The sequence below is a fragment of the Myotis yumanensis genome, unplaced genomic scaffold (assembly GCF_028538775.1).
Source record: "Myotis yumanensis isolate MYYU_CA2020_CCGP unplaced genomic scaffold, mMyoYum1.0.hap1 SCAF_4, whole genome shotgun sequence".
Classification (NCBI taxonomy): domain Eukaryota; kingdom Metazoa; phylum Chordata; class Mammalia; order Chiroptera; family Vespertilionidae; genus Myotis; species Myotis yumanensis.
Genome location: NW_027223755.1, coordinates 78,736,946 through 78,809,034, shown reverse-complemented (window position 1 = coordinate 78,809,034; position 72,089 = coordinate 78,736,946). Strand labels below are relative to the sequence as shown.

The window sequence follows — 72,089 nt, the reverse complement described above, 5'->3', positions numbered from 1 at the left end:
TTTATGTTGTAGCATATATTAGCACTGCATATGCATTCCTGTTTAAATCCCTGAGCAGTACCCCATTGTAGAATACAGCAGATTTTGTTTCTCTTTTCACAAATTGATGGGCATTTGGGTTGTTTCCATCTTTTGGCTGTTATGAATAATGCTGTTATGAACATTTGTCTGGTATTCTGTGTGTGAACATATGTTTTCAAGATAGTAGGAGCAGAATTGCTAGGCAGTTTGGTATATTTAACTTTTTAAGAAGCTGCTAAACTCTTTTCCAAAGTGGCTGAACCATTTTATATTCTCACCACATCCTAACCAACATTAGTTACTGTCTCTGATTGAAAGAGAATAGATGGAGAAGTTGGGTTTTTATTAATGTCATAGTGCTAAAAGAGGAAGAATAAAGTTTCAAGAAAGGGATTGATTGACATTGTCAACTAGTACAGAGGGGTCACAGGAGAAAAAAAAGGACATTGTGTCAATTCATTTGCTTTGGCAGCAAGAGATCATATGTGACATAAACAAAAGCAGCTGACAGAAAAATACTGCTCACAGAGTTGAGTACCAGCTCTCATGAGGAAGGTACAAACTTACTTCTTTCTCTCTTCTCTTCTCTTCACAGAATCCAAAAGATCTTTTGACCAGGTATGAACTCCTTCTTTCTTATGGGGGTCTACGTGGAATGGTAAGGATACAGCCTGAGTAGAGGGGAAATAAGGCTGGGCTCCATGGGGCAATCTGGTCACATCTGGAGGGGCCTGTGGAAGAGGAGTTCTGTTCACTTTTGCAAGGAGGAATAGAAGAGAAGTTGTCTAAGCTTTGGAGCGGGAACCTTCATAGGAGTTGGGGGTCTTAGCTGCCCTAGTTGTCTCCTAAGAAGAGCATCCTTCTGTACTTTTTTTTAGGAGTGAGAACCAAGATGTAAACTATTCCCTTGAAGTTCTAGAGGTGAAGACTGTGTGCCATATACCATTGATGAAGGAAATGCTGAAGCGATTCGAAGGTGAGCAGAACTTCTAGGAGTTGGAGCTCCCTATAAGTCTTTAAAATAAGAGAATAAACAAAGAGAAGTCTGGAAAGGAAGGAGGAAACAGGATATGAAACTAACAAGAAGGCCAGGAAAAATGGTAATTACTTAGGAATGAATGGATATATGCTTCATTCAAGAAACATTTATTTAGCTTTAGTCAGTTTGGCTCAGTGGATAGAGCATCAGCCTGCAGACCAAAGGGTCCTGGGTTTGATTCCTGTCAAGGGCACATACCTTGGTTGCAGGCTCCTCCCCGGCCTAGGGCCCTGGTCGGGGCTTGTGCAGAAGGCAACCAATCAATGTGTTTCTCTCACATCAGTGCTTCTCTCTATCTTTCTCTCTCTCTTCTACTCTCCCTAAAAATCAATGGAAAAATATCCTCGGGCAAGGATTAACAACAACAGAAAACAAAACAAAGAAACATTTAACACATACTATGTGTTGTTAGAAGGCACTAATGATACAAAAAGAAAAAGACATCTTCCTTCTAAGTATTCATAAGCAAATTGGAGACATAGACACATATCACTGTAATATTGTGGGTTCAGTGTTTATCAGTGGTATGAAATATTATAGATGCACAGAGGAAGAGCTCTGTTGCAGGTGAAGTAGGGAAGTTTTCACAGCAGAGATGACAATTTTGGCATTTGAGGGTTAACCGAGGTAAAGCCAGGTAGACTCCCTGAGTTGAGCAATGGAACTGAGAGTCTAGGGAGAACAAAAAAAGTGAGAGTTTGCAGAGTACTGGAGAGGAGATGGCTATACAGAGAAAGAACCCTGATGATGTACAGAGGCAACCCTGAGTTTTCAGCAGAGTACTGGTCAGAAAAGCTTGTAAAGAACTACCTGAGGTTAAGGAAGGAAGTTTCCAAAATGACTATAAGGAACAGTTCCTGATGCGCACACAGGCCTAGGAACAGTACCTGTTTCTACCAGCCAGACTGGAACATTCTTAATTCATGATTACTGAATAGAGTATTCAGGAAAGTCTTGCCTCATTAGTGGGGAATAATTAACCTATACTGAGCAGTGCTTTGGACTCACCATAAAAATCATGAATGAAGACTCCAAATAATCAAATTATTCCTGAGTAATTGCATCCCAGGACAAGCTCAAGAAGATTGATTAGAATTTTAAAAAATGAGTGCATGTTCAGCAATGTAAATGCACAATCTTTGGCACCCAATCAAAGATTATCAGGCATGCAAAGAAGTAGGAAAACATGACTCATAATGAGAATAATTAATAGAAATTGACCCAGGATTGATCAGGTTATTAGAATAAACATAAGACATTAATACAGTAATTAAAACTGTTCTGTAAATAGGCATATAGAGACATGGAAGATATAAAAAAATAACCCTAGATCAAACTTCTAGAGATAAAAACTGGAATGACTTAGATGAAGAATACACAGGTTTGGATAAATAGATGATTAGACATTGCAGAAAAAAAATTAACGAACTTGAAAATGGAGCAGTGGCAACTTTGCAAAATGAATAAATGCACAGAGTAAAGTACTGAAAATGAAAAGAGCATCAGAGAGGTATGGGACAACTTCATGCAGTGTAATACATGGTAGTTGGAGTCCTTGAAGGAGAGAAGTAGGATGGGATGAAACAAAAGTATTTGAAAAAATAATGGCCAAAATTTTTCCAAATTTATTGAAAACTGTAAGTACACGGATCCAATAGCTCAACAAATCCTAAGCATACGAAATATGATGAAAACAACAAAAGCAGTGCTAAAAAAAATTTTAAATATAACAGGATAAAAAGAACATGTTATAGGGGAACAAAGATAAAGATGACATCACATATCTCATGGGAAACAATGCAGGTGAATGAAATCTTTAAAGAACTAAAAGAAAAAACCTAGAATTAAAAGATCACCTGAAATGATAATGATATAAATAAATATATATATTTTTGTCATTTAAATATCGTTAAAAGTAAATAGTGATGGTTAATTTACATGTTAACTTTACTGGGCCACTGGGTTCCCAGATATTTGGTCAAGTATTATTTTGGTTGTTGCTGTGAGTATTTTGGATGAGATTAACATTTAACTTGGGAAACTTGAGTAAGACAGACTGTCCTCCGTAATGTTGGTGGGCCTCATCAAATCAGTTAAAGGCCTAACTAGAACAGAAGGCTGGACCACTCCTCCCCCTCCCTGAGCAAGAGGGAATTCTACAGTAGACTGCCTGTGGACTTCATCAGCAGTTTTGGCTCCTTTCAAATGGAGCATCAATTTTCTATGGGTCTTGAGCCTGCCCATACACAGTAGATTTGGACTTTCCAGTCACCATATTCATGTGAGCCAATACCTTTATAATCTTTGTCTCTGTATATACACATACATCCTATTTGTTCTATTTCCCTTGGTACCCTGACTAATACAGTAACTGAATGTTTAAACAGACAGACAAAACAATAACATTGTGGAGTTTGTAACATATTACAAGTAAAATACACAATAATAGCATGAATGTTGGGAGGGAAGAATGGAAGTATACTATTAAGCAGTTGTTATATGTGAAGTGGTATAATATCACTTGAAGGTAGATTCTGGTAAGCCTCACAACAACCACTAAAATAAAACATAATTAAAACAAAGGAGATAAAGTGGAATCATAAAAATATTTTATAAATCAAGAAGAAGACAGAAAAAAGAACAAATAGGAAAAATAGAAGACATATTGGAGGTATCACACTACCTGATAAACTATACTACAAGGCCATAGTAATCAAAACAGCATGGTACTGGCATAAAAACAGATAGAGATCAATGGAACAGAATAGAGAGCCCAGAAATAAACTCACGCCTATGTGGGCAATTAAAATTTCATAAAGGAGGCAAGAAAATACAAGGGGGGTAACTAAATGATGTTGGGAAAATTGGACAGATACATGCCAAAAAATGAAATTAGACCACCTTCTTACACCACGTAGAAGAATAAACTCAAAATGGATTAAAGGCTTAAATGTAAGACTCAAAACCATAATCCTCCAAGAAAACATAGGCAGTAAAATCTCTGGCAGTATTTTTTTCTGATATATCTCCTCCGGCAAAGAAAACAAAAGACAAAAATGAACAAATGGGATTATGTCAAAAGAAAAAGTTTTTGCACAACAAAGGTAACCATCAATAAAACAGACAACATACTGAATAGGTAACAATAATTGTGAATGATACATTCAATAAGGGATTAATATTCAAAATTTATAAGGAACTCATATAACTCAACAAATAAGTAAATAATTAAGTAAAACCCAAACAATCCAATTAAAAAGTGGGCAGAGGACTGAATAGACACTTCTCCAAAGACTTACAAATTGCCAACAGACATGAAAGATGCTAAAGTCACTGTCAGAGAAATGCAAATTAAAACCACAGTATCATCTTACACCTGTCATAATGTCAATAAATCAACAAGTGTTGGTGAGGATGTGGAGAAAAGGGAACCCTCATGCACTTTTGGTTGGAATGCAAATTGGTGCTATGGAAAATAGTGTGGAGGGTTTTCAAAAATTAAAAAATATAACTGCCTTATGACCCAGCCATTTCACTTTCGGATATATATCCAAAGAAACCCAAAGCACTAATTCAAAAGAATATATGCACCCCTATGTTCATTGCAATGTTAATTTACAATAGCCAAGATACGGAAGTAACCCGGGTGCCCATCAATAGACAGGTGGATAAAAAAGTAGTGGTATAGCCATGGCTGGTGTTTGTCAGTGGTTAGAGCACAGGCCCCGTGCACCAAATGGTCAAGGATTCAATTCCTGGTCAAGGGTACATACCTGGGATGCAGGTTTGATCCCTGGCTCTGATTGGGGAAGAGGAGGCAACCAGTCGATGCACCTCTTTCACATCAATGTTTCTCTCCCTCCCCCCCCCCCCCCCCCCCCCCCAAACCTTCCTCCCTTCCACTTTCTCTAAAAAGCAATGGAAAAAATATCCTGGGTGAGGATTAACAACAACAACAAAAAGTAGTGGTACATATATTCAATGGAATATTATTTGGCCATGAAACAGAATGAAATCTTACCATTCGCAACAGTGTGAATGGACCTAGGAAGTGTTACGCTAAGTAAAATAAGTCAGAGAAAGACAAGTACCATTTGATTTTACTTATATGTGTAATCCAAAGAACAAAATAAACAAAACTGAAACAGACTCATAGACACAGAACAGACTGATGGTTGCTAGAGGGGAGGGTGTTGGGGCACTGGGTAAAAAGATGAAGGGATTAAGAAGTAGAAATTGATAGTTACAAAATAGTCATGGGGATGTAAAGTGCAGCATAGGGAATATAGTTACTAATACTGCAGTAACTCTGTATGGTGCTAGGTGGTCCTGTAGTATCTGGGGGAACACTTTATAAAGTATATGATTATTTAGCCACTATGCTGTACACATAAAACTAATACAAAATAACATTGAATGTAAGCTGTAATTGAAAAGTAAAATGAAAAGAAAACATATAGCAAGATGATAGATACAAACCCAATCATATTATTAATTATTAAATATAAATTGTCTTATATCCTAATTAAAAGATGGAGATTAATTGGATTGGATAAAAAAGCAAGACTCAACTGTATGCTACAAGAAATACATTAAATATAAATACATGTTAAAAGTAAAACAATGGAAAAAGATACACCATGCTAATATTAGTCAAAAGAAATCTAGAGTGGCTATATTAATACCAAAGATTTCAGAGCAAAGAATATTATCAGAGATAAAAAAGGTAACTTCCTAATGATAAATGGGTTAATTCATCAGGAGGACATAACAGTTCTAAACTTTTATACATGTAATAACAGCTTCACAATATATTAAGCAAAAACTAATAGAGCTACAAGGAAGGATAGACTAATCCATAATTATAGCTGATGTTTTAATACTTTCAATAATTTTTAGAACAAGTAGGCAGAAAATCAGCAAATAGAGTAGGCTTGAAGATCACTAGTAACCAACTTTATTTCACTGATATATATATAGAACACCAGAATACACATTTTAAAAAAGTGTACATGGAACATTTTAACTAGATACACCAAGGTAGGCAATAAAACAAATCTCATTAAATTAAAAAGAATTCAATTTATGCAAAGTATGTTTTCTAACCATAATGCATTTAAGTTAGATATTAGTAACAAAAATGTCCATGGAAAAGTCCCAAATATTAGGAAACTAAATACATACTTCTAGATAACCCAGGAATTAAAAGAGAAATAAAAAAGGAAATAGTAAGTTCTATGAACTGAATGAAAGGGAAAATACAAATCAGAATTTATGGGGTACAGCTAAAGCAATCCTTAAGGAGAAATTTATAGCACTAACCTATATTAGAAAAGAAGAAAGTTCTCAATTCAGTGTCGAGTTCCCACCTTAAAACACTGGAAGAAGAGCAAATAAAGCAAGCAATTAAAAGAATGGAAATAGAAATACTGCAATAGAATACAGAAAAATTATTGAAACCAAAGGCTAATTTTTGGAGAAGATTGATTTTATTAATAAACCTTTAACTAGAATGACCAGAAATAAGAGAAGGTACCTATTGCTAATATCAAGAATGAGAGGCCAGCACCAACCTGTATAATTTTATTAACCAATGTCATCCCAATAAATTCAATAAAAAAAGAATGAGAGAGGCAACATCACTACAGATTCTACAGATATTAATAAGATAATAAGTGAATATTATGAACAACTTTTTGTTGATACATTTGACAACGTAGATGAAATGGACAAAATATTTAAAAGACACAAATAAGGAAAGCTTGCTTAAGAATAAACAGATAACTGGTATAACAATTTCTATTAAAGATATTGGTGTTATAGTTAAAAACCTTCCCAAATGGCCTTCCTAGTGAATTCACCAAACATTTAAGAAATAAATATGTATTCTCCATGAACTCTTACAAAAAAATTGAAGAGGAGAGAATATTTCCCAATTCATTCTATGAAGCCTGCATTACCATAACACTAAAATCAAAGACATTACAAGAGAACTACAGATCAGTGTTTCCTGTGAACATAGAATAATTCTAAAGATTTTAGCACACTGAATCTAACAACATATTAAAAGGATAATACATCATAACCAAGTGGTTTAAATATTTGAAAAAAATAAATGTAATTCACCACAGTAGCAAACTAAAAAAGGAAAATATGATAAGCTCATAGATGCAGAAAAGCATTTGTCAAAACACAACATCCATTCATGATTTTAAAAATAAGACAAACTAGAGAGACGTGGAGAGTCAGAGGGAAGAGAATTTGGAGGCAGGGAGGCCAGGGAGGATGTTATAGACAAAGTTAAAGTGAGAGATGCTGAAGATCTGAGTGAAGACAGTGGCCGTGAGAATGAGAGGAGGAAAAGAACCCGACTGATATTTCAGAGGTAGAATTGATAGAACTTGGTGACAAATTAGTCATTGAGGGTTAGAGGGAAAGAAGAGTCAAATAACCTCAAGATATCAAAGTGTGAGTATTTGGGTGGAGGTAATGCTGTTATATCTTAGAGACATAGAAGACAATGATATCTGCATTTGTAGGGGGCCTCGTCCCAAGTGGGTGGAAGGAGACAGGATAGTAAGTTCCGTTTTGAGTTATCTGTTGGAGGTCTGTGGAGATGCCCAGTGAACAACTGGAACCAGTGAAGAGAAACCTTGTTCATGATGACATTCATGTGTACCTGTACAAAGGGCCAGCCAGTCAACAGTCTTGGTCTAGTTCTGATTCAACAAGTCAGAATTTGTTAATATTTCTCCAATTTTTTTGCTGGTTGTGAAGTCTTATGGCCGTGATCTAATGAGCTCCCTATTTTCTAGGTCTTAGTCTTTTGTAGCAGCAGAAGGGAAATGAGGATTTCAGGTTGCTAGTGGCCCACCTGAGGGATAGTTGAGAGGCAATGAGGAGTCTCAGGCCTGACAGTACATGTTAGGAGGAGAAAGATGGAACTGAAACTGGAATGATGGGTGTTTCTGGAGGAGGGTTGGTGGTAAGCTCTTGCATTATTTATCTCAGCTCTCTTTTTCTCTGCAGTGGCTATCAGTGCAGCTGAAGACACAGGTCATCCCCACCTTGTCTTCTCCCAGGAAGGGAGGTATGTGAAAAATGGAGCACCCGCCAGTTCTAGGCCATTACTTTCTACAGCATGGAACTACTTTACTGGATGGAGGACTCCTCAGCAGAACACACACTTTGTGGAGAAATTTCAACACTTACCATGTGTTTTGGGAAAAAAACGTTTTCACTTCAGGGAAACATTACTGGGAAGTTGAGAACCGAGATACCCGGGAGATTGCTGTGGGGGTGTGTCAGGAGGACGTCATGGGGATTGTTGATAACGCAGAAATGTCTCCTCATGTGGGCATCTGGGCTATTTGTTGGAGTCCTGCTGGCTATTGGCCCCTAACAGGCTCCCCTGTGAGTCCCACCAAGCTAGAGCCAGCTCTCCACCGGGTAGGCATTTTCCTAGATTATGGGGCTGGAGATATCTCATTCTACAACGCTGTGGATGGAGTGCACCTACACACTTTTTCTTGTTCTTTTGTCTCATGTCTCCGGCCGTTTTTTTGGCTGAGCCCATTAGCATCTTTAGTCATGCCACCAGTGACTGGTGGAAAGTGATCATGGCTCTTCTTCCCTGGCCCAAGAATCCCTGCCTGTGTTCCAGGGACACCCATTTCTTGGCACTCTTCTTTAACTTCACAGTGATCCTTCATAGTACATCATTACTATCCATTCAGAACTTTTGTGTTTTGTTCATCTCCCTGTATGTCCTGTAGGGCAGATATGGCAGATCCTGTTGGTTGCCTTTCTAGCCACTTGCCCCACTTCTCAGCTTCTCTTCTGGATCTTTCTAATTGAACTGTTTGGTGTCCACCCTCTATGTGATTCAGGAGAAGCAGTCCCATGTGAGGTAATTCTGCCCAATGAGATAGGTTGGGAAGTTTTCCAAGGTGGGGAAACTTTCTGGGGAATATTTTTGTAGCTTCTAAAAAGAGGTATTTGGAAAGCCACAGCTCTTTTCTGATATTAGCAGCTGTCTTGGAACTGAGGAGAGTACAGTAACAGTGGAAAGGAAGAAAAAACATGGTCGTTGCTGGCATCATCAAACTGTTGGAATTTCCCTAATCCCAAACTACTTGTTATCTGAGATTATTGCTCCCTTCTGTATGAGGCGATTTTAGTTGCATTTTGGTTACTTGCCGTCTGAAGTGTCCTAACTGGTGCTATAGGCACATAGCGTGGACATCCCACCGTTGAGGCTTATCTCATTTTTTTCTGAAACTTGACAAAGTATGGAATCCACATTCACTTCAATTGCATAATTCCTCTTTCCAGTAAGTACTATATCCTTCACTTTTCTGTATCAGAAAACTGAGGCAGTCTTCTCTGACTCTGCCCATGTTACTACTCTCTTCACCTGACCAGGTCTCAGCCGTCAAGTGTTGATTATGCTGTCTGTTTGTTAAAATCATAGGTTATATATACAAGTTTATTAATATAGTAGGAATGTTGAAAAACTTTTAAGTATTTACACTGTGCTAGCCTCTTCACATAATGCTTTCATATGACTCTTGTAACAGCTTGGTGAGATGGAGATTAAAGTCCTATTTTTACAAGTGAGAAAACAAACCTTTAGAGTAACTCACTAATGATTGCTTAGCTGGCAAATGGGAGTGTTGGGATTAAATTTAGATCTGTTTGAGATGAAAGCCACACTTTTTTCTACTCTGCATTTATTTGTAAGTATTTATTGAATGCAGATTGTAGGTCAGCATAAATTTGTTTCTTATTTTCTTACATGTTTTTATCCTCTATATGTGTTTTTCTCTTTACCTTTATACTCTCAATTGTAAGCACTCAAGAGGATTGTGGAAGTTACTGGATAGTTATTTTAAAAATAATGATTGTTGCTCTCGTTATAAAAGTTGTGCACTACTTATAGAAAATTTGGAATGTACAAAGTGTGTAAAGAAAGTCATCAGTGGTCCCACCATTACTAACATGTTAATGCGTTTTCTCCTAGATTTTCAATAGATTTTCTGGCAGTGATTTAACAAGGCTTCTTTCACAACTTCTAGCACCCTCCCTAACTCTTCTCCCCCTTCCTGTGTCCCAGCCCATTCTGGCTTATCTTCCTATTCAGCCAGGCCAATACGATTTCACTTAATGCTTTCTGCTGAGTTCTCCTTAACTCTCCAAGTTACTTGAGGTTATGAGTTGAATGTGTCTTCCAAAAAGATATGTTGAAGTCCTACCTGTGAGTATGACCTTATTGGGAAATTAAGTTGAGGTCATTAGGGTGGGACTAACCCAATGTGACTGGTATTCTTATAATTAGAGGGAAATTTGTAAACACATACACACACACATGAAATGCCATGTGATGACATGGAAGATGGCTATAGGAGAGATTGGAATTATCAAGCCAAGGAATGCCTGGGCTGCTAGAAGCTGGGAAAGGAAGGAAGAACCCTCCCCTAGAAGCTTCCAAGAGAGCAGGGTCCTGCCCACACCTTAATTTTGGACTTCTGGCCTCCAGACTGTGAGACAATAAATTTCTGTGGTGTTAAGCCAACCAGTGTGTGGTACTTTTTAATGGCAACCCTAGGAAAGTAATAGGTTCCATCAGGACTTCTAGTACCCGCCTTGTTAATTTCCAGTCCTTGGGAAACTTGTCAATACCTTTACTCCTCTCTTCGTTCTGGGCTGTTGAACCCGGTTGATTTGGCTGTGCTCCAAAGTCTTACTCTGCCTTAAAGAGGGCTCTTTGAGCTGCTTGGTAAACAAACTTCAATTTTTGATCCCTTGACTTCCTTTTATATATCTAGTCGCAGTGATTCCAAGCTTCTTCTTCTTTTCTCAAGCTTTCATGAGCTGCCTTACATACTACTCTAGCTGGGGTAAAACTTTACTTCTACCTATCTTAGGTTTTCAGATAGGATTCTAACAAAAAATTAACAAGAAAAAGAACAGTTTATTAACACATGCAGCACATGACACTTGAGAGAAACTAAAATGAAGAGTAGCTCAGATTGGAGGCTTAGCATTCTGACTTACATAGTATCTTCAACAAAGACCAATAAATTTGTGGAGAAATAACAGGACAAAGGAAAGCAGTGTTAGCCTCCCCAGGGTGGCAGGTTGCAGGAAGGTAAATATATGTGAGGAAACTAATGGAATAGTTTGTTTGCAGATTCTTCTGGTGCTGTGTCTGGGTTAAGAGGCTGCCTCCAGTAAAAGGAGAATTTATATCTTGCCTTTAGGCAGAAAAGTGGGGGGAGTTGCTTTTCCTGGATTTCCTGCTGCTTATTTGTCTCAGCTCAACATAACTTACATGTTAGGCATATTTTGGGGTGACACATTAGGGTCCTTTACTACTTATTATTGCAAAGAACTCGCTTCTTTTACTGAGAAAAAATTTTTTCTGGTACTGTACCCAATTCTTTGTTCTTTTTTTGAGTCTTGATATTGGCCCCGCTCATATACTGAGTATGGGATGGGACCCATGTGTTGTATTTACTGAAACTCAAATAAGCTTTTCTGATGTACAAACAAGATTGAGAATAAACTTGTAATAGCTTTCAATTTTACTTGGAGGTTTCTCTGAGTCTTTACTATGTTGAATGTATTACCTGACTCATTAGGAGAGGTATTTATTATGTAGCCTTAAGAAAGCTTATTTCACCACAGACACTTTAGCTTTGGGAGGAGAAATTAACACTTCCCCAAAAACAGTTTGACAATGACTTTTTTAAAAAAAATCCTCTCTGGAGGATATTCTTTTCCATTGATTTTTAGAGAGAATGAAAGGGAGGGAGAAGGAGTGGGGAGAGAGAAACATCAGTGTGAGAGAAATACATGGACTGGTTCTGGTTGCCTCCCCAATGGGGTGCCCTGAACTGGGGAGGGGAGAGTAAACCCACAATCGAGGTACATGCCCTTGATAGGGAATCTAACCCTTCAGTCTGTGGGTTAATGCTCTGACCACTGAGCAAATCTGGCCAGGGCTGACAATGATCAACCTACACTTTCTCCAGGTGAACTTGACCATCTCAGATTTCAACCTAGACTTGTGCTGCACAGCCCCCAAAGTTGGTGATGCGTGCTTTGGTTCTGTAAACTACTCATGCTGTGTGATCCTGAATAGGGCTCTGTTAAAGTCTTTTTCCCCCCTGGAGACTGAGCTTTTGTTATGGAAAACACTCTGGGGACATTTTCCAATGATTTCTAGTCCTCTTTTTCCTGCCAGAGCCATGAAGGGGATCTTTTTCAACTTTTCTCTGAGAATTTGGTGGGGTTCCTGGAGGTAAAACTCATGAATATGTGCCCCCTCTCCAAAACTGCAACTCTTAAGTTTCTCACTCAGGCCTGCCACTCAACCTTTGTCAAATCTACCATTTAAGTTTATGGCTCTGGTGGATTCTGCTTCAGGTAAGTGGATCTGAGCTTCAACTCTGGATCTGTCTACCCAGATTTTGGGGTGGCAATTTGCCAGGCAGCCTCAGTTCTCTGCTGGGTCCAAGAAACGCCATTGCTTTTCAGCTTTCTCATCTTTTTTTTTTTTTTTTTTTTTTTAAGGATATGAGTTATAACTTCCAAATTTTTTACATGTTGGATCTGAAACTGGAAGCCTACTATCATACTATTAGAATAGGTTTCTGGTAGACCTCTGTAATGGTTAATTTTGACTGGGCTAATGGATATCCAGATGGCTGTAAAACATTATTTCTAGGTGTGTCTGTAAGGGTGTTTCCAGAAGAAATGAACATGTGAATCAATAGACTAATTAAAGAAGATTGCTCTCACCAATGTGGATAAATATCATCTAATCATTTGAGAGCCTGAATAGAACAAAAAGGGCGAGGGAGGACAAATGTGTTCTCTGCTTCAGCTGGGACATCCATCTTCTCTGCCATTGGACATTGGTGCTCCTGGTTCTTAACCTTCAGGTTTGGACTGACATGTATACCATTGGTCTCTTGAATTTTTGGCCTTTGGACTCCAGCTGGAACTTACACCATTAGTCCCCATGGTTCTCGGGACTTTGGACTCCAACTGAATTATACCACCATCTTTACTGGTTCTCTAGCTTGCAGACAGAGGACTGTGGAATGTAGTCTTCATGATCATGTGAGTCAATGGCCAGTGATCCATCCTATTTCTTCTGTTTCCCTGATCAATACAATCTCATATAGTTGGGTCCTACTTTTTAAAAAAATCCAGTCTGTCAATTTTTAACTATTATTTTTAAATCATTCACCTTTACATTTATTGTTTGTATAATGTATTGTTTGTATAGTGTTCTACCTTTGGGTGGGGGCAGCCGGGGAGTGGTCAATGGGGAAAAAGGAGACTTATGTAATATTTTAAACAATAAAGAATTTAAATAAAAAATTGTATGGATTAAAAAAAAAGTATGAGATATCTTTCCAGCAAAGGCAAGTGAATCCTTGATCGTATACCATTACACTTGATGGCACAACTAGTCTAGGATTCTATGAGCTGCCCTTGGACACTCCTAATAAATTATTATTATTATTAAAAAATATATACTATCTTGCTAGCTGTTCTCTATTAGTTTCATTTCTTCTATGTTTCTTTTTCCTTTTTTTTGCCTTCTCTAATTCTGCTGAGCATTTTTGAAAAATCATTTTATCTCCTGTATATACTTATTAAACTTCTTTTAAAAACCTTTTTCATCATTACCATAGGGTTTACATTTTGAAGTATGAATCTACCTTCAAATAATGTCACTTCATGTATGGTGAAAGACTAAAACAATATGACCTTGATTCCCAGTACTTGTTCGATTGTTACACATTTCACTTCTGCATATGCAATAAATATCAACACATGATTACTATTAGGACTTTAAACACTTACTCGCTTTAAACATCTTCTGGTATGTTGAAAGTGTAAGGGGGGTGAAATGACAATGTGGAAAAAAGACACAATGAAGAAACCCAGCTAACTGAGGACGTATAAGATACTTTGGAAAGATATTGCATAGAATATCCATGCTGATGAATTAGAAGCTATAGACTACATCCATAGGCATCCAAGAGAGACTCACAGGAAAGATTGAGAAAATCACTGCTCCTCTGGAGTCTGGATGCGTAGTACAGCCTTCATTTTTTTGTTGACTTGGTCTCTAAGAATGTAGGAGGTAGGTAATTCTGAAGTGAAAACGATTTTCAGAGTCAAAGGGATTAGGGTTCTCTGAATAACATTGAAAGCACACTTACCTGCTCTTCCTCACAGTTTTGTCATCATTGATATATGGTGTAGATCTACAGAATGTTTCTTGACAGATCATCCTGGCTTTGTTTTTTCATTTAGCATGACACACATACTTTTAGGTCTTGCTTCTTCATCCATTCTAAAAATCTCTGACTTTTAATTGAACTGTCTAATTTATTTGTACTTAATGATATAATTGGTATAATTGAGTTTAAATCTACCAACTTTTAAAAACTTTTTGCTTTCTGATGCAAGATTGGTTCAATATCTGCCAATTAATTAACATGATACACGACATAAACAAAATGAAGGATAAAAATCACATGATCATATCAATAGTTGCTTAAAAAGCATTTGACAAAGTCCAGCAGTCGTTTATGATAAAAACTCTCAGCAAAGTGGGAATAGAGAGAACATACCTCAATGTAATAAAGGCTATATATGACAAACCCACAGCTAACATCATACTCAACCAGGGTAAACTAAAAACGTTTCCCTTAAGATCAGGAACAAGGCAAGAATATCAGTTTTACCACTCTTATTCAACATAGTCCTGGAAGTCTAGTCATAGCAACCAAACAAGAAGAAATGAAAAACATCTACATTGGAAAGAAGAAGTATAACTGTCATTATTTGCAGGTGGCATGATATTGTACATAGAAACCCTAAAGAATCCACCAAAGCACTACTAGAACTGATAAATGAATTCAGTAATTTATCCAGATGCAAAATAAATATTCAGAAATCAGTTGCAATTTTATACACCAATAATGAACTACCAGAAAGGGAAACTAAGAAAACAATCTCATTTACAATTGCACCAAGAAAGGTAAAATACCTAGAAATAAATTTAACCAGGGAGGTAAAAGATTTATACTCAGAAAACTGTAAGACACTGAAGAAAAAATTGAAAAAGATATAAATAATTGGAAGCACATACCATGCTCAAGAAAAGAAGGAATTAACATCATTAAAATGTCCGTACTACATGAAGAAATCCATAGATTCAACACAATTTCTTTAAAAATATCAATGGCATTTTTCATGTAGATCAAATAATTCAAAAACTTATATAGAACCACAAAAGACTGAATAGCCAAGCAATCTTGAGAAAGAAGAACAAAGTTGAGGTATCACACTATCTGCTATCAAACTATACTACAAGGCCATAGTAATCAAAACAGCATGGTACTGGAATAAAAACAAACATATAGATTAATGGAACACAATAGAGAGCCCAGAAATACACCCACACCTATATGGGCAACTAAAATTTCACAAAGGAGGCAAGAACATACCATGGGGTAAAGACAGTCATTCAGTAAATGACGTTGGGAAAATTGGATAGATACATGGAAAAAATAAAACTAGACCATCTTCTTGCACCACATACAAGAACAAACTCAAAATGGATTAAAGACTGAAACATGACAAAACCATTAAACTCCTAGAAGAAAACATATAAGGTAAAATCTATGGCATCGCTTTTAGCAATAGTTTTTTCTGATAAATCTCCTCAGTCAAGGAAAACAACAAAAACATGAACAAAGGAGACTACATCAAATTAAAAAGTTTTTGCACATCAAAGGAAACCATCAACAAAACAAAAGGACATCGTGAACGGAAGAAGGTATTTGCCAATGATACATCCAATAAGGGGTTAATACCGAAAATTTATAAAGAACTCATACAACTCAACAACAACAAAATCCAATTAAAAAGTGGGCAGAGGACCTGAGTAGACACTTCTCCAATGAAGTGACTATAGACATATGAAAAGATGCTCTACATCACTAATCATCATAGAAATGCAAATTAAAACCACAATGAAATATCTCTTAGCTGTCAGAATTGCTATTATCATTAAATCAACAAACAACAAGTGTTGGCAAGGATGTGGAAAAAAGGGAACCCTCTTGTACTGTTGGTGGGAATGCAGATTGGTGCAGCTACTATGGAAAATAGTATGGGGGGGTCCTCAAAAAATAAAAATAGAATTGCCTTATGACCCCATGATTCCACTTCTGAAGAAACTCCAAAACTTGAATATATGCATATCTATGTTTACTATAGCATTATTTACAATAGCCAAGATATGGAAGCAACCCAAGTATCCATAAATAGACAAATGGGTAAAAAGTAGCGGTAGATACACACAAGGGAATCTGCAATATAAAAGAATAAAATCTGCCCTAACCGGTTTGGCTCAGTGGCTAGAGTGTCAGCCTGCGGACTGAAGGGTCCCAGGTTTGATTCCGGTCAAGGGCCTGTACCTTGGTTGCGGGCACATATCCAGTAGGGGGTGTGCAGGAGGCAGCTGATCGATGTTTCTCTCTCATCGATGTTTCTAACTCTCTAGCCCTCTCCCTTCCTCTCTGCAAAAAAATCAATAAAATAAAAGAAAAAAAAGAAAATCTCACTATTTGTGAATTTCTTGCATGCTTTATAATGTATTTCCTGTAGTTCATATAAATAATAAAGTATTTAGAATATTATAACAAATATAATTTTCAAAGCATAATTTAAAGTTTTTAAACATCCAACAGTATATTAATTGGAGTAATTAACACTAAATGCTGTAAGCCATCCCCCAAAGTCTCAACAAAGTTGAGTGAGTTCTCTTCTAAATCACCATCTAATGTAGATAATGGGGGTAATTCTTCTCCAAATGGTGACTCAGGGAATGAGATAGCTACCACCTTCTTGCTTCAGTGTCATCCTGGTATCACGCAGCTAGCAATAGAAGAGGAGCACATAGGGAGGTCAAGTCAGATCCTTAACCTCTCAGCCCGGAAGTGACACACATCCAGTAAGCTCACATCCCATTGGCCAGAATTAGTCACATGACCCTACCTAGCTGTAGAGAGCAGCTACAGCGTTTGGACAGGTTCAAGCCTGGGACTAATGAGAGGGCATGATCCTCTCATAGCAAAGCCATGTGCAAGTGCCAGCACAATAATAGCCCAAGGCTATAGTTTTAAGCTTGACCTTATGGTTCAAATCTGTGGTCCCACGTGGCTGAGTGATATGGGCTGTGTGAGGTTCAGCAAGTAAACAAAGCTTGATCAGGTGCACGTAATTGAGTAGATTTGAAACCGGCGAGAACGTTGTAAACATCTTGACCATGCCCTTACTTTGCCTCGTGGAATCTGGCTATAAAATAAAGACTCAGCTTGCAGGCTGTGGTGCTGTCTCTTCATTAAGAGAGCAGCATCCCACCTAGATCCAACTTTCTTCTCTTGTCTGTCTTTTCTAAAACCTTCACCGCCCTCCCTCAGGTTCACCCATGGCCATGCCGGCTTGGCACATATGGCACCCAACGTGGGGCTGAGTATGGGGAACAGGGGCCTGAGTTCAGATTCACCCTTGGCCATACTGACTTGGCACACCTAGCCGCATATAAAGGGGCTGACAAGTATAGTCTTCCCAGTGATCAGGAAAGTGAAATGGTTTGTTAAACACATAACACTATCTCTGCCTCAAAAAGATATCAAACTTCATAGTCTATTGAGGAAGAAGGAGGGAGAAAGAAAAGAATGCAGCATTCACTGATTTGGGATACCAAGTTTAATGCTAAGAATTTAACACACACTGTGTTTAGTTTATTTTTTTCAAAGTTAAAGCATTAAAAGGTACTTTATAGACATTTATTTATTTTATAGACTAGAAGCCCGGTGCATGAATTCATGCAGGGGTGGGGTCTGGCTGGTCCCCCTCCCCCATCAGGCCAGGGGGAGGGGCCGCAGGCAGTTGGCGGGCGGTCCCTGACCCTGATTGGGGGTTGTGGCCAACCAGGGGAGGAGCCACGGGCAATTGGCCAGGCAAATTGCCCTGGTCAAACTCCCAATTGAATTCCTGGTCAAGGGGACAATTTGTATATTAGGTTTTTATTATATAGGATTTTTATTAGATTTATTGGGGTGACATTGGCTAATGTTTCAATATACATTTTTATGATACATGGTCTGTTTATTTCATTGTGTGCCCACCAAAGTCACACCATTTTTTGTCACCATACATTTGGTCCCCTTAACCCCTCAACACCCCTTATCACTTCCCTCTGGTAGCCACCATACTGTTGCCTATGTATATGAGTTTCAGTGTTATGTCCTACATATGAGTGAAGTCATATGGTCCTTAGCTTTTCCTGACTGACTTATTTTACTTAGCATAATATTCTCAAGTTCCATCCATGTTGTTGCAAATGGCAGCATTTTATCTTTTTCTATGGCTCAGTAATATTCCATTGTATATATGTACCACATTTTCTTTATCTAATCCTCTATCAAAAGGCACTTTGGTTGTCTCCATGTCTTGGCCACTGTGATAATGCTGCAATGAACATAGGTGCATATAACTTTAAGAATAAATGTTTTTTGAGATACGAGAGAGAGAGAGAGAGAGAGAGAGAGAGAGAGAGAGAGAGATTTCTGGGTCACATTGTAACTCTATTCTTAATTTTTAAAAAATTTTTTATTGTTGAGATTATTACAGATGTCCCTCTTTCCCTGGCCCCACCCCCATAGCTCTGTCCCAGGCCTTCACCACCCTATTGTCTGTGTTCATAGGTAATTCATACATGCATATAAGATCTTTGTTTAATCTCTTCCCGCTCCCCCCTTCCCTCTGAGAATCATCAGTCTGTTCCATTTCCATGCCTCTGATTCTATTTTACTCACCAATTTATTCTGTTCATTAGATTTATTCGTTTGATTTTTAGATTCAATTTTTGATAGATATGAATTTGTTGTCACTTTGTTGTTCATATTTTTTATCTTTTTCTTCTTCTTCTTCCTCTTTTTAAAGTATACCCTTCAGCATTTCATATAATACTGATTTGGTGGTGATGAACTCTAGCTTTTTCTTGTTTGTGAAGCTCTTTATCTGACCTTTAATTCTAAATGATAGCTTTGCTGAATAGTGTAATCTTGGTTGTAGGTTCTTGGTATTCATCACTTTGAATATTTCTTGCCACTCCCTTCTGGCCTGCATGGTTTCTGTTGAGAAATCAGCTGATGGTCATATGGGCACTCCCTTGTAGGTAACTAACTGTTTTTCTCTTGCTGCTTTTAAGATTCTCTCTTTGTCTTTAGCCCTTGGCATTTTAATTATGATGTGTCTTGGTGTGGTTCTCTTTGGGTTCCTCTTGTTTGGGGTCCTCTGTGCTTCCTGGACTTTTAATTCTATTTCTTTCACCAGATAGAGGAAGTTTTCTGTCATTATTTTTCAAATAGGTTTTCAATATCTTGCTCTCTTTCTTCTTCTGGCACCCCCATAATTTGGATGTTGGTACGCTTGAAGCTATCCCAGAGGCTCCTTACACTATCTTCATATTTTTGGATTCTTTTTCCTTTTTTTGCTCTTCAGGTTACCTGTGTTTTGCTTCCTCATATTTCAAATCGTTGATTTGATTCTCGAGATCCTCTACTCTACTGTTGAATCTATGTATATTATTCTTTTTTTCTCTTTTTACTGTATATTATTCTTTTTTTATTGCTTAAAGTATTACAAAGATTATTACATATGTTTCATCCCTCCCCTCCCCTTGTATATTATTCTTTATTTCAGTCAGTATATGCTTCATTTCTGACTGGTCCTTTTTCATTTTTTTTTTTTTTTTGGCATTCTCACTAAGATCCTTGAAAGTCTCACTAAGTCCCTTGGAGATTTCTAGAAGATTCTTGAGTAACCTTATAACCATGGTTTTGAAGTCTATATCCAACAGTTTGCTTTCTTCCATTTCTTTCATTTGTGACATGTTTCTTTGTCTTTGCATTTTGGCTGCTTCCTTGTGTTTGTTTCTGCGTATGGGTAGAGCTGCCAAGTCTCCTTGAGTTGGTAGAGTGACCTTGTGTAGTAGGGGTTCTATAGGGCCCAGAGCTTATCCTCCCGTATCACCTGAGGTGAACATTCTAGGTGCACCCCTTTGTGGGCTGTGTGCACAGTCTTACTGTAGTTGAGCCTTGATTGCTGTTGGTGTCACTGGGAGGAATTGACCTCCAGGCCAATTGGCTGTGGGCACCAGCTGTGACTACAGTGGAAGAGCTGCTGTGCAGGAGACACCCTTATGGAGAAGGACTTGCTTCAGTGGTGCTTTGTGCCACTGAGTCTGGCCCTTGAGTGTGTCACATATGGATGTGAAGAGTTATAATCTGTCATGGTCTGACAATGACCACTGGGTACACTGGCTCTTGGGTTTCCAGGGAGGTGTAAAGTAAGCCTCTGCCTGGGGCCACCCAGCAGGAGCTACAGAGAGATCTTCAGAGTCCTCCTCTTTATACTGGGTTTGGCAGTGCCCAGATGATGCCCAGCTGTGAAGTTAAGGCAGGCTGGTGCTGGTGCCTGGTCTTGGGCCTTTTGTTGATAGGTTTGGGGCTTCTTGACCCAGCTGCAGCTTTTCTAACAGATTTTAGCCTGAGCAAGGACAGGCCATTTTATGCAAAAGCCACTGCACTCAGCTTGTTGTAAATTGGATGGGGTGGGGTCTTAGGGAATCACTAGGGTGGAGCAAACAGAAATGGCTGCCAGTCAGCCCTGCAACCAGGGAGGTCCCAGCATAGGAACAATGACCATTGTGAGCACCTCCATCTGGGAAAAAGTAGCCTCTGAGTTCCTGCCCGGATGCCAGACAGTTCAATTCCTCCTCATATGGGCCTGGGTCCTGCAGAGCCTCACCCTGGTGCTGGAGCTCAGAGGAAGTGTGAGCTTGTAAGTTCAGTTTATGTGCTGGCCTTTTAAGAGAAGCAGCTGGGTATCCAGCAGCCTCTGTGTCACTGAGCCCCAATCTGCACAGGTTTTTATAGTCTGTTGTTCTTAGTGCCTATAGGGACTTCTTTTCCCAGCTCTGGGACCCTGGGCTGGGTATCTGGTGTGGGGCTGGGACCCCTTCCTCCTCCAGGTGGCCTCCGAGAGACGATCTCCCTCCCTATTAAAAAGTAGCACATGTGGATGCCTGACCAGCCCGTACCTTGCCTCCACACCTCCTACCAGTCTCAGTGTGCTTTCTTCTTTAATTCTCTATTTGTAGGACTTCCATTCAGCTAACTTTCTGGTAGTTCTGGATGATGGTTGCTCTGTTTTTTAGTTGTAATTTTTAAAAATATTTTATTGATTTTTTTACAGAGAGGAAGGGAGAGGGACAGAGAGCCAGAAACATCGATGAGAGAGAAACATCGATCAGCTGCCTCCTGCACCCCCTCCCCCCACTGGGGACGCACCCGCAACCAAGGTACATGCCCCTGACTGGAATCGAACCTGGGACTCTTCAGTCCACAGGCCGACGCTCTATCCACTGAGCCAAACCGGTCAGGGCTTAGTTGTAATTTTGATGTGGTTGTGGGAGGCAGTGAGTACAGGTGTACCTATACAGGTGTTTTGCCTATACCACCGTCTTGGTTCTCCTCCTATTCTTCATTTTTTGAGGACTTTCCAGACTTTTTTCCATAGTTGCTGTACCAGTCTACATTCCCACTAGCAGTCAATAAGGGTTTGCTTTTCTCCACAACCTCTCCAACCCTTGTTATTACTTGTCTTGTTGATAGTGGCCATTTTAACAGGTGTGAAGTGATATCTCATTGTAGTTTTTATTTGTATTTTCCTAATAGCTAATGAAGTTGAATGTCTTTTCATCTATCTGTTGGCAATTTGTATGTCTTCTTAGGAGAGGTGTCTGTCCAGGTCCTCTGCTCATATTTTTTGTTTTGTTAATCCTCACCTGAGGATTTTTTTTCCATTGATTTTTTAGAGAGAATGGAAGGGAAGGTGAGAGACATAGAGAAACATTGATGTGAAAGAGGCACATCAATTGGTTGCCTCCCACACATGCCCCAACTAGGGCCAGGGACTGAGCCTGTAACCGAGATATGTACCCCTTGACCAGAATCGAACCTGAGACCCTCAGTCCATAGGCCAACACTCAAACCACTGAGCCAAACCAGCTTGGGCTGCCCATTTTTTAATTGAATTGTCTCTTTGTTTGGTGTTGAGTTATATGAGTTCGTTATACTATATTTTGGATATTAACCCCTTGTCAGAGCTATTGTTTGCAAATATCTCCTCCCATTCAGTTGGCTGCCCTTTTATTTTGTTGTTGGTTTCTTTTGCTATGCAGAAGCTTTTATGTTTTATATAGTCTCATTTATTTATCTCTGCCTTTCCTTCCCTTTCCGTTGGGGTCAAATTCATAAAATGTTCTCCATGACTAAGGTCCATAAATTTAATACCTATGTTTACTTCTATGTTATTTATTATTTCAGATCTTATATTAGGTCTTTGACCCATTTTGAATTAAATTTTCTACATGAGGGCAAACTGTAATCTAGTTTGAATATGACAAACAACTAGGGTGGGATATACTGGTAGTAAGTGCCTGCCTCTATTCTTTGACTTCTTTTTTATGGATATGGCACATGGGAAAACCTTCAGAAGGGCATTAGAGACTACTAGATCTTCCTCAGACTGTATTCTCAAAAGGGTTGGATGGAAAGGAGCTAGAGAAATGTGGGTTTCAAGATGGAAAATAGGTAGAAGACCCTAGGGATTGTTTCTCTATACAGTTAATTGGCCCTGGGAGAGAATACTCTCCTGTTATCGTTAAAGCCACACTCCCCAAAATATACGATTCCCCTGATCCCTGCAAACCAACTCCAAACAAAGTCCTTTGGGAATGCTTATCTCATTGCACACAGTACAGCATACTTAGCATTTTAAGTAATGGTTTCCAGCAGAGAGTCAGGATGTCCTCTGGGTTGGAATCCCTGATGTCATACATGTAATGTCCTTAATTTGCCCCAGCTGACGTCTTAGGTTCTCAGGGGTGGGCTTACAAATGCATTATTTCTCACTGATGGTGCTCCTCTTCCTTCATGATTGCTCACGTCAGGCCAGTGTGTCCTCATTACAATCCCTATCATTGCTGCGGAGGAAACATTTAGGAAGGGGTTATTCTAAAAACACCAGTGCTAGAGCCAAATTCATATTTTACTAAGTAGGGAAGGAGTTGTAAAGCTAAGAAGACAGTGCCTTGAGTGATCTAAAATAGCAGAAAACAAAAAACAGATGTTCTTTCAACTCTGAACTCATTGATGATTAATCTGCTATTAAATTTAACTTTTTAACCGGGCAGTGTTAATGGAAATTCTTGTTCTCTTTAAAAAAATTTTTAAGTGGATTTCAGAGAGGAAAGAAAATACATTAGTGATGAGAGGGAATCATTGATTGGCTGCCTCTTCCATGACCCTACTGGGGATCAAGCCCGTAACCCGGCTTGTGCCCTGACCAGGAATTCAACTGTGACCTCCTGCTTCATAGGTCAATGCTTATCCACTGAGCCACACCAGCTGGGCGATTAATGGAAATTCTTATTGCCTAAGCTCTCGTTGCTATTTTGGGATGGAGAGGCAGCTCATATATATGTTTAGAGGCAGCGAAAGTATATGCATGATTCAAAGACCCAAATAATAGAGGTTAAAGAAGTTCAGTTACTTAATCTGTTCTGATGTGTGCTGATGGAGTTCAAAATCCGAGCACAGATTGCAAGAACATTACAGAATTACATGTCCTGTATACTTGTACTCCTAGTGATGCTTTGCCACTGGGATAATTAGTGCAAACGATGACTGTGTAAGGACAGTATCTCCTATGCCATTCCACCAGTGAATGGAGATTTCCGGGGTCAGAGAAGGAAGAGTGATGAGCACTTCCTCATCAGTAGCCAATGTGTGAGTCAGTGTGGGCCTATCCTGCCCTTTCCATTTCACTTACATACTTGTTCTGCCTATAAGTCTCTGCGAAAAAAGTTCAGGTGAGGTCATGTTGGGAGTTGAGGCATCCAGGAACTAGATCAGACACTAGGGCATCCTTGGCATTGTCAGTCTATCTCCCCATCCCTTAAGCCAGAGGGGGATATTTGGTCAGTCCATGAGGAAAGCTTCCTGAGAAGACAGAGGAAAAAAGTTACTTGAGAGACACAAAACAGAATGGGAAATTATTAGAATAGTTGCTTAAGGGAGGAAGAGAGACATGAATCAGATGATGAAGAAATTTACTCTGTGGAGATTTACCGAGAAAGATGGAAACTAATGAAGAAAGGGATAGGAAAGTATATGGATACCTAACTAAGTGGGTTGTAGGGAAAGTTGGGCTGTTAGTCCACAAGAAGCTGAGTTTGAAATAACAGTGTGAGGTGAAAGCCAAAAAACATGAAATACTAGTTGCATTAATGAGAAGACAGGTAGTAAATGTGAATTTTTTCTTTAAAAATTATTTTTATTAATTTAAGAGAGGAAGGAAGAGGGAGAGAGAGATAGAACCATCAATGATGAGAGAGAATCATTGATTGGCTGCCTCCTGCACACCCCATACTAGGAATACAGCCTGAAACCAGGGCATGTGCCCTAAGAGGGAGTTGAACTGTGACTTTCTCAATGATGCTCAACCACTGAGCCACACTGCCTGGGCTGTGAATTCTTTATTAATGGTCAGATTTTATTTTATTTTATTTTTTTAAAATATATTTTATTGATTTTTTACAGAGAGGAAGGGAGAGAGATAGAGAGTTAGAAACGTCAATCAGCTGCCTCCTGCACATCTCCCACTGGGGATGTGCCCGCAACCCAGGTACATGCCCTCGACTGGAATCGAACCTGGGACCTTTCAGTCCGCAAGCCGACGCTCTATCCACTGAGCCAAACCGGTTCCGGCCAGATTATATTTTAAAGAGTACATTTAGAACTGAATTCTTTACTTCAAAAAGTGAGTAGGCAATCTGGAATGCATAAAGATCTATAATGATGATTAGGAGGAGAAACACAAAAGGGATAGGGTAGATTATTATTATTATTATTATTATTATTGAGTTGGGCTTCACCATGGAAATTAAGCTCTCATTCTAATCTATTCATGTGAGTATTAAAGAGCTGATTGGAAAATTTGAGTAAGGAAATATTATAATCCCAGTTTTACCAGCCTGGCTTATATTTTGAAGGCTTACAGGTCTACCCAGAACATATTTCTTGATGGTTTCCAAATACATAAGTATTTGTGGCTTTGTTATGTGTAAAATTGGCACTCATATGCATCTCTTTAAACCATACTTAATCTTGAAACAATGACAATACCAAGTTATCCTTCTACCTAACATGATACAACTATCCCATATACAGCCAACAACATGTTAACTTTTTCCCAAAAAGAGGAATAAAACACACCAACCCTTTTCCTGTAAGAGGATAGAAATCCTTTTTTTTTTTCTTTTGGTGAAATTCATTCTACTATCTATTTCATACCCGCCCTTTTATATCCTGTGACTAAAAATACTGGGCTATGACATTAACTATATATATATATATTTAAATATATTTTATTGGTTTTTTACAGAGAGGAAGGGAGAGGGATAGAGAGTAAGAAACATTGATGAGAGAGAAACATCAAACAGCTGCCTCCTGCACGCCTCCCACTGGGGATGTGCCCTCAACCAAGGTACATGCCCTTGACTGGAATCGAACCTGGGACCTTTCAGTACCGCAGGTCGACGCTCTATCCACTGAGCCAAACCAGTTAGGGTGACATTAACTATATTTTAAAAATTAAATTTATTGGGGTGACATTGGTTAGTAAGGTTATGTAGGTATCAAATGTACACTTCTATGATACATGATCTGAATATTCATTGGGTGCCCACCACCCAAAGTTAGATCATCTTCTGTCACCATGTATTTAACTCCCCTCACCCTTTACTATCCTCCACCCCCTCCCTCTGGTAACCACCATACTGTTGTGTCTATGAGTGGTATGTTTTTTTTTCATATTTGTTATTTGTTGCTTTCAGTTTTATATCCTACATATGAGTGAAGTCATATAGTTCTTAACTTTTTCTGTCCGATTTATTTTGCTTAGCATGATATTCTCAAGGTCCACCATGTTGTCACAAATGACAATATTTCATCTTTTCTATAGCTGAGTAGCATGCTATTGTATGAATGTATATATATATATATACTACCTATTCTTTATCCACTCATCTATCAGAAGACACTTTTGTTGTTTCTGTGTCTTGGCCACCGTGAATAATGCTGCAATGAACATAGGGGTGCACAGATCTTTGCGAGTACATGTTTTCAATTTTTTTCAGGTAGATACCCAGAAGAGGGTTTGCTGGGTTACATGGTAACTCTATTATTAATTTTTTGGGGAACTTCCATATTGTTATCCATAGTGGCTGTACCAGTTTACATTCCCACAGCAGTAAATGAGTGTTCCTTTTTCTCCACAACCTCTCCAACACTTGTTATTACTTGTCTTATAGAAAATAGTCATTCTAACAGGTGTGAGGTGGATCTCATTGTAGCTTTGATTTGCATTTCCCTAATAGCTAGTGAAGTTGAGCATCTTTTCATCTATTTCTTGGACATTTGTATACCTTTTTGAAATAAGTATCTGTTCAGGTCCTTTGCCCATTTTTTAACTGGGTTGTCTCTTTGTTTGGTGTTGAGTTGTATGAGTTCTTTATGCTACATTTTGGACATTAATCCCTTGTCAGAGTTGTTTGCAAATATCTTCTCCCATTAACCTTGGCTGGGTGACTCAGTTAGTTGGAACACTGCCCTGTACACCAAAAGGTTGCAGGTTCAATTCCCAGCCAGGGCACATACCTAGGTTGTAGGTTTCATCCCCAGTCAGGATGTATATGGGAGGTAGCTGATCGATCTTTCTCTCTCTGTCTCTCCTCCCCCCCCCCCCCCCGCCCCTCTCTTCCTCTCTAAAAATCAATAAAAACAAGAGAAATCATGGACATGGATAACAGTATGGTGATTGTGGACATGGACAACAGTATGGGGGAGGAAAGGGGGGTGGAGGTGGAAGAGGGCATAGAGAGGATAAATGGTGATGGAAAAAATAAAATAAATTTAAAAAATCACAAAATATATTCTCTAGTGAGGAATATATATGTAAAATCTTTTCCCATTCAGTTGGTTGCCTTTTTGTTTTGTTAGCAGTTTCTTTTGTTGTGCAGAAGCCTTTTAGTTTGATATAGATCCATTCATATACTTTTGCCTTTATTTTCATTTCCTTTGGGGTTAAATTCATAATATTCTCTAAGACCAAGGTCTGTAAGTATAGTACCTATGTTTTCTTCTATGTAATTTATTGTTGCAGGTCTTATATTTAGGCCTTTGATCCATTTTGAATTAATTTTTTGTATATGCTAACAAACGGTAGTCTAGTTTCATTCTTTTTTTAATGTGGCTTTCCAGTTTTCCCAGCATCATTTGTTGAAGAGGCTTTCTTTTCTTCATTGTATGTTTTTGGCTCCATTGTTGGAAATTATTTCCCTGTGTACATATGTGTTTATTTCTAGACTCTCAATTCTATTCTACTGGTCTGTGTGTCTGTCTCACTACCAAATACCAAGCTATTCTTTTGTAATTTCTTTTAAAAATATTTTTATTGATTTCAGAGCGAGGAAGGGAGAAGAGAGAGATAGAAACATCAATGATGAGAGAGAATCATTGATCGGCTGCCTCCTGCATGCCCCATACTGGGGATCGAGCACACAACCCAGGCATGTGCCCTTGACAGGAATCGAACCCGGGACCCTTGAGTCTGCAGGCCGACGCTCTATCCACTGAGCCAAACCGGTTCTGGCTAAATTTATTTTTTAATTGAATGTATTAGGGTGACATTGGTTAATTACATTATATAGGTTTCAGGCATACAATTCTACAATACATCATCTGTATATTGTATTGTGTGTTTACCAACCCAAGTCAAGCCTCCTTCCATCACCATTTATCCCTCCCATTACCCTCTTCTACCTTCTCCCACCATCCCTTCTCTCTGGCAATCACCATACTGTTGTCTGTGTCCATGAGTCTTTCTTTTTTCCCTTTGTTTAACACCTTCACCCTTCTCACCCACCCCCAACCCCTATTATCTGTATCCATGAGTTTATCATTGTGTTGCAGTATAGTTTGAAGCCAGAGACTGTGATATCTCTTTTTTTTTTTTTTTTAATATATTTTATTGATTTTTTACAGAGAGGAAGGGAGAGAGATAGAGAGCTAGAAACATCGATGAGAGAGAAACATCGATCAGCTGCCTCCTGCACAGCCCCCACTGGGGATGTGCCCGCAACCCAGGTACATGCCCTTAACCGGAATCGAACCTGGGACCTTTCAGTCCGCAGGCCGACGCTCTATCCACTGAGCCAAACCGGTTTCGGCAATGTGATATCTCTTGCTTTATTCTTTTTGCTCAGATTCCTTTGACTAGTCAGGATCTTTTGTAGTTCCATACAAATCTGATGATGTTTTTGTTTTATTTCTTTAAAAATGTTATTGGGATTTTGATGGGGATTGCATTAAATCTGTTTATTGCTTTTGGTAATATGGATATTTTTAACTATGTGATTCCTCCAATCCATGAACACAATATCTTTCCATTTCATTGTGTCTTTTTCAATCTCTCTTAATAATGCTTTGTAGTATATAGGTACTTTACAGCCTTTGTTAAGTTTATTCCTAAGTATTTTATTCTTTTTGTTGTAATTTCAAAAGGAATTATTTTTTCATTTCTTTTCCTGACTCTTTATTCTTAGTATACAGGAATGCAGTGTATTTTTGTACATTGATTTTGTATTTTGCAACTTTATTGTATTTGTTTATTGTTTCTAATAGTTTTTTTTGTGTGTGTGGAGTCTTTAGGGTTTTCTACATACAGAATCATGTCATCTGCAAAAAGTGACACTCTTACTTCTTCCTTCCCAATTGACTTTTATATCTTTCTCTTGCATGATTGCTCTGGCTAGGACTTCAAGTACTGTGTTGAATTAAGAGTGATAAGAGTAGATATCCTTATCTTGTTCCTGATCCTAAAAATAAGTTTTCAGTTCTTTGCCATTGAGTATGATATTGGCTGAGGGTTTATCTTATATGACCTTTATTATGTTGCGGTAATTTCCTTCTATTCCTATATTATTGAGTGTTTTAATCATAAATGGATGTTGTATCTTATCAAATGTTTTTTCTACATCTAGTGATAAGATCACATGATTTTTATCCTTTGTTTTATTAATGTGGTGTATTACATTGATTGATTTGTATATTTGAACCCATCTTTCTGCCCCTGGAGTAAACTCCACTTGATGTGATGTATTATTTTAAATGTATCATTGTATTTGATTTGCTAGCATTTTGTTTAGTATTTTTGTGTCTGTATTCATCAGAGATATTACTCTGTAGTGTTCTTTATTTGTGTTTTCCTCACCAGGTTTTGGTATCAGGGTTATTTTGGCCTCATAAACTGTGTTAGGAAGTATTGCCTCTTCAAATTTTTGGAAGAGTTTGAAAAGAATAGGTATCAAATCTTCTTTGAATGTTTGGTAGAATTCACCAGAATTCATCTGGTCCTGGATTCCACTTTTTGGAGGTTTTTGATAGTTGTTTCAATTTTCTTACTGTTGATTGATCTATTTAGATTTTCCATTTCTTTGTGATTCAGTCTAGGAAGGCTATCTATTTTTAGGAATTTATCCACTTCTTCTAGGTTATTGAATTTGTTGGCATATAAGTCTTTCATAGTATTCTTTTTTAAAAATACTTTTTAAAATATATTTTTTATTGATTTCAGAGAGAAAGGAAGAGGGAGAGAGAGAGAGAAACATCAATGATGAGAGAGAATTCTTGATCGCTTGCCTCCACGCCACATTGGGATCAAACCTGAAACCCATGGCATATGTCCTGACCAGGAATTGAGCCTTGACCTTCTGGTCCATACCGGTAGTTCAATGCTCAGCCACGCCGGCCAGCCTTTCATAGTATTCTTGTACGATCCTTTGTATTTCTGTGATGTCTGTTGTAATTTCTATGCTTTCATTTCTGATTTTATTTATTCCTGCAAGAATGCTCACTGCATCTCTTTGTTCCTCCCAGTTGAAGGGAGTTCCAGTGGCAGCCTGATTCCTCCCCTCTGTAGTGAGCTCCAGGCTGTGAGAGCCAGGCTACATCTCTGGCACCCTCTCAGCTCTTCTTCCTTCCCAAATCCCCAGCTTGCTCCCATTTGCCTACCTTCAGATGTTTCAGTGCTCAGGTCTCTCAGATGTATTTGTGCACTGAGCAGGGAATTTTTTGTTGAATTGTAGCTGTTAAAATTGTTGAAACTTCAGCAGGAGAGACCAGAGGACCTATCAGGAGTTATTCCTCTGAAGTCACTCCAAAGTTGGTTATTTTCAATAGAAGCTATTAAGCCTTTACAATATTGAAGTTTCTCTCCCTTTACTAACTGTGATTGAAAGAAGTAGGAGCCAAATGAATGGGGCATAATTATCTTAAAAGGTGAAATTTTATGAGCTCCAAAGGGGAATTTAAAAGGACCAACAGCAATGCTTACAGCTAAGGTATTTGGAGAACCTCTACAAATTTTGCCAACTTAACCTTAATAATGCCATTAGTACATTTGACTAAACCTGAGGATGGTAAGCACAATGAAAATGTTGTAAGATTAGGCAAATATCAGACTTGTTGAAATACCTGACTAGTCAAATGTGTGCCCTGGTCGGCATGGTCCAGTGGGTAGAGAGTCAGCCGGTGCACCCAAGAGTCAGGGGTTCGATTCCCAGTCAAGGGCATGTACCTGTGTTGAACATTTGATCCCTGTGCAGGAGGCAACCAATTGATGTTTCTCTTTTGCTCTCTCTCTCTCCCCCTTCTACTCTCTCTAAAAATCAGTGGAAGAAATGTCCTTTGGTGAAGATTGACAAAAAAAATCTTATATGCAAAAAGTGTGATCCTCAGTCACCAAGGAGTTTGAGAGGAGTTCCCCAGGCAGAGATAATATTTTCTAATAGGACTTTATCCACAGAAGAGGCAGTAGCTTGTCTACAAGGGAAAGCTTCAGTCCTTTGAGAAAACATACAGACTATGACTAAAACATACTTATATCTATGAAATGGGGGGAGCTGTATGAAATCTATTGCAGAGGTGATACCGAGTTCTTCTCACTTTGTCGTATCAGGTGATGCATGATCAATTCATCTCATTCTTGATGATGCTCACTCTGATCACTTGATTAAGAGAGTGTCTACTAGTGTGTTCCACTGTGAAACTATACTTTCCACTTTGTAGTTAATGGGTATTTTGAGCTGTAGCATTTGAAACCATAAATATCCTCATCCAGTTGCAATTTATTTATTTATGTCTGTATGTACTCATCTTTTCCTACTTTATTATTTATTCTTACCATCAATATTTATAATGATGCTCGAATGGTCCCTGGTTTGGTCATTGAAAGCCCATTAGTTTGACATCTTTGTCCTTTTGGCATGTCCCCCTCAGTGTCTAGCATTTTCTTGCTTTTTAGCACAACAAGATGTTCCATCCTCATCTTGGAGTTTCTCAACCCTGGCCCCAAGTCAGCCATTTCTCTAAGGCAGTGGTTCTCAACCTTGGCTGCACATTAGAATCACCTGGGAATCTTTTTAAAATCCCGATTTCTGCGGCCCCGGCGTGGTAGGGACAACCCCGGTCAGGTTGAAACGGCCCCCGTGAGGTACGGACGACCCTGGTGAGGTCGAAACGGCCCCGGTGTGGTAGGGACAACCCCGGTGAGGTTGAAACGGCCCCCGTGAGGTAGGGACGACCCCAGTCAGGTCGAAACGGCCCCGGTGTGGTAGGGACAACTCCGGTCAGGTTGAAACAGCCCCGGTGTGGTAGGGACAACCCCGGTGAGGTTGAATCAGCCCCCGTGAGGTAGGGACGACCCCAGTCAGGTCGAAACGGCCCCGGCGTGGTAGGGACAACCCCGGTCAGGTTGAAACGGCCCCCGTGAGGTAGGGACGACCCCGGTGAGGTTGAAACAGCCCCCGTGAGGTAGGGACGACCCCAGTCAGGTCGAAACGGCCCCGGCGTGGTAGGGACAACCCCGGTCAGGTTGAAACAGCCCCGGTGTGGTAGAGACAACCCCAGTCAGGTTGAAACGGCCCTGGTGTGGTAGGGACGACCCCGGTGAGGTTGAAACGGCCCCCGAGAGGTAGGGACGACCCCGGTGAGGTTGAAATGGCCCTGGTGAGGCTCAGACGGCCCTGGTGAGGTTGAGACTACTCCAGTGAGGTTGGGACAAATAAAGGGGACCAGTATGGACTGATGAACAGGTGTAGATACAGAAGCAGAGCAACATTGAACAGAATGTTAAACTACAATGGGGAGCCTGGGGAGGGTTGGGGGGGGGGGGGGATTAAGAGACCAACTGAAGGACTTATATGCATGCATATAAGATTAACCAATGGACACAAGACACGGGGCGGGGGGGGGGGGGCGGGGGGTAGGGGCCGGGGGAATGTCATGGGGGGGAAAAAGGAGACATATGTAATACTCTTTGTAATACTTTAAGAAATAAAAATTATTTAAAAAAAAAAAAAAAAAAATCCCGATTTCTGGGCCTCATCCTCCGGAAATTCTGTTTCTTTGTTATGGGGTGGGTCCACAACATTAGTAACAAAGAAACAGAATTTCCAGAGGATGAGGCCCAGAAATTGGGATTTTAAAAAGATTCCCAGGTGATTCTAATGTGCAGCCAAGGTTGAGAACCACTGCTCTAAGGAGCCTGGGTCCCTTGAGGTGGAAAATTGTATTTATAAGTCAAGATCAGGGCACAAGGTGTGCTCATTACTATAAAGTTTCTAAACTCTGCCCGTGTGTTTTCTATAACATATGCGCAAATATCTATCTATCTATCTATCTATCTATCATCTATCTATCTCTTTATTTCTATTTATCTTCATAGCTCTTTATCTATCATCTATCCTATATAATAAAAGCCTACTATGCTAAGTGTCCGGTCATCCATTAAACCAAACAAAGGAAATATGCTAATGATATGCTAAGCCCACTCAATCACTTGCTATGATGTGCACTGACCACCAGGGGCCAGATGCTCTGACTGGTAGGTTAGCTTGCTGCCGGGGTCTGGCCGATCGAGACTGAACGAGATGGGCTGGACATGCCCTGGAGCCTTCCCACAGTCCCTCCCTGCTGGCCAACCTCCCGCATCCCTCCCCAGCCCCGATCGTGCACCAGTGGGGTCCCTCAGCCTGGTCTGCACCCTCTTGCAATCTGGGACCCCTTGGGGGATGTCAGAGAGCTGGTTTCAGCCTGATTCCACAGGCCAGGCTGAGGGACCCCACTGGTGCACAAATATGTGCACTGGGCCTCTAGTCTATATAGAAAAGTACACACTTATATAATACATTCAGTTTCAATCTCTGAGTCCACAGGGTACATTCTGTTTTTCTCTCCTTCTGAATCAGTGACTCTCTTCTCTAACAGTGAGAAATGTGGATTTCATTATCTTTAATATGTTTATTTGTCTGATCAATCCTCCTTGATATAATAAATCCTTGTTCCATCCCTTGCACTAATGGGTGCTTTCTTCATCCTACTCGGATTCGCCACACCCTATTTAGGCTCTGGATGCTTTCACCAGAGTACCTCTCTGCATGGACACAATTCCCACCTTGTTTGGGTTCCCACACCCACACCAGGATTCCCTCCATGTGGATACCCTTCTACCCTACTCAGCCTCCTAGTTAGAGCCACTGTGACTCCCTTTCCTGCCCCTGCCCCACCCCTGCCCTGCAATGTGTGTCTGCCAATAATGCTGTGCTGAACCTTTTGGCTTTCGGACCGAATTATCCAGAAAGAAAAAAAAGGAAAGGGAAGGGGAGGCAAGGGAAGGAAAGGGAAAAGAAGGAAGTAAAGTGAGGGGAAGTAAACGGCAGGAGAGAGATAGAGATGGAAAAGGAAGAAACCTGTGCACTTCTGAAACTGACGGATGCTTGTAGCCTTTCTACCCAATCAATTGACCAATCAACTATCTTTTATTCCATGTTCATTGTGTTAAGAGGGTTGGGACTTGAGGATGACATACAAAGAATATAAGAAAACATGTTTCCTGTCTTCCAGAGTTATCAATGGAGATGAGATAAAACATTAAATCAAAACTAATAATAAAATAATAAGTGCCTCAGCTGAGTCTTACAAAAATATGTGCTCCAAAAAAGGCGGAATTAAATTATGAATGTACTTTCTAAATAATGGGGGAAATCACAGTGGGTTTATTCTCATCTATCTTTTTTTTTTTTTTTTAAATATATTTTATTGATTTTTTACAGAGAGGAAGGGAGAGAGATAGAGTTAGACACATCGATGAGAGAGAAACATCGACCAGCTGCCTCTTGCACATCCCCCACTGGGGATGTGCCCGCAACCCAGGTACATGCCCTTGACCGGAATCGAACCCGGGACCTTTCAGTCCGCAGGCCGACGCTCTATCCACTGAGCCAAACCGGTTTTGGCTCTCATCTATCTTAATATATCAAATTGGAATTCTGAAAAGGTCCCACCCAACCAGTGATTGTGATGGTTAAAAACATTTAGTCACTGGCTGTCCATGAAAGCATTAGATAATACTATTATGAAGAGATGTTTATTGAGTTGCTCAATATAATATACAATATAGAATATTCAAAATAAAATGTGATATAAATGTCATTATTGCCATTTCCATAATGATTCTTGTTTTCATTAAAGTTTGTTGAGAAAATTATAGAGAAATTTGTATTCATGATTATTACTAAGTAAGTAGATGATACTAAGTGGGAATAGATGGAGATAGTATTATAAGAACCCAATAAACTCGGTCTACTTATTTAGTCACCTCTCTTACATTACACAATATGTAATACTCTATATAGACACTGAGAAGATAAGTGAATGTGCAGACTCTCTAGTCATCCATCAAGTGCAGTAGGGTAAGCCCATCTTCATTTCTGTTTTTTTTATTTACAAAGTACACTGAGATCTCTGGTGTCAGGGGATTCGCCTTCCTTGAAGAACGAAGTGTAAATCCTTTGGGAAAATCAGGCTCCACTTACAGTTCCATCTCTCAACTCAGCCTTTAGAACAATGGGTTTTTTTGGTTGAATAATTCCTTGAAAATCTAGTTCCACAGGAATCTGCAAAGGTTAAACAGCATATGAGAACTAGTTAACGAAGCACTGTCAACACCAAAAGCAAAGTAGATGAGATACATTGAGGACAATAATGATTTACAATATATAGAAATTACTTTTCACAAAATATATCTTTGTTTCTTTATACTTATTCAGTAAGCTGTCTCAAGACTGGTCAGTGAAAGCATTCATCAATACATTCATTCAAGAAAATATCAATTACAGCATCTATTCTGTACCAGGCCAGAGACAAAATCATATTGGTTTGTGCTTGTTTTTGGCTTGAATTTTAAGCAAATGAATGAATTTTTAAAATGTAAACCAGATTCTTAGGCATTATGGAAAACTATTTAGAAAAGCCATACAGAATTAATTTTGTACATATTGGAATTTGCAAGGTAACCTGAGTACATCTTATATATTTTAATTATTTGAATTATCCATCACTTTTAAAGAGTCCAGTCACTTCTCCCAGTGGAAGCCTTCTAGTTTCATGATGGGAAAAGGTATTTTTCAAGCATTGTGCCTATTTTCTAACATCTCCTGGTTCCCAGTGTAAATAGTGAACTTCTGAATAGCGTTTTGACCTAAATAGTGTTTTGAATAATTTTTTAGCTCTATTCCCACCAAGTCACACTCTCAGTGTTGGGGGATCCACCACCACAGTAACCTTCATATCTCAGTTGACTGAAGGGCAAGAAAATTGTCATGGAGCATGAAAAGCACAAGCCAGAGAAGATTGGGAGCTTTCAGGGAGTGTCGCTCCCCCCCGCCCCAAGGTGTGCCAGAGGCCCACTTCCTCTCAAGGCTAAGAGCCCCTTTGTATGCACTTGCAGGACTGCTGCATAGCTGCCTAAAGCCACAAATAAGATGGTAACCATCTTCATCCTCCTCCTTTTCTCTGAGAAAGCCTACTTAAGGAAAGGAGCTGCATAATAAATATACAAGTCCTAGAAATAAGCCTTATTATAGGGCCTTGCTTGCTATCACTCAATGACAACTATTGTAATGTTCTTCAGAGGAGAGATTCCAGATCTTCCTATTAATGTAAAACCTTCCTATTTTATAATTTCAAATGGCATGTATATATTTCCCCTGTACACAGACCAACACACGTAGAAAGTGTACATTGCAAATGTTATTTGTTAAATTTTTCAAATTAAATCATTTAAAATGTGGATTCATGATCTCCAGATCAACTGCAAAATACTCTTTAAGTATTTCCTGAATGACCGCAAGGCACTATTGGGAATTTATGAAAGGAATAAAATGAGGTGCTAGACTTAAGGATATTCTTAGATACAAAGAAAACACAGAGTACCAAACTGGATGGTTTAATGATAAAGTTTTCGGTTAGGAAGGATAGTGATGATACCAGCCTGCAGTAGCAATAACATGGCAGAGGAAAAATGGGCTCTGGACTAGATGAGAAGCCTCCTGGAAGGGCTTTGGGAGTGAACTAGGACTTGAAAGATGAGAACAGAATGGGGAAGAGAGTGAGAAAAATATCATAGAGTTCATATTAGGATGTAAAGAATCCAACTTGACTACAGCAGGTTTCAAGTAGCCAGGATGGCCATGGACTGTAGGAGTTCTTACTTCAGGCAGAAATGCTTTAATCAACCTTGGCTGCATATGAAAACCAAACGGGGTGCTTTTAAAGCCACACAGGATGGATTATTTTAGAATCTGAGATGACCTCAGCATAGGATTTTAAAAAGATCCCTGCTGATTTCATTGTATAACCAGTGGTTGAGAACCCTCTCACAAGAGCTTCTGTAAGTTCTGGTGGAAAAGAGCAGTGTTCAAAAGTCATGACCCAGTTATCATTGTCCTTCAGGACTATGCACAGCACTTTCCCTTCCTTCCAGTGGACTTGAAATCAAATTTAAACTTTTCTCAAATGACTCTACCTGATCATGTCACACTAACTACATTGACTCTAGATGGCCTTTACAGTTGGATATTTATAAAAACACAGGCTTAGCACTCCAGACTACCCGGATCTTAAAGGTTACATGTGACTCCAGATAGATTCTCTGTCCAACAGAACAAAGTATTAAACAAGGAATGAGCACACTCATGCATATGGACCTCAGTTTAAGAAAAACTCTCAATCAAGCATCATTCACACAGAGTGGTAACATGTTAAGTATCTGACCTGTGTTTCTTTGCAAGGTTTGAAGGAGAAGTTCTGCAGAACTCTGACGAGAGCAATTTTCATGTTCATGATAGCGAACCTCATGCCGATGCAGTTTCTGGGTCCACTTCCAAAGGGTGTGTATATGTAAGGATTTATGCTGTCCTTGTTCTCCTTGCTAAACCTGGTTATATAACAGTAGATGCAAACAATTAATGAAACATAAACACCACAAGAGCTACATGTTTGGGGTTCTCAGGCTCCTCTACAAGTCGTATACAGAATACTCCTTTGGGCCAGTCAGTGAGATCCTGCTACAGTTCTGTGGCTGTAAGAATGGTAAGCTACAGATTCTTTCCACTCCCCATACCCTATACGAGCTAACAGTATCATTGAAGAGATGACATGAATGCTGTTTAAAGGAAAATTTATCTTTGAACACTAAATTACATTCAGGGTATTGAGATGTTCACACTCTGAAAGGCAAGTAGGAAATGAGACTAATTGAAGAAAAAGTAGGTCCCTGCCTCCATCAAACTCATGTTGGTCACATGCTCATGGAGGAAGGAAGTAGGAATCATATCTCTCATTAGTTGCATTGTTATTTTTTCCTTCCCTTCCCTTTCCTTCCTCCCCTCCCCCCTTTCCTCTCCTCCCTTCCTCTCACCTCTTCTGTCCCTCTCCCACTGAATAGCTTAAATCAGATGACTCATATGGGCATTTGATGCTCCTCTGCTCTAATATCATCTGTGATTTCCTTGTCTATCTGTTCCACTAGGCTATAAATTCCTTGAAGGTTAGACTTATGTTTTATTCAAATTTGACTCCTCCATATTTGATTATATTAAGGGAAAATGTGGATTTGGGAAAGTGATCATGGCATTGCGGTTATGTATTTTTAAAAGGTTCTGGAATATTGGAATATTTAGAGATGGTATGCTTTAAAATAATATGGGAATTAGGAGGATGGTAGTAATGGTGTGTGAATGGGGCAGCAGACATAGTTTGATGTCTGTAACCATGTGATGGGCACGCATAGATGAATCAAAATTAGACTGGTATCTATAGAAAATGATTTTGTATATTTGTATAAGTGTCAACTTCTCCATAATAGGCATTTTTTAACATTTGGATTTCTCACTGCCTTACCCATTTCCTGACATGGTAAGCGGTTACTCTCTGTGGAAGACTTAATGATCAAAAGAGCAGTACAGTCAGTGGTCTCTGGTTTCATGTTCATGAAGCTACAGGGTGTGGGGGTGGGGGGAGAAAAGACGGTTGAGCTTGGAGGAAACACAGAGGCCCCTTGGTCCAGAAAACAGAGGATTTGATCATGTCTAACTTCTTCTTTCACCAAATACTATGTGTAGACAATAAGCTAGAACTAAGAGCACCATGGCAAATGAGAGAAGGTCCCTGCCATTAGGGATCTTATAGTAGGGCTAATGAAAGCCTAGATCCCAGCTAGTGCCCTCAATAGTTCCAATTTTGCTCATCAATACAATAAATGGGAAACATCAGCTCTTTCTAGAGTTCAAGCTATGCCTAAAGCTAGACCTTCGCTCTGAATTTCCAGAAGAACATGCTAGCCAAAAACCGGTTTGGCTCAGTGGATAAAGCGTCGGCCTTCGGACTGAAGGGTCCCAGGTTCGATTCCAGTCAGGGGCATGTGCCTGGGTTGCGGGCGCATCCCCAGTGGGAGATGTGCAGGAGGCAGCTGATCGATGTTTCTCTCTCATCGATGTTTCTAACTCTCTGTCTCTCTCCATTACTCTCTGTAAAAATTCAATAAAATATATTTAAAAAAAAAGAACATGCTAAAGATCATCCTAGGGGGCGTGTCTCGGGTGTCTGAAGAGCAGGTGACTTTTCTTTGGAAGTACCACTTTCTTTGAGAGTAGGAGGAAGCTGACACAGGACTGTAGCCAAAGACAGACCAGTGACTTGTGTTCTCTGTCCTCAAGGGGCTGCTTAAATCATCAGGGATGAGGACCTCTCAGCTTCTCATAATGCACTCTCCCAATAATGATAAAGATGTGGCCACCAATGTGAAAAAAAAAACAACCCAAACAGAATGTGGGAACATTGGTGGTAAATTCAGAGAGCTAATGAGAACAACAGAAAAATTTAAAGAAGTAAAAAAGCCTACATTCCTAAAATTAGATAATGATTAAGTAATTTATGGCATAAGCATATAGTCACATCTGCATAAATATTTATATGTGTGCATCCCTATATATGATGGTTATATATAAAGAGGACACTGTTTATAGTTTACTGGTAAATAAAGTAAGCAGTTCAAAATAAAAAATATATTACTATTTTAAGTTTAAATATCTATATATGCTTAGAAAAAAGTCAATAATGACATACATTGCATTACTAATGAGGCCTATCTTAAGATATTAGTATTATGGACAGATACAATTTTCTTTTAGCTAATCTAGAGTTTGTAAAATTTTGTCAACAAACAATGATTACTCTTGTAATAAGAAAAAACAAACTTGTAAAAACAGAAAAATGTACAATAAATGATTGTACAACCACACGTACATCATCTATACTAAAAGACATCAGAACATGTCCAACCAGCCTGGATGAGGGTGGGTTCCCTTTCCCAGGGCTCCAGTACCTTTCAGGACGGAACTCCTCAGGCTCTGGCCAGTACTTCGGGTCTAGGTGAAGAACAAAGTTTGGCACCATCACGACTGTTCCTTTGGGAATGAACACCCCATTGATTTCCACATCCTTCTTACAGAACCTCTCAAGTCTACCAGCAATTGGGAATAATCTGAGGGATTCATTCATCACCATGTCAAGATACTCCATCTGTGCCAGGGCATCATAAGTGGGAGTTGCCTGGGAAGATAGAAACAGATTTTGATAAACTGAGATTTGAGATCAACTTTCAATTCAGTCTATGTAGTTCTATAGCAATGTTAGGCGCTCCAAAGAATAACTTATTTGGGTAAAGGACCTTAGGATTTATAGACATTTTAATATCTGTCATGCCCTTTGGCCTGCTTAATGGACCATTGAGATGTGTGGAGTAGTTATGACTATGGGGGGACATTGGGGACAACTCCTTAAACAGGACCCCAAATCCCCCACATTACCACGTAGTGATTATTTTTTTATCTCATGTGAGTAATAGACTATGACCCATATTCTTAACTGAAATACGCTAAGGTCACTGTTTTCAAAAGAGAGGCCACACTTCTGTGCCAAGGAAAGAGAATGTGTAAAAGAGCAAAATTCCAACTTGACAGTGTTTAGATGAAAAATCCTGCTTACTAAGCCTTTAGATTATATATATAATTTGGAGAGAAACACCACATAAATAGAAACTCTACAAATAACAAAACTCTGTACGTATAGCAAAAGAAAGGTGTGACTGAAAAGAATGAAAGGAGGGCACACAATTTCATTCTAGCAGAAGTTATAAAGAGGTGGAACCCCACTCAGCCTCATGCTGCCTTGCTGGAACAGTCTCCTAGTTGTTGTTCAGGGTTTGACTGTAAGCTGTGAAGATCTCATACAAGCTTCTCCAGCCCCAGAAGCCAGTCTCTTCCTACCACAAAGAGTTCCAGTTTTGTCAGATATCTGCAAACAGTGTGGGCAATATGTGGGCATCACTTGGTGTTATATTGAAGAGGCAATACTGTAGAGGTTAAGGCTTCTTCACCACTAGCTATATGACTAGTGTTTGAAAATTATTTCACCTCTCAGTTTTCTGATATGTTGCATGGAGATCTTTAGAGTTGACACTTGCTAGGGTTGTTTGGTAGAGACATCACTGCTCACCCAATATCCATGTGGTCTCCACATCTCCCAGCCCACTTAAAGCTAGGGGGATCCAGCTTTGAGAATGGGCTCTGAGCTGAGGTAACATATGTCAGTTCAGAGTCAAAACACTTGAAAATCCAGTGAGCAACACTCTACTTCTTCATTCCCCAACCAAGATGAAGGCCTTGTGCTCCAGAAAGTGCAGCTACAAGAAAATGGGTCCTTTTTAGCTTATATTTCCAAGTAACTATGGAACACAAAGTCCCACTCCCATCCTTCATTAACAATCCATGTTGGACATGTTAATGTGAGTTGGAAATAATCCTTTGCAATGTAAATACACTGAGAATAGAGGGCTAATCTGTAGTTGTGGCAAATTTAGCCTATTCTGACTAATGTATCACTTTTTAAAATTGAATTTATCGTGGTGACATTGGTTAATAAAATTATATAGGTTCAGTTACAATATAATAATACTCGATGTGTGTATTGTATTGTATGATCACCACCCCAAGTCATGTCTCCTTTCATCACCATTTATCCCCCTTGCCCCCCCCCCCCCCGCCCCATACTCTCTTCTACTTCTGCCAATGCCTACTCTCCTCTAGTAATCATCATGCTGTTGTCTGTGTCTATGAGTTTCTTGTTAATCCTCACCCGAGGATATTTTTCCATTGATTTTTAGAGAGAGTGGAAGGGAGGGGGAAAGACACACACGGAGAAACATTAATGTGAGAGACACACATGGATTGGTTGCTTCCACATCATGGCCATGGTTCAGCCTGCAACCAAGGTATGTGCCCTTGACAGCAATCAAACCCAGAACCCTTTAGTCTGAGGGCCGAAGCTCTATCCACTGAGCCAAAGTGACTAGAGCTGTGTGAATTAGGGTTTTTTGCTTAACCTCTTCACCTTTTTCACCCAGCCTCCCAAAGCCCCCTTCCCCTCTGATAGTCTGTTCTCTATCTATGAGTCTGTTTCTATTTTTAATACATAATTTTTAAAAAATTCATTTATGAATATAAGGCATTTAGAACAGACAAATATAGTGAGAAGTATATGTTAGCTATTAGTGTTGTTGTTGTCATTGTTACTCTTATTAAGAGGGGAGGACATAATGCTTTAGCTAGTCTGTTTCTTAGTGACCTTTCCATCTTATTGCAATAAAATGATCTCCAATAGAGGCTTACCCAGAAAAGAAAAATAATCTTTAATTTAGTTGGACCCTAAAATGTATCTTTATTTTATATTTGAAGGACCTATGACACAGAGAGTTCTTAAGACCTATCCAAAACCACAGTCTGGACTCATGTTTTCTATTTCCTACACTATGTTCTTTTCTGTATACCAGGCTTCACCTAGATTGCAAAGTTTACCCAAGGTGGTAGATTCCAGTAATAGTACCAGTTTTCCACACCTTCCTGTGTCCATGCCCTTAGTCGTCTAACTTTGTGCCCTCCTATTATGATCCTAGGGTTGGCCATGGTGCATGCTTTAAATCAATGGAATGTTGGCTAAGTGTGATGCAAGCAGAGTTCTGAAAGGCACCCATATGTTTGGGCTTATTGGTCGTTCCTTCTGTCATTGCCTGAGAAGAACATACCCAGGCTAGTTGTCTGGAGTATGGGAGATATGTGGATCCTGTGTGGAGCTGATTCACCCAGCCACTTAGCCAAGGCCAGCCTAGATCAGCCAAGAGCCAGACTAAAGCAAGTCTAGTCAACAGCAACACAGGTAATTATCTAGACACTTGAGCAATAAATTCCTATTGTTAATTGCCGCTGAGGTTTTAAAATTTTTTTTCATTTGACATTATTGTGATAACAGATAACTGACACAACAGGACCAACACTTTTTTCAAAGATCTTATATATCTCTAATAACAAAAATTACCTATATTCTTTGATTGTTTTTGTCTTTTTACATCCTTCCTAAATAGCCCAAGTAAAATAACTGATGCTTACATTCTTTGTAAAAATTCTCCTAGGAAGTGGTGAGGAGGCATTCTTGATAAGGCTTTACTTTCTCCCTCGCTCTCCAAGTGTCACCCACTCACCTTATTGGGAAACGTTGCATCAATCTCCTTGTGCAATTTCTGCTGCACATCGGGGTGAGTGGCCAGCAAATACGTAAGGAAAGAGAGAGAACTGCTAGTGGTCTCATAGCCGGCAAACAGAAAGATAATAGATTGGGCAACAAGCTCCAGATCGGTCAGAGCTAAAAGGAGAAGAAAGGTATTTTATAAAGCAGGTCAATGAACAACATCACAATTTAGGTTATGAGGAATCCAAATGAAACTCCCAAACCCTTATAGGAAAAATTGAAAAAACAATTCAGCTTAAATTGGGAGTGTTTTGCACTCTGATGTGTATGTTACAGAGCCAGAAACAGGCAAAAATGTCTTCATCTGCACCCCCTGCCCCCCCCCCCCCCCCCCCGCCAGCTCTATTCTATTCTTCACCATCTGCTTCTGGTTGTGCCACTCTCTCCACAACATAGCTGTGCAATTTTAAGACATAGCGTTTTGTGTTACATACACAGTGTTATCAGTCTGTCCCTTGGAGAATCCTGAAAGTACTTTAGCTACAAGTAATATGGGATAGATGTCTCCCCCAGGAAAATTTAAATTATTCTAGATAAAATATACCTGAATAATTTTTAATATATATATATATAAAAATATATCTTTTTATTGATTTCAGAGAGGGAGAGATAGAAACATTAATGATGAGAGAATCACCAATCCACTGCCTCCTGCATGCCCCCCACTGGGGATCAAGCCTGCAACCCAGGCATGCACCCTTGACCAGAATCAAACCTGGGACTCTCCCAGTCTACAAGCTGACACTCTATCCACTGAGCCAAACTGGCCAGGGCCCTGGATAATTTTTAAGAGACTTTGCACTAAGGCTTATGCAGGGGAGAATTAAAGGATCTTTCATTCAAAAATGTTTGCAGAAATTTTAGAGAATGTTACTGGGCTACACATAAAATATGGTTACTCTAAATATTGTCCATAGACCAGCATCATCAGCAGTATCTGGAAGGTTATTAGAAATGCAGAATCTTAAATCCCATACAAAACTACCGAATCACAGTATGAACTGTCAAGAAATGAGATGATTTTCAGAACTAGAACAAAAAAAACCCAAAATTTATATGAAACCACAAAAGATAGCAATCTTGGGAAAGAACAAAGTTGGAGGTATCACACTACCTAATATCAAACTATACTACAGGACTATAGTGATCAAAACAGCATAGTATTGGCATAAAAACAGATACAGATCAATGGAACAGAATAGGGAACCCAGACCGATATGGTCAATTAATATATGACAAAGGAGACAAGAACCTACAAGGAAGTAAAAATAGTCTATTCAATAAATGTCTGGAAAATTGGGCAGATATGAGCCAAAAAATGAAAGTAGACCATCTTTTAAAAAAAATATATTTTATTGATTTTTTTACAGAGAGGAAGGGAGAGAGATAGAGAGTTAGAAACATCGATGAGAGAGAAACATTGATCAGCTGCTTCCTGCACACTCCCTACTAGGTATGTGCCCGCAACCAAGGCACAGGCCCTTGACCGGAATCGAACCTGGGACCATTGAGTCCGCAGGCAGACACTCTATCCCCTGAGCCAAACCGGTTAGGGCGAGACCATCTTTTTTTAAATCCTCATCCAAGGACATGCTTAGAGAGAGAGAGAGAGATGAAAAACATTGATCAATTCCCCACCCCCTCTGTATGTGCCCTGAGAAGGGCCTGTGACTGGGGATCAAATTCGCTGCCCAGACATGTGCCCTACTTGGGGATTGAACCCACAACCTTTCATTGTACGGATGATGCTCCAACCAACTGAGCCATACTGAACAGGGCCTAGACTATCTTTTTACACCGCATATAAGAATAAACTCAAAATGAATGAAAGACTTAAATGTAAGACTTGAACCATAAGAACCCTAGAAGAAAACAGAGGCAGTAAAATCTCTGACATTTTTCTTGGCAATATTTTTTCCTTACATTACTACTTGGGCAAGGGAAACTATAAATAAATGGGACTACATCAAACTAAAAAGTTTACACAGCAAAGGAAACCATCAACAAAATAAAAAGACAACCTATGAATGGGAGACAATATTCACCAATGATACATTCCATGAGGTGTTAATACTCCAAATTTATAAAGAACTTATACAACTCAAACCAACCCCATCCCCCCAATAATCCAATTAAAAAGTGGGCAGAGGTTCTGCATAGACACTTCTCCAAAGAGGACATACAGATGGCCAATAGACATATGAAAAGATGCTCAACATCACTAATTGTCAGAGAAATGTAAATGAAAATCATAATGAGCTATCAGCTCACACCTGTCAGAATGGCTAACATCAATAAATCAACAAAAAACAAGTGGTGGCAAGGATGGGGAGAAAAGGAAACCCTCTTGCACTGTTGGTGGGAATGCAGATTCGTGCAACCACTGTGGAAAGCAGTATGGAGGGTCCTCAAAAAATTAAAAATGGAACTGCCTTATGACCCCATGTTCCACTTCTGGTGTATATCCAGAGAATCCCAAAACACTAATTTGAAAGACTATATGCACCCCTATGTTCATTGTAATGTCATTTACGATAGCCGAGATTTGGAAGCAACCCAAGTACCTGTCAAATGGATTATTACTTAGCCACTAAAAAAGAATAAAATATTATAATTTGCAACAGTATGAATGGATAGAGGGTATTATGCTAAGTGAAATAAGTCAGACAGAGAAAGACAATTACTGTATGATTTTACTTATAGGTGGAATCTAAACACCAAAATAAATGAACAAACAAAATAGAAACAGACTCATAGATACAAATAAAATATTGATGGTTGCCAGAGGGAGTGGGATAGGGGGACTAGATGAAAAAGGTAAAGGGATTAAGAGGTACAAATTGGTAGTTACAAAATCATGTGGATGTAAAGGCAACATAAGAAATACAGACAAGCTCCAGCTGGTTTGGCTCAGTGGAAAGTGTTGGCCTGAGGACTAAAGGGTCCCAGGTTTGATTCCAGTCAAGGGTACATGCCCGAGTTGCGGGCTCGATCCCCAGTGCGGGGTGTGCAGGAGGCAGCCGCTCTATGATTCTCTCTCATCATTGATGTTTCTATCTCTTTCTCCCTCTCCCTTCCTCTCTGAAATCAATAAAATAATCCTATATAATAAAGAGGTAAGATGCCAATTGACCATCACTCCAACACACAAAATGGCCGCCCCCATGTGGTCAAAGATGGCCACCACAAGATGGCTGGCAGGGGAGGGCAGTTGTGGGGGACCAGGCCTGCCGGGGAGGGCAGTTGGGGGTGACCAGGCTGGCAGGGGAGGGCAGTTAGGGGCAATCGGGCCGGCAGGGGAGGGCAGTTAGGGGTGACTGGGCCAGCAGTGGAGGGCAGTTGGGGGCAACCAGGTTGGCAAGGGAGGGAAGCTAGGGGTGACCAGGCTGGCAGGGGAGGGCAGTTAGGGGCAATCAGTCTGGCAGGGGAGTGGTTAGAGCAGGGGTGGGCAAACTTTTTGACTCGAGGGCCACAATGGGTTCTTAAACTGGACCGGAGGGCCGGAACAAAAGCATGGATGGAGTGTTTGTGTGAACTAATATAAATTCAAAGTAAACATCATTACATAAAAGGGTACGGTCTTTTTTTTTTTAGTTTTATTCATTTCAAACGGGCCGGATCCGGCCCACGGGCCGTAGTTTGCCCACGGTTGGGTTAGAGGGTGATCAGGCTGGCAGGCAGATGTGGTTAGGGGCAATCAGGCAGGCAGGCAGGCAAGTGGTTGGGAGCCAGCAGTCCCTGATTGTGAGAGGGACGTCCGACTGCCCATTTAGGCCCGATCCCAGTGGGCCTAAACTGCGATTGGGTGGGGATCCAGTGGGATTGGGCCTAAAAGGGCAGTTGGATATCCCTCGAGGGATCCCAGATTGGAGAGGGTGCAGGCTGGACTGAGGGATACACACCCCGGCCCCCGTGCATGAATTTTGTGCACCAGGCCTCTAGTACATATATAAAAGAAATACAGTCAATAATGTAATAACTCTGTATGGTATCAGATGGGTGCTTGAAATATTAGGAGGACCACTTTGTAAAATATGTGATTGTCTAACCACTATAATGTACATCTGAAACTAATACAAAATAATATTGAATGCAAACTCTAATTTAAAAATAGTATTTATTTATTTTTATTATTATTTTGGGGGGTTTACATAGTCATTGATGAACTTTATTTCAACCCAATGCCTGAATACCCTTTCCAGGATTATCCATTTTATCTAGTGTTTTGATTTTTTTTTTTTTAAATAACACCAATGATGGAAAGCTCACTACCTCTTCAGGGAAATCATTCCACTTTTATACAATGTTAATAGTTGTAAATATCTTCCTTATATTGGGCCCAAATAGGCCTTCCTGACAATTATTGCTGCATTAGTTCTGCCCTTGGAAGTCACCTAATATGAAGAAAGCACTCTTTTGTAAGATGGCCCTTGAAAAATGAAAAGACTGCATCATATTATTGCAAAAGAGAGATGTAATTTGTGTGCCCGACCTAGCTTGGGAAGCACGGATTATACCTTTAAGAGATATTAGGTAATAAAAGACTTGGGGCACATGTCTTCAAAATTAATGATCTGAGATATGGGCAAAAACTGCAGAGATTTAAAAAAAAAGATGGAAGGTTGGTGATTGATCTTAGTCTAATCAATGGCATTAAAATAACAGAAAAAAGAATGTGCCAATAGAAGGGCATTGGACAGCATGAAATACAGAAATGTAGGGTCCAGTAAGTGGAATTAACAATGTTCATTCAATCATGACCTAAATGTCATCTTTCTCAGCACTTGCCTCCTCTCATTGCTCTATTTTATGCTCAGCAAATAGCCCTTGTGATCAAATTGGTCTCTTTTATATTTTCTCCTGAGAGAAACTAAGCATGGTCAGGCTCTAATCTATTTGTTTGAAGTACACTATAACTTTTAGATACTTAGAGCATGAAATAAACATGTGCTTACCCCAACCATGTAATTGACAACTAAAACCAATACAAAAAAGTGTACAAAAACTCTACAGAGTTCTGACTTTTCAATGAGGATTTGAAAATGACTTTTCAATGAGGATTTTTGTGATGCTTTTGGAGGATAAATTCAGCTATCAAATTCTTTCCCCCAGTTAGCATATACCACATAATATTCAAAGTTTAGAGTTATGCTGTCCAATATGGTAATCACAAGCCACAAGTGATAATTTAACTTTAGATCTTAATTAATTAAAATTAAATACAATTTAAGATTGTTTTCAGTTGCACTGGCCACAACACAAATGTTCAATAGTCACATGTGTCTAGTAATTATTGTATTGAGTAATGAATATCTATACTAATAAAAGGGTAATATGCTAATTAGACCAAGTGGACCGGACATCTTCCAGATGTCCGACTTCCTTCTGGACAAAGCTCCGGTGGCGGGGGCTGAGGCAGAGGCGATTAGGGGCGATCAGGCCAGCAGGGGAGCAAGCAGTTTAGGGGCTATCAGGCTGGCAGGGGAGGGCAGTTGGGGGCAATCAGGTGAGAGGGGAGGGCAGTTAGGGTGATCAGGCCAGCAGGGGAGGGCAGTTGGGGGTGATCAGGCCAGCAGGGGAGTGGTTAGGCAGCGATCAGGCCAGCAGGCGAGGGAGCAGTTAGGGGCTATCAGGCTGGCAGGCAGAGGTCTTTAGGGGTGATAAGGCAGGCAGGCAGAGGCGGTTAGGGGCAATCAAGCAGGCGAGCGGTTAGGAGCCAGCAGTTCCAGATTGCCAGAGGGATGTCTGACTGCCAGCTTAGGGGTCCTGGATTGGAAAGGGTGCAGGCTGGGCTGAGGGACCCCCTGCCCCTGTGCAAGTATTTCATGCACCAGACCTCTAGTGTATTTATAATGGTGTATTAGAGTCATCTCATCCCTGCTCTCTAGAACCAAACGTTAAATATTCAAACATTTTGTGAGATGGTTGTCAAACTATTGGTAGTTTAAAATTAACCATAATGGGATTATTTATATTATGGAAATAAGTTATTAATCAGATTTTTGAGAGGGGAGGGAATCCTTGGTCTAGTTATGAGTATATAGAGAAATATTTATATTTATCAGACCTGTGTAAATATAGTTCATATTATTAGGTTTGTCCACTAAGGAGATCTAGAAGAAAAAAAGCCCTAGTAGGAATGAGCATTCCCAGATCATAGATATTGGTTTCTAAATATCACTTCTTACTAAAGTGACCAAAGCTCCTTGAGAAATGACTGATTCAAGGCTTGATCAGGGGAAATAAAGAGAAACCTAAAATTTTCTCACGCCAGAAAGCAAGAAAGAGCACACAAAAACCATGAGAGGTAAAGCCCAGCTGGTGTGGCTTAGTGGTTGAGCATTGACCTATGAACCAGGAGATCATGGTTCAATTTTTGGTCAGGGAACATGCCTGGGTTGTGACCTTGATCCCCAGTAGGGGGTGTGTCAGAAGCAGCCAATAGATTAAACTCATCATTGATGTTTCCATTTCTTCCTCTCCCTTCTCTCTGAAATCTATTCAATAAGAACATATTTTTAAAAAATGATAGGTAAAAATGATCCTGGACACTCTGTATACTAGCATATGCCATTATACATTTGTCAAAACCCTAGAATGTATAACACCAAGAGTGAACCCTTATGTAAACTATGAACTTTGTGTGGTAATCATGTGTTATTATACGTTCACTAATTATAACAAATGATCCACACCTATGAGGGATTTTGATAGTCGAGGAATCTGTGTATAGGTAGAGGGAGGTGGCATAATTCTTCTATATAATTTTGATGTGAACCTAAAACTACCCTAAAAAAATATATTGGAAAAATAAAATATTAAAATGAAAGAAGGAAGAAACCCAGAGCCCACTTAAAGGAACTCCAGTGAACAAACCTAAAAGAATTTGATCACACACACAAAAAAATGTAAGAGAGTAAATTTATAATATATAAGATCGAATTGACATAAATAAATAAATAATAAATGAGAGAGAACAGAAAACTTTACAATGAAACATCCTATATAATAGAAGGCTAAAATGCAAATTGTCCCTTCAGGAATTTGACCGACCATGAGTTCGCTTGCTTGCTATGACGTGTGCTGGCCACCAGGGGGCAGCGTGAAAAGAAGGAAGGCCCCAATCAGCCATGATTGCCAGCCAGGCCTAGAGACCCTACCCATGCAGAATTTTGTGCACCGGGCCTCTAGTCAATTTATAAATGTAGAAGAAATGATGGAATTAGAATGTCATAATTTTGCAACCATCATAGTAATAATGACTAGTCAAAAACCATTCATGATGATAAAACTAGTAGGTGAAAGTTTCAAGAGGAACAGAATATTTACTTAGTCTGAAAGGCTTCCCCGCAAGTTACTTATTAATTACAAATGAAAAATAAAACTTTATAGTAGACTAAGCTAGTGAACATAATTTTAACCAAGTGTTCCAAGTTAAGGTTGTCAACTACCTCTGAGCCTCCCCATCACTGGCCCTCTGAAGCATGCCTTGTTTACCTTTATGGGAGTCTGTTTCTTTGGAATTCTGAGAGTTAATCATCAGCTGAAGTAAATCCACTCGGTGCTGGAAGCAGAAGGAAAACTTTCAATGTTAGAAATAAATCAAGGGTGCAATACTAGCCCTAGCCGGTTTGGCTCAGTACATAGAGTGTCGGCCTGCAGATCAAAGAGTCCCGAGTTTCATTTTGGCCAAGAGCACATAACTTGGTTGCAGGATCCTCCCCGGCCCAGGCCCTGGTCCGGGCTTGTGTAAGAGGCAACCAATCGATGTGTTTTTCTCACATCGATGTTTCTCTGTCTTTCCCTCCCCTTTCCTCACTCCCTAAAAATCAATGGAAAAATATCCTCAGGTGAGGATTAACAACAACAAAAAAGTGCAATACTAAATTTCTTTCCTGATAAGATGGCCCCTTTAAATCCAGAAGGGGGCCTAGTGTTGCTTGAGTTATCAGTGAATAAAAACATCCAGCTATAAATCTTGGAGAGCAGGGTGTTTACCTGAGAAAGATCCAGCCATCATGCCCAGCTGCCTTTTGGTCCTCACTCTCTCTGATCTTCAGCTTCTCTTACTTTTGAACATAGCCAAAGAATTGCCTGCTCCCTCTCCTGTCATGCCTACATGCTCACAAAAATGTCCCTGACCTCAAACCTTTCTTTCTCTCTAGGCTTAATTCTTAATGAATGGCCGCATAGATGAATCTCCTGATATTTGAAGAGTTCATTGGCAGTCTTTCTGTGAGCAGCTTCAAGTGCCACCATCCCAGATCTCTCCACAACGTTCAGTGCAATTCTGGGGTGCCCAGCCCTATCCCCGTGGCCTGCAGACATTCTTGTGCTGGCCTCCAGGCCCATGAAGGCAAAGCTGGGTTAGCCAGCTTGCAACCTCAATGCCCAGAGAAGACTACTGCCCTCTCCAGTCTCTGAGCAGGCTTCAGATTAACATAGAGCACTCCCCCAGGGGCATGATGGGAACTTCCACTGCAGAATGTGTAAAATAAGAGGCTTGGAATTGATGTGATTCTTTGCCAATTTTAACTCTGGGGAATTATACCAGGAAAACAAATTTTAAACAGCAACTTTTATACTGTACTTTGATAATTTATTGAAGGGAAGTGGAAAACTTTTCATCTCAATAATATTCATGCAGTGATATACTGACCTTTGTGCCTATTATTATATTACATTTTAGACAATGTCTCTCTGACTCATCTTTTATTTCCTTTCCTAACCTCCACCTTCTTCATTCCCCACAAAATGTTAGAACATTTCCTCCTATAAACCTACAGTCCTTTATCTATAAAAAAAAAAAGTACACAAATCCTAAGTATCCAGATCAATAAATTATCAAAGGGTGAACACACTCATGTAACCACCACCAGATTTTACCTTCTGTTTATCTTGGAGGCGATTTTCTTTCATTCTTTTTACGGATTTTTTGAAAAAATCAGTCACACTTTTTGGGAACAGGAAAATATTAAATGCTTCAAAAACTGGGCCAAGGAATGGAAAGAGTGCTGCACGAAAAAAGAAAGCACAATGAAAATACAAAATGTACCGGGAGCAATTATAATTTTCTCTACCAATGAGGAGAGTGAAAGACACCAGGCTTCTCAACCAGGAGCCAGTCCCTCTCTGCCCTTTGCTCAGACTTCCAAGCCCGTGGCTGCGCAAGAACAAATCCACACAGACGGGCCATCACTATAGCAGTGAGATCATGGCCCCTTCCCCATCCTTTGGATGAATAAAGAAACAGGATTACATCCCTGAATGGCTTTGCCTTTTATCTAAATCAGAGCAGAGTCGGATTTATTTAATTAATCACCCTGTTCTAGAAATAGTAGTCAGAGACATATGCCTGAACACAGTGGAACACTAGACACTAAAATGTCAACAATGATTGTATCTGACAGTTTAATTATAGGTGAGTCTTGTTTCTTCTTTGTCTTTTAAAACAATTCTGAAAATTTTATAGGAAATGTGCATTGTATAATAATATAAATATTAAGAAAAGTATATTTTGAAAAAATGAATTTGTAGCTAGGGTAGAAATAATACAGAATATGTCTTTCAACCATAATGGAATGAAATTAGAAATTAATAACAAAGAAAACTTGGAAACTCACTGCTATGTGGAAATTTTAAAATACCCTTCTAAATAATCCATGGGTCCTACAAAAATCAAAAGGGCAATTAGGAAATACTTTGAGATAAATAAAAATTAAGAGAAAGCATGCCAAAATTCATGGATGTAGCAAAAGCAGCGCTCAGAGAGAAATTTATGGCTATAAATGTCTACATTTAAAGAGAACAATGATCTCAAATTAATAACCAAACTTTTCTCCTTAACACACTGAAAAAAAGAGCAAACAGAACCAAAAGCAAGCAGGAGGAAGCAATGATACAGATAAGAAAGAAACTAATACAATAAAGAAGAAAAAACAATAGAGAAGATTAATGAAATCAAAAGATTCTTTGAAGACATTTAGGTAAATTGACCAATAAAAAAACAGATCCAAACTTCTGGCATCAGAAATGAAAAAGGGGAGATTATTATTGGCATTAAAAAATTAAAAAACTATAAGGGGATATTATAAACAACTGTATGCCAATAAATAAGATAACTCAGATAAAATGCACAAATTTCTAGAAAGACACAACTATAGAAACTGATGCAAAAAGAAATAGATATGCCCTGGCCAGTTTTTCTCAGTGGTTAGTGCGTGGGCTCTCTGACCAAAGGCTTTTGGGTTTGATTCCTGGTTAAGGGCATGTACCTCGATTGCAGGTTCAATCCCTGGCCCAAGTGATAACTATTTATGACATATTTGATAATGGATTTTTTTTTTTTTACGATGGATCTTATACATGACACCCAAACCTCAGGCAATAAAAGAAAAAATACATAAATTATAGACCATCAAAATGAAAAATGTTGTGCTTCAAAGGCACAAAGGAAAAGAAAAGACACCTACAGAATAGGAGAAAAATTCTGAACTCATATCTGATAAGGAATTTTTATCTAGAATATATAAAGAATTCTCACAGCTCAACAACAAAAAGACAAATAACTCAAATGTAAATGGGCAAAGCATTTGAATAGAAATTTATCTAAAGAAGATACAAAAATGGCCAACAAATATATCAAAAGTTGCTCAACATCGTTAGCCATTAGAGAAATGCAAATAAAAACCACAATGAGATACTACTTCATACCCACTAGAATGGTCATAATAAAAAAGATAGAAAAATGTCAACCAAGTGTTGGTGAGGGTGTGGAGAAATTCAAACCTTCATACATTACTGATGGGGATGTAAAATGGTGTCACTACTGTAGAATAAAGTTTAGCAGGTCCTCGATAAGGTAAACACAGATAATATAGTATTTAGCAATTCCACCCCTGAATTAAAACCAAATGAAACCCCCCAAAATTGAAATAGGTAATCACAAAAAAAGTGTACAGAATGTTTACAGCAACATTATTCACAAGAGCCAAAAGGTAAAAACAACCAAAATGCTTATTAACTGATGAATGAATAAACATAATGTTCATATAATGGAATATTATTGGGTCATAATAAATATAAAATACTGATACATACTACAACATGGATGAACCTTAAAGACATTATACTAAATTTTTAAAAGCCAGCAACAAAAATCCACATATGTGATTCTATTTATATGAAGTGTCCAGCATAGGCAAATTTACAGAGACAGAAAGTAGATTAGAGGTTGCTTTGAGCTAAGGGGAGTGGAATGTTAATGTTAAAAAGTACCATGTATCTAAGTTGACAAAAATCCTATATAATAAAACCCTAATGCAGACAGTCCTCGGGTTATGTTGGACTCGACATATATTGTTTTGTGGTTACATTGCCATCTCCCATTTATTTATTTAAAAAAAAAGTTCCATCATTTCGACGTATGTGCATATGTGCTTTATGTTTTTTATTATTTCTTTACCACAAGTAAAGGTCAGGAATTGTTATCTTTCTTTTAAATTTTTTTTACTGTTTCACTTCATTGCTGCTGGGTATGTGAGTGACATAGGTGCTTATGTAGGTGGGTTCCAACTCACAGCGAAAATCACGTTACTTCACGCGTGGGAATGGATCTCCGATGTAACCCAAGGACCTACTGTATGCAATTTGACCGAATGGCGGAATGACCAGTCACTATGATGTGCACTGACCACCAGGGGGCAGACACTCAATGCAGGAGCTACCCCCCTGGTGGTAAGTGTGCTCCCACAGGGGGAGTACTGCTCAGCCAGAAGCCGGGCTCACGGCTGGAGAGTGCAGCGGCGGTGGTGGGAGCCTCTCCCACCTCCGTGGCAGGCAGGGATCTCCCTAGGGGTCCCGAACTGTGAGAGGGCACAGGCCGGGCTGAGGGACTCCCCCCCCCCCCCCCCACCCCCCCCCCCCCCCCGCACAAATATCGTGCACCGGGCTTCTATTGTTCTAGGTAATATAATGATGGCTACACATATCTCTGAATGTACTAAAAACAATTTTTCCATTTCATTGAGTTATAATTGACATAGTTTAGGGTATACAGCATAATGACTAGATATACATATATTGTGGAATAATGACCATAATAAGTTTAGTTAACATAAATCACTGTACATAGTTAAAAATATTTTTCTTTCTGCGTGATTAGAACTTTAAAAATCTAGACTCTTGATTATCTTATAACTGAGAGTTTGTATCTTTTGAGCACCTTCAGCTAAAACTCCCACCCTCAAACTCTGCCTCTGATAACCACAAATCATTTCTTGTTTTTCTGTGAGTTTGAGTATTTTTGTAGATTCCACATATAAGTGAGATCCTACAGTATTTGTCTTTCTCTGTCTGACTTATTTCACTTAGCATAATGCCCTCAAAGTCCATCCATCTTGTTGCAAATGGCAAGATTTTCTTCCTTTTTATGGCTGAATAATATCCATTCTATCTATCTATTATCTATCTATCTATCTATCTATCTATTTATCTATCTATCATCTATCTATCTATGCCACATTTTTATTCATTTATCTGTTGACAGACACTAGGTTGTAAAAATGATAGAATTGTACATTTTAAATGGCTGAATTATATAGTATGTGAATGATATCTCAAATGAGCTGAGAGAAAGAGAGAGAGAGAGAGAGAGAGAGAGAGAGAGAGAGAAAAGGTGGTGAAAAGAGGGAGGACATGAGGGAGAAAGAAAAAAAAATACATTAGTCCACATACTTATGCAGAGAATGAATGGATCAAGGAAATTAAATTTTAAGAGCTTCTTGATATTTTCCACAAAGGGATCTTGTGGGTTGTTCAGGGAGTCGATGTTCACTCCAAATGATGTGCCAGTAATCACATCCATGCTGTAGGCCCCAAACATGCTGAGTAGAGAAATAAAGACAGAAAATTAAAATCAGCACCTCTTTACTATCCTTACCAACACATATAATAGGAAGGACATGTAAATTCACATACCCAGACAAAGACAGGTAAAGAGCCACACAACTGTCAAAACCATCGGCTGGATCATCTAAAGAATCTATGCTCCTGTCACAGTCAATCATGAGGTGTTTATTAGATGCCAGTGATACAGCTGGCCCTGAGCTGGGTTATGGGGACACCAAGGCAAGTTAGACCCACCTGTGAGCAATAGGAGATCAGTCAGAGGGAAGGAGACCCATAATCAGGCAAATTACAGTAGTGTGTTTTGAGTCTGGACAATAGTAGCCATACTGTGCTTGAGCAGGACCAAGGGTAGGTAATGACTCTTCCCAGTGGAGTCAAGAAAGGTGACATTGATCTGGGTCTTGCCTCACCACAGTGTCTATACTCAGAGCTGATTCCACTTCAGCACATGACAGAACAGCAGCACCTGGTCTGAGTTGCCAGGAATGCCATCGCTCCTTCTCTGCACTCCTGCTAAAGCTCCTGAGAGACCCACTGTCCTCAAGTCCAGTGATCTCAAGTTGCCTTTAGGGCACATGCATTTCTGTAAAATGTAAGAACTAAGAATGTCTCTGGTTTAAGAAATAATTTTAAAAATCACCCCAAAATCAATTTGAGGGAATCCCATAGGTAAGTGATCATATGTCCCCAGTTTCCCCAGATCAGTCCCACTTTACCTGTGTTGTTCCTGCATAGTTAAACATATCTGAATTTAGACAATAAATGACATGCTCACCCTACCCATAGTCTATACAGGACCTTCTTTAATTTGAGACTAAAGAAAGGAGAAGTGGTGGGAAGGTTTAATATTTCATATTTTGCTGGTATCCTCACCAAAATCATGAAGTTGTTCCAAGTTCTCCATTGTAAACTTCCCTGCTCCACCCACTGCTCACTAATACATACCAGTGCCTTCCCCTGCCAGTATTTCACATCCTCTACACTGAAAACTTTGGTACAATCATGTTTCTACTTTCTAAACTATGTATTTTTGTCGTCAAGAATATCCAAGGTGACAACTAAGCAGACAAATCAATCCTGGTTCATGTACACAGGAGAAGATCTTTCTCTCCTGGCTGCCCTGCTTTTTGGAGGAGCCACATCCTCTTGGGTAGCCCATTGGAGTTCTAACACCACACACCCACTTCTGTCTGGTCATTACAGTAATTCAGTGGGAATTGGGCTCTGGCAGGCGGCTGGGGGGTGGGGGAGGGGTTCTTGAGGACGAGCTCCAAATCCCAGCAGCTGGCCTCCTACTTACTCTTTCAAGGTGATGGGCTTGCCTTTCTCTGCTTCCTTCCTCAGGTTGCTGACCAACCCATCTGCATACTGGCCAATGATGGGGAACATCTAGACACAAAATACAACACCCGCAGTTAAGTGGGAAGACTCGAGTACTAGAAGACCTGGCTTTCTCAAGCATGGAGCAGTAAGTGATATCTTATAATGAATCTTATGTTGTCACTTCTAGGATATAAAGATAAAAGACCATTATTAGGAAGCTCAAATTCAGCAGGCTACCCTTGGAAAGAAACGATCTTACTTTCTTCCTGTCCCCAGATGCATTCTTTACGTTTCAAATTAAATATCCTTTTATACTCTTACCTCCTTGAGCTTTCCACTAGTGAAGGTTGGAGATAGCAATGTTCGAATTCTCTTCCAAGTTTCATCCTCAGATAGAGAGACGGCACTTTTCATAAATCCCACTGCAGCCATAGGCTAGAGTTAAAAGCAAAAGACATTTTGCACTGCATAAGTTTTGGAGTTCTCAACAGTTGAAGGAAATTTGTTAAGCGGGCATCAATTATTCAACAAATATTTAGTGACTATTTACTTAGTAGCAGGCCCTATGCTAGATACTCAATAAATGCTTATCCCAACGCCTAGCATCTCATGAAGGTGCAGGAGACAGCCAGCCACCTGATGTGGTTTCCAGGCTTTATTCTAATCATAGTTTTCAGTGCAAATGACCCATGTGTTAGGGAAACTGCGTTTTAAGGGGAATACATAGGAATAAGTCCTAGTGTATCCTCCAGGGCTGTGCAGAATAGAAAGGGGTTCTTGACTGGTAGCCAGATAGCTTTGGCAAATTGTATACTGCCTCAGGCCAGTTGTTTTTTACTTATATATACAACATGAGCAACCTGAAAAAAAAGAATGTCTTGATATGGTGATTTTTTTTAAAAAAGTAGTTACTACTTAAAAGATTAGGAATCTATTTGTTATTATTAAAAAATAACAAAATCACACGGAAATTCGTATATTTTTCCACCAGGGATAGACGAAGGACAAAGGAAAGATAATTCTATTTCTCAAGCTGGGACTGGCCTATCAAGCCACCCTACTTGAGACTTACTTCCATCTTTTAACACTATGTTTTATTTTAAAATGTATATCTCCATTACGCATTCATGATAAAAAAAACAAAACTCACCAACTAGGAAGAGAGAGAAAGTTTCTCAACTTGATAAAGAGCATCTACAGCTAACATCACATTTACTAATGAAAGCCTGGAGTAACATCACTAAGATGGCAACGTCAGAGACTCCAGCTTCCGTTGCCCCACAAAGAACAATTAGACAGCTATCCACACACAAAAATAGGTCTAGGAGAGTTCAGTAGTTCACTCAAGAACCTTCAGCCACAGAGTGGAGAAAAACACACACAAGACAACCCTGAGAATAACTGAACAGAATGGGTAGGGAGAATAGTTTCCTTTTGCCTACATCATGTCACCCCCCAGGCCAGCACCGCTCGGTGCCAGGAGGGAACTCCGCAGCCTGAGAGACTTGCCCTTGCTGCGGAAGGAACAACAGGGTAAGTGCCAATTTTCTCTACCCTTTCAGGACGCTGTACAAATGGCCTGCTTCAGTTTCACTATGCCCACTCTGCTGGCTTAGATGAACAATGTAGTGATAGCAAAGAACAAAGAAGAGTAGGAGCTGCTAGTGCAGTCATTTGTCAGAAGCTATCATGGTTTCCCATGTCCTGCTCTGCAGAAGACCCCACCAGCCCTCAACAGCTGCTGAGGAAACCAATAGCCAGCACAGCCTCTGTGAACACCCAGCTGGTTTTGCTGCTGATAGTTCCACAGGTTTTCACACTTGCAGATTCTAGCATCCTGAGCCCTCCTTAACGACCTCCACGCTCACTAGAGCTGCCCCGAGTTGTGCTACCGCCCTGAGTCATGGGATCTACTCCAGCAGCCAACACTGGCGTATGTGGCTGGGCTTGTGCATAGTACCAGCCCAGTTCCCTGCAGCTGTTCAGTGAGTGCTTAGTATCAGGGTGGCTGCCTGAAGGTCCAAACCATGCACCTTTGGAGAGATTAACAAACCCAAACTCCCTTGTAATCTGCTCCAGCCCAGCCCCTCCTAAATAGGACCTGCCCTTGTTTCCAACAAGTCCTGCAGTCCACTTCTCCTCAAGATACATATTGCTGGGGACTTGGCAGGTCAGAGCCTGTCCCTCCCACCTGCTGGTGCATGACACCAAGCTCAGACAACAGTCTTTTTGGCCAGTTCAAGCCTCCACCAGAAACATTAACTTTGTTTCACAGATAAAAGAGATCAACCGAAGGACTTGTATGCATGCATATAAGCATAACCAATGGACATAAGACACTGGGGGTAGGGGAGGTCAGGGGATTGTCAAGGGCGGGAAAAAAAGGAGACATATGTAATACTTTAAGCAATAAAACAATAAAAAAATAAAAATAAATAAAATAAAGCCTCACAAACATGTGAGGTATGTGCCCGAGGATCTGGAGTCCAGGTGGGTGTGCAGGTGGGGCTGCTTTAGTCTAACTGTAATGAGACATGCACAGATATAGTGGTTTCGGAAGACAATACAAGGGCCATTCAGAGAGGAGGCCCTGTATTTCTGTGCTGGCCTCCTCTCCCTGCTTTCCTTCCTGCTGCCATTTCCTGCTCTGCAGCCCAAGACAGTCATCTTCTAGGCAAGTCTGCCACACACTCTCCCGAGCTGGGCATGAGCTGGTTCCTGGATCCTGCCCTTAGGAGGAATTGTATGTGTGTGTGTATGTGTGTGTGTGTGGGGGGGGGGTGATGGATGAATGATAGCCTTTTCACAAATGGTGTTGCAGCAAATAGACATCCATAGGGAAAAAAAGAACCTTGACCTACAGTTCACACCTTATGCAAAAATTAGAACAAGATGGATCATATTCTTAAATGTACAAAATAAACCTATATAATATTTAGAGAAATAGAAGAAAATCTTTGGGGCCTAGGGCTATGAGAAGAGTTTTTGAACTTGGGCACAAAAAGCCCAACCCATAAAAGGAAAAATTGATAAATAGGCTTCATCAATTTCAAAAAATGTTTGCACTGCTAAGGACTCTCATAAAGGAAAAGACAAGCTACACACTGTGACGATAAAAGAATAAGAGGAAGACTTACGGTGATGGAACAGTTCTGTCTTTGTGGTGGTAGTTACACAAATCTATATATATGATAAAATTTTATAAGCAACACACACACAAATGAGTGCAGATAAAACTGTCAAAATCTGAATAAGCTCTGTGGATAGTACCAATGTGAAATACCTGCTCTGATGTTGTGCTATAGTTATATAAGACATCACTATTGGGAGAAACAGAATGAAGGGTACATGACATGGGACCTACATGGATATATTTTCTGACAACTTCCTGTTTATTATTTTTTCAATATTAAATATAAATAACAATTTGGTTTTAAAAGGAATGAATACCTACCCGCCGATTTGTGAAGACAGAATAACATTCTTTCACTAGGATTGCTTTGATCATGTCTGGATCTGTGATCGCCAACACAGGCTGCCGACCATCATAGAGCCTAAATTGGGAAAAAAGAGCTGATTAAAATGAACAGGACAACCCAGGTGGTGTGGCCCAGTGGTTGAGCATCAACCTCTGAATCACGAGGTCAGGGTTCAATTCCTGGTTAGAGCACATGCCCGGGTTGCGGACTCGATACCCAGAAGGGTGTGTGCAGGAGCCTGTGTTCAATGATTCTCATCATTAAATTTCTATCTCTCTCTCCCTCCAACTTTGTTCTTCTTTCTTAGCTATTCGGGGTCTTTCTTGGCTATTCGGGGTCTTTTTTTAGATGAATTTTTGGAGAGTTTGTTCTAGGACCAGGTCTTTGAAATATACCGTTGGTATTTTAATGGGGATTGCATTGAATCTGTAGATGGCTTTGGGTAGTATAGACATTTTAATGATGTTGATTCTACCAATCCAGGAACATGGTATGTTCTTCCAGTTGTTTATGTCTTCTTCTATCTCTTTTTTCAATGTCCTGTCATTTTCCGAGTACAGGTCTTTTACCTACTTAGTTAAGTTTATTCCTAGGTATCTTAATTTTTATGGTGTAATGGTAAATGGGATTGTTTTTTTAGTTTCTCTTTCTGTGAGTTCATTATTGGTGTATAAAAAGGCCATAGATTTTTGGGTGTTACTTTTGTATCCTGCTACATTGCCGAATTCGTTTATTAAGGCGGTGTTTTTGTGGGAATTTTCTATACCAGTCTTTATAAGTTTTTGTATGTTTCAAATATTTCATTATCAAGTTATCAAAAAGAAAGTTAAGTTAGTAAATAGATGAAGGCCAGTAAATTATCTGAGAACAGAAAAAAAGAACATACACACCCAGTTACTTAAAAATATACTTTAGAAGATATATAAAAACATTAAAAGTGCAAATGACATAGTATTAGATGAAAAGTGTAGACCTACTGATCACAAATACATGAAAATATGTCTGTAAATACAAAAGACTTGGAATGTAAAAAAAAATAGAGTAGAAATATGAGTGATTTCTTTGCCCTATTTTCTAAAATGTGTTTACTGGTTTACAATTGCTTAAAGGAAGTATTTTAACTATTAGAGAGAAGTCCTTGCTTGGTAGAATCAAGTTTAGAAATATTTAAAACAAAGGACAAAGAATAAAACATACAAAGGAGCATGCGCTATTCATTTAAAAATATTTTCTTTTCATTATATTTATTCTATCTGCGGGTCCTAAGTGGGCCTCGAGCCACATGTAGGAGACATCAGCCAGCAGCAGGGCCACTTTTAACACACACACCACACAAAGCTGACTCTTTCTGGGATACATCCCAACCTGGCCATTTCCTGACTGGTTTACTATAAGTTGAATTACATGAGGTCTACTATAAGTTTAGTAACACTGTCCTCTAGCATTTTATTTTTTACTATAAATCATTTCATTAACTAGAATATAATGGGAAATTTTCCACAAGTCTTACCTATTCTTTCTTTGACTCCTCAGAGGACTTTCAAACCGTTTTGTGATCCATATAAAAATGGATGAGGACCCCTGCACTTAATGCTGCCCATTTCCAAAAAATCTTCTGAAGCTCAGAAGGTGTAAGTGGGTGTCAAGTACATTTAGTGCTGAAGCAGTGATATAAGTAATTGTGGTGGCACTTAGATTGGTCAGATTGATTGACTATATTTCTTGGATGATTCCCTTTTCCCCATCATGTTTTTCAAAAACACCTGGGTGGAGAGACACAAGGTTTTGGGTAACCCTCTACATTTATGACCTCACACCAGCCTTAGAGTTTGTTACAATACAGGCAACATTCAGATTCTTGGGCCCCAGCCCTGACACTATGGATTTGGTGCTGCTGGGGACTAAACCCCGAGAATCTGTATGTTTAACACACTCTCCAAGCTGGTTCTTATACACACCCAAGCACGAGAACCACTTTCTAAAGAAAGAAAGTGACTCCATGCTGAGCTCACAAGTGGTCAATGTTGGGAGGGCAGTTGGAGCTGGGCCAGTGGTGACCCAGTGCTGTGTGGTCCCTCTACTCCATGTAGCCTTTCCGGACCCTGCCAACTCAGTAGAACCTTATTGTTTCTGAGGATTTGAAGAGTATGACAAAGTACTGAGAAGCAAAGCCTTTCCCCCCTTGCTTCTAGGACTCACCACCACGTTACACCTCTCCTGCTGCTCTCACCACACCTCCAGCAGCTCCAAGTGGGAACAGCTGCTGCAACTGGGCAAGACCACTTTGCAAAATCCTACATCTCTTCAAAGTCAGTAGAATAGGGTAGATAAAGCCACACTTGTATAAACTAAACCTCTATTGAGAAGTCTTGGCTTAAACATTTTTTAAAACCCAAACTCCAAACTTGTGGAGGAAGTAAAAACAAAACCAAGCAGATATGGTTTCCCATTCTGTTTACCTAGACCCACAGCTCTTTTTCAAAAGGATATAACAAGTGCAAATTTAAAATGAAGAATTTTGGATTTTAATTAATAGTCAATCATGTGGGTAAGGGATTATGATAGACATTTATGAGGATAGTTTAGAAGGGTCTGCCCTGGCCAGGTGGCTCAGTTGGTTGGAGTGTTGTTCTCTACAACAAAAGGTTGTGGGTTTGATTTCTGGTCAGGATATGTGCAGCAGACAACCAATCAATGTTTTTCTCTAACATCTCTCTCTCTCTCTCTCTCTCTCTCTCTCTCTCTCTCCCCCCGCCCCCCTTTCTCTTTCTCCTTTAAAATTAATAAAAACATATCCTCAGGTTAGGATTTTTTTTAAAGTCTGAAAGAAGAAGGGTCTGAAGTTATGCATTTTATTCAATTAAAAGAGACCTAAGGGATGAAAAGTGGAGACGAGGGCAATAATGAGACACTGGACAGAAAGTGATGCCAGGAGTCCCTAGGCCATTAAAGTCTTGAGAGTATGATAACCTGCAACTCCCCATCTTGATTCCAAATGCAGACCTGGACACCTGGTGACATCTGGGGTCCTAGAGGACAAGCCTCCAAAAGCTTTACAGTGGGTGGCTTTATCCCAGAGGCTCTGGGCTGAGATTGTCCTGCATGCCATGGGGTCCCCAATCAAAACCGCGTCTATCCAAGGAAAGTTTCTCAAATACTCACCCCCACATGTTTCCATACTTTTTAAAACAGTCCATGTCAAAAGTCCCAAAACCCTGCAAGGAGAAACAAAATTAGATTATTAACCTAAATGTACTGAACTCTACTTCTAACTGGGACCAATATTACTCAAATCCCTTGAAATTAGGCTTACTGTCTTTCACAGGCAGATAGAAGGAAGCTCTTATGCAGAGGTGTCTTTGGGAACAGAGAGAAAATGGAGATGTTTGAAACGCAGAATTTAAAATCACTCTTGAATTTTCTCCAAGTAGTGTTGACACTCGACTTACCCTTGTCTTGATACTAAGTAACTCCTTGTCTTTTTAAAGGGATTTTGTTGTACATGTGTTGCCTCTAAAATCTCATAACCCCAGAATTATTACTTCCATAGACTCCAGAAGTGAAGCTGAGGGAGTGTAAAGTGACTTGCACACTCTTTGACCTCCTGATCAAGCATCCTTTTCATTTATCTCATGAGCCCTAGCAGAATTAGGAAGTTTAAGACACCAGGGACCACTTTTAGTCTAGCAGGTGTAAACACGTCTAAGGCATCTTTGTTGAGTGAGAAGTGAGTGAGTGAGTGACCGAGTGACTCGCTTTCCAGTTTTCTACCTCAACACAGAAAAGATTGGTAAATGTCACCACTCCAGAAAGACAGAGCAAATTAGAACACGTTCTCTGTGTTTTCACTTCTGTAATTAAAAAAACACATCTTCCTGTTGCTAAGTTTCAGATATTTGATATTTTAATTATGCAAAGGAAGGTCCCAGAAATGTGGGTCTTGGGGTACATCCATAAGGAGTTGATCTGGGGAAGGTAGACAGGAAATTGCTGTCTTTTCAGTAGGGAAAGTTCTTAGACTAATAAAGGCATTGAGACCTCACCTGGGAGAATGAGCATCTGAGAATCAAGCCTCTCTTTCAGGAAAGAAAATCCGAGGCAGAGAGCAGCCTGCACAGAAGACTCTGCCCGCTGGCCTAATAAACATGAGCTCATAGCTTTCCGCTAAGGGTCAGGCCCTGGGCGAAGCATTAGGGCTGCATTAATCATAAAGGCTCTGCCAAAATTAACAGTCCATGTGTCACCTAGGACATTCCATTCAGTTAATTTAAAAATATATATATATTTTTATTTATTTCAGAGAGGAAGAGAAAGGGAGAGAGAGAAATATCAATGATGAGAGAGAATCATTGATTAACTGCCTCCTGCACGCCCCCTACTTGGGATAGAACCCACAACCCAGGCACGTGCCCTTGACCAGAATCGAACCTGGGACACTTCAGTCCACAGGCCAACGCCCTATCCACTGAGCCAAACCAGCTAGGGCCATTCAGTTAATTTAATTTTAAAATAGTTTTGTCAAACTTTTGAACAATAATAGATACAGAGGCAGAGCTGCCTCAAACTGATTGTCAAACTGCAGTGGGAAGGCCAGAGAGAGTTGGGGGGCAGGAGGGAGGGGAGTAAGAGATCAACCGAAGGACTTGTATGCATGCATATAAGCATAACTAATGGACATAAGACACTGGGGGGTAAGGGAGGGTAGTGGTTTGTCAAGGGCGGGGGGGGGGGGAAAAAGGATACTTATGTAATACCCTTTGTAATACTTTAAGAGGAAAATAAAAAAAAAAAAAAAAAAAAAAAAAAAAAAAAAAAAAGATTCAGATAAAAGCAAGGATGACTACAGCATTGTACTAGTATAGTGGTGAAGGAGCGGGGAGAATCTCTGGAAATGTGGGCTCCAGATCAAGCTTTCCCACACTATTTTAGCAGTCTTAGAAAAAGAACTACAGCCCCTACCCCCTTGCCCACCATGAGCCTCAGCTCCTTTATTGCACAATGAAGATATTGAGCTGTGGGTTTCACACTGCTCCCTGGAGGTTTGCAGAACTCTCCCCAGGAGCCATTTAGGATAAGGGAAAAGAAAGAGTCAGGCCCTAACCGGTTTGGCTCAGTGGATTGAGTGTCTGCCTGCGGACTGAAGGGTCCCAGGTTCGATTCCGGTCAAGGGCATGTACCTTGGTTGCGGGCACATCCCCGGTGGGGGGTGTGCAGGAGGCAGCTGACCGATGTTTCTAACTCTCTATCCCTCTCCCTTCCTCTCTGTAAAAAATCAATAAAATATAAAAAAAAGAAAAAAAAAAAATAAATAAAAAAAAATAAAATAGTTTTGTCAAATCATCTTTTTTCTAGTAATTTCATATAACTCTGCTTTTGGTTTAGGTTTTTGTTTTTGTTTTAATCCCAACTTGGGCTGCCTAATACACTGAAGTTTCCAAGCTATCCAAGAGGAGTCAAGAAAAGGCTACCTAGAGCGTATCCTGTGAGCAGGAAAGTCTGACTCTAGCACATCCGACTTCATGGGACACTACCAGGCATCCCTTCATGCTTTTCTCCTAATCCTAAGTATGGTTATGTCTTCCTGGGAACCTGCACCTCGAAGAAAGAAAATGCTCCTCACGATGCTCACAAGTTGGGACAAGGCGTGAGCTGGATCAGCTGAGAGCTTTGCTGCCCCACTGAGCCAACCCCTGAGGCTCCTGACAGCGGACACTGAGCCTGGGGTAAACCCGGCCTGCGCAGGGCGGGGCCTATGGTGCCCTTTCTGGAAAGTGTGAGACCTCAGAACTTCCTCCTGAGCAAGGCCCTTTTACTAGGGAACTCAGCTGCGATTTGGAACCATAAGAAGCAAAAGAAGAAGCGCAAACAGCACTCACCTTGCGGTAGCCCAGAAGAGTTCCCATAAAAGGTAGGGGTGTCGGCCCAGGAATTCCCAGCTTCTTAAAAAGTCCATGGGTATAGGTCCCATATCTATAAAGTGAAAGAGAAAGCCTGGTTACAGAATTATGGATTAGGTCCTGGGGCTGGCCAGCACTGACTCAGAACTGCAACAGTCAAGCGAAGGAATGAACATGTAGGTGATCAGTAGTAACAACTCCTCCCACAGCAATAGTTACCATGGCAAATCAATTAAACCCGTTTCTGCTTCTGAACTTTCAACATGTTACATAAACTCTCAAGTGAGGCCAAGCAATTGAGTGAATGTGTCAGCAGCATTGATCCCACCTAGTGCTCTGGTCTAGTGTCTAAACTCACATAGTTCCATATCAAGGCAGAAGGTGGGCTAAATTAACTTTTCTTTCCAGCTTCCTCTTTTTGGTAAAGAAATGCTGCTTTTGGTGCAAATAAAGGGGCTAACAGGAAAGCCAATCATTTTTATTGCTCTTACATTGTGTTGCCCACAGAGGGCATTGTCTACTCTACAGCTACTCACCCATGGTACAGCTACTGAACCAGTGTCTTCTAAGACTACAATGTTGTTTGGTCAGTGGTGCCAGTATTTAGTGACAGACCCAGACCACAAAGTATGACTTTGATGGTGTCCCTATCCCCAGGCTTCAAGCAGATGAGATGCCAACACTATTGCCCTCTTATTGACCTACTGTGAGACCAGGACCAGGAGTATCTGGTAGAAATATTCTCCCAACCCATCCACACTGCTGCCTGGATGCCTCTCTTGTCATCACTGGCTCACAGTCTCGCTTACTCACCTGCACTGTGACATTAAAATAACTGGCTGGGGGGGGTATATTTAAAAACATATGTATAATCTATGTCACAGAAGTATATATTTGTACAATAGACTGATATTCCTGATATTATTCTAGAAGTATGAGGTTAATTCCACACTTTTGCAGCCAAAAATTCTGAACCAACAGCGCTTTTGTAATCCTTCAGAGAGAACATGCTAGAAAGAGTATTATCTCACTAAAAAGATCTAGGATTACATAGAATGAAATTAAACACTACCAATTAATTTTTAAATGTCATCAGACAGTATATATGTTGCCACAATAAACTCTATTTATAAAATTTCTTTCATAGAATTGAAACAAAGTATATATTTCCTCTATTCATGTCATCATGATTTCCTACTTTTAAAGAAAGTGAAATTGAGATAGAGATCAAATGGGACTTGGAGGGAGGCTTCCCTACCCATATATACAAAAGGACTCCTCCCCCAACCTGTTTCATGATGCCAAGAATCTCAGGCTTGAAAGGATGCTAGATGGTTTGATTCATCCTCCTGTACTGTAACTTAATGGAAAAATATTTAAATCCAAATTGGCTTTTGAGCTCATGCCTGTGTAGGCAGTTAGCAGATTTCATATTGGGGGAAAAATAAATCTCTATAATGATGCCAACCCTCCCCAAAGACTAGAAGAAAAAGGTGAAAGAAAAGAATATGATTTCAAGATTTTTGCTTAGTTTCTTCTGCTCTAATGTTTTCTCACTTAGGGGTAACAGTTCTGCCTTTTACGGAGTGTGGGAACTAAGTCTTAGGAGGAGAGTGTCAGGGAAGAGACAAAATGAGGATAGAGCGAGTGTGAAGAGAAGGTGGGACAGTCTCCAGGCCACCCACCCTGCCGGGAGCCGGTCCAACCTTGCTGCTTGACACAGTCGCTGCAGAGAAGAAACATCTGCACAGCATATGTTTCAAGGGACCTGGCGTATATGGCATACTATTCTTAATATGTTTGCTCCCTTTAGCACTATGTGTTTTAACCAAGGTCACCTCTCCGAGAAAGGTTGTTTTCCCAGGTAGGGATTTTTCCCTGAAGTTAAGGAGGGGATAAAACCTCTTAACTAAGTGCCAGGTGGGTAGTTAATCACTTTAACTACAAACAATCACCCTTAAGCTACATAATCTTTACTCCCTGGAATGGAGATAAGAAATGCCCTAACCTTTGCAATAGAAATTGACAGGATTAAAATCAACTGGTATAAATACAGATGCAACAAGACAAGATAGAGAACCTAGAGAGAGAACCAGGAGACAGGACTTGGCTGGAGATCCTAGACAGAACCTAGAGACAGAACCTAGCGAGAGAACATGGCAAAAGATCCTGGACAGAACCTGGCTACAGAACTTCACTGGAGAACCTAGACACAGAACCTAGAGACAGAACCTAGGGACAGAACCTGGACACAGAACCTAGAAAGAGAACCTAGGGAGAGAACATGGCAAAAGATCCTGGACAGAACCTGGCTACAGAACCTGGACAGGACTTGGCTGGAGATCCTAGACAGAACCTAGGCACAAAACCTAGACACAGAACCTAGAAACAGAACCTAGCGAGAGAACATGGCACCAGAACTTGGTTGGAGATCCTGACCAGAACTTGGCTACAGAACCTCTGGTGGGAGAACCTTGCTATGCTGATCAACTGACGTAGCCTCCATGTCATTCCTTCTTCGCCGACTCCATCCACACCTTTGGGGACCCCTGGACCCGCTGGGATTGGACCCCAGCACCACCCCGCCCCCCACTCCCGAAGTCTGGGGTGCACTCTAGTGCATGGTGCCAATTATACCAGGCAGTGGGAGGGAGGAAGCAGGAACAAGCCTAGTGACACAAGGGCCATTCCTTGTACACATCTCTAGCAGCAGACACCGAACTGGAAAGTGAAGATAATGAGACAAAACCCCAGGCCACTCCCTCCTGCTTCCAGGATCCCTGGAGCTGGGAAAGGAGCAAGGACGCCACTGCACAAAAGTGAGCTGATTTTGATCTGCCTCTGCTGAATTCTGGTTGATTAGTCTCGGCCTCCTTGAACTTTCAGTCAATCAGAAAATCACCCCCAAGAGCAAGTAATGTCAGCAAACCTTCCAGACTACAGAAGCTGGGAGTTGTTTGAACATGAGATGTCTCTCCTTCGAGAGTTCAGGGTAAGATCAGTGATACCTCCTTTGGTGTTTTTGCGCCCAACACTTAAGCAATTACCCCTCTATTAACTGTTGGGTCTCCAAAATAGATAAGGGGAAGGGAGGCCTGATGAGCTCCCCAAGTCCAAGATTACAGAGGCCATGAGCCTGGACAGTAACTCACAGATAGAGGAGCACCAGGCTGATAGCCAGGAGAACCCAGGTTCCTGTGGAAAAGCTTGGGATCAGGTCCATGGCCACTTTCCTTCCAAGATTTTCTCTGAGTTTTCCTTGTGTTGGTGTGTGCTCTTCTTAGCAGGTCTGTAGGTTGAGAGTTTCCCTTCCCAATTCCTGGATAGTCTGTGAGACTGGATGTTTATATACTGGGAGAGGGGGCGGGGCTTGAGCTTCAGCCAATAGGGCCATCTGTGCACAAACTGGCATGACCTCTCCAACTTGACAGTTGGCAAAGCATCATGGACACTCCCACTTTTGTCTCCCCTGAGTTCATATTCTGTGGGAAATCAATAAACAACTCTCTCCATTTTATCGGTAAGCCCAAAGGTTACAGAAACTCAAATAGAGCCACTGGCATTGTATCTTTCAACTGCCCTTGACTCCATGGCTGCTTGCACTAAAAAAAAAATACTTGAAATCCTTTAAACCAGCTAGGTCTACAATCTTTCCCCATGAAGTTTCCTTTGCCAAGAAATGTCTCTGTGCACCTAGAAGGCTCCTACTCATCCTTCAAAATTCAGCTCAGACAGAACCCCTTCTATTGGAGTCTTTCCTAACCAACTTCCCTGAACAGATACCACCTCTTCCTCCTCTGGGCAACTTCTATTCTTTGCAGACAGTTTTATTATTGTCCTTGCAACGTATCCCACCATTCTTTTAACATTGTTTCTGGCACAAGCCAGTTTTGCTAAGTGGTTAGAGCCGTGGTCTGCAAACTGCAGATTTCGGGCAAACTGGGGGTCTCGAGCCACATGCAGCTCTTTGGCCCCTTGAGTGTGGCTCTTCCTAAGCCTTAGGAGTACCTTAATTAAGTTAATAACAATGTACCTACCTATATAGTTTAAGTTTTAAAAATTTGTCTCTCAAAAGAAATTTTAATCGTTGTACTGTTGATATTTGGCTCTGTTGACTAACGAGTTTGCCGACCACTGGGTTAGAGCATCAGCCCTCAGAATAAGGGTCCAGGTTAATTCTAGGTTGGATTCTGGTCAAGGGCACGTCCCTCCATTTGCAGGCTTCATCCCTGGCCCCAATTGGGGTGTGTGCGGGAGGCAACCAATGGATGTGTCTCTCTCACATTGATCTTTCTCTCTCTGTGTCTCTCCCCCTCCCTTCCATTCTCCCTAAAAATCAATGGGGAAAATATCCTCTTTGAGGATTAACAACAAGACAAACAAACAAACAAACAAAAAACTCATTGTTTCTGTAAATTATGACTTGTAAATTTAGATGTAGCTACATAAACAGCCTGTCTGCTTAAAGGATTCTAGGAGGAAAGGAAGCCTTGAGGCATTTCAGTTCCACATTTGCTCACTTTGGACCCTAAAATCAGGATAACAAAACCAGACCATCATTTGACGGGCTCCAAGATGGTTATTGAGAAGACTGTGTTGACTCCCTCAACAGAGAGCCCACAGCTGGCTCCTTCTCTCCCTCTGGTTTCCTTTGTTCTGCTTTCCCCTTTCTGCTCATAAAAACCCCTGCCTGCCCTGAGATGTGAAGGTGGTCTTTGCGACATTAGTCCATTGTCTTCTCAGGCTAGCAACTCTTGAATAAATCAACTTTCCTTGCACCAGCCCTTGTCTCTTCATTCTTGGCTTTCAGGAGGCAGGCAGGTGTACCTGGATTCAATATCCACCTCTCTACTGTCCTGCATTACTGTTAGTCTCTATACAAAGTTCCCTTACCAGATAAGAGCGTCTCAAGGGCACATCCTGGGTACTATTTTTAAAAATATATATTTTATTGATTTTTCTACAGAGAGGAAGGGAGATGGATAGAGTTAGAAACATTGATCAGCTGCCTCCTGCAACCAAGGTACATGCCCTTGACTGGAATCGAACCTGGGACCCTTCAGTCTGCAGGCCGACACTTTATCCACTGAGCCAAACTGGTTAGGGCCTGGGTATTATTTACCATATGTCCCTAGTGCCTAGCAGAGCA

At 40.1% G+C, this 72,089-nt stretch overlaps 2 protein-coding genes across 2 annotated transcripts in view; one reads left to right on the top strand and one right to left on the bottom strand.

The window, feature by feature from the left end:
- Nucleotides 1–11,649, top strand: part of TRIM4 (tripartite motif containing 4) — a 24,280-nt gene extending 12,631 nt beyond the window's left edge. The window contains 4 exon segments of the mRNA XM_070412623.1: nucleotides 617–639; nucleotides 900–997; nucleotides 8,090–8,286; nucleotides 8,288–11,649. Of these exon segments, the coding sequence (XP_070268724.1) occupies nucleotides 617–639; nucleotides 900–997; nucleotides 8,090–8,286; nucleotides 8,288–8,677 (708 nt within the window). The 3' untranslated portion in view covers nucleotides 8,678–11,649.
- Nucleotides 11,650–35,117: 23,468 nt separating this feature from the next.
- Nucleotides 35,118–70,243, bottom strand: LOC139008878 (cytochrome P450 3A12-like). The gene is made up of 13 exons (XM_070412617.1): nucleotides 70,093–70,243; nucleotides 66,920–67,013; nucleotides 64,206–64,258; nucleotides 61,019–61,118; nucleotides 57,886–57,999; nucleotides 57,542–57,630; nucleotides 56,068–56,216; nucleotides 52,219–52,346; nucleotides 50,830–50,896; nucleotides 43,286–43,446; nucleotides 40,076–40,302; nucleotides 37,465–37,627; nucleotides 35,118–35,306 (listed from the first exon to the last, which is right to left on the bottom strand). The coding sequence occupies exons 1-13, from the start codon at nucleotides 70,161–70,163 to the stop codon at nucleotides 35,211–35,213; spliced, it is 1,512 nt and encodes a 503-aa protein (XP_070268718.1). The 5' UTR covers nucleotides 70,164–70,243; the 3' UTR covers nucleotides 35,118–35,210.
- Between the last annotated feature and the right edge of the window lie 1,846 nt (nucleotides 70,244–72,089).

What these genes read in the sequence shown, in the direction of transcription:
- LOC139008878 (XM_070412617.1), bottom strand. Translation starts at nt 70,163, where the DNA reads ATGGACCTGATCCCAAGCTTTTCCACAGGAACCTGGGTTCTCCTGGCT. An exon ending in CTAGTGGAAAGCTCAAGGAG is followed by an intron (nt 57,631 to 57,885) that starts GTAAGAGTATAA and finishes TTTTGTGTCTAG; the next exon opens with ATGTTCCCCATCATTGGCCA. An exon ending in ATGCAACGTTTCCCAATAAG is followed by an intron (nt 40,303 to 43,285) that starts GTGAGTGGGTGA and finishes CTATCTTCCCAG; the next exon opens with GCAACTCCCACTTATGATGC.